This window comes from Papio anubis, chromosome 10 (assembly GCF_008728515.1).
Source record: "Papio anubis isolate 15944 chromosome 10, Panubis1.0, whole genome shotgun sequence".
Taxonomy (NCBI): domain Eukaryota; kingdom Metazoa; phylum Chordata; class Mammalia; order Primates; family Cercopithecidae; genus Papio; species Papio anubis.
The window spans coordinates 59855887-59926326 of NC_044985.1; the positions used below are offsets into that span (position 1 = coordinate 59855887).

The 70440-nt window shown below is 46.4% G+C and overlaps 3 protein-coding genes and 1 long non-coding RNA gene across 5 annotated transcripts; 3 read left to right on the forward strand and 1 right to left on the reverse strand.

Annotated features, from left to right (window-relative positions):
- Positions 1-5023: 5023 nt before the first annotated feature.
- HOXD4 (homeobox D4) lies at positions 5024-12681 on the forward strand. The gene is made up of 3 exons (XM_021923738.2): positions 5024-6468; positions 6724-8700; positions 9243-12681. The coding sequence occupies exons 2-3, from the start codon at positions 8268-8270 to the stop codon at positions 9575-9577; spliced, it is 768 nt and encodes a 255-aa protein (XP_021779430.1). The 5' UTR covers positions 5024-6468; positions 6724-8267; the 3' UTR covers positions 9578-12681.
- A 7411-nt stretch (positions 12682-20092) lies between these two features.
- On the reverse strand, positions 20093-45152 carry LOC101017537. Of its 2 annotated transcripts, none has more exons than XR_635535.3 (3): positions 45027-45152; positions 33104-33261; positions 20093-20672 (listed from the first exon to the last, which is right to left on the reverse strand). It is a non-coding gene; the product is annotated as an uncharacterized LOC101017537 (long non-coding RNA). The 2 variants fall into 2 exon arrangements; XR_635534.4 differs by lacking the exon at positions 20093-20672 and adding an exon at positions 30218-32355.
- On the forward strand, positions 20636-29660 carry HOXD3 (homeobox D3). Its single transcript, XM_003907652.5, has 3 exons — positions 20636-20729; positions 25584-26208; positions 28070-29660. Exons 2-3 carry the CDS (start codon positions 25668-25670, stop codon positions 28825-28827), a joined length of 1299 nt encoding a protein of 432 aa, XP_003907701.1. The 5' UTR covers positions 20636-20729; positions 25584-25667; the 3' UTR covers positions 28828-29660.
- Positions 45153-45198: 46 nt separating the features above from the next.
- HOXD1 (homeobox D1) lies at positions 45199-47526 on the forward strand. The gene is made up of 2 exons (XM_003907653.4): positions 45199-46068; positions 46423-47526. Exons 1-2 carry the CDS (start codon positions 45417-45419, stop codon positions 46755-46757), a joined length of 987 nt encoding a protein of 328 aa, XP_003907702.1. The 5' UTR covers positions 45199-45416; the 3' UTR covers positions 46758-47526.
- Positions 47527-70440: the final 22914 nt, after the last annotated feature.

The window sequence follows — 70440 nt, forward strand, 5'->3', positions numbered from 1 at the left end:
TATCTCTTCTGGTTGTACAAACATTGAGTTTAAGAGGAAAGCTCCACCCTCTTCAGGCAAAAGGCCTCTTAAGAGCCAAAATGAGACTATTCTTTCCTGGAGCCACCTAGCAGGGGCCCTTAGGGTGGGCAGAGGGGTGACTTTCATTACTTTTGGAGTAGAGCTGCTCCCTCCCGGGACCCCTTCACTCTCTCCTCTTTCCTGCGAGCTACTTTGACTCCCAGGTGTTGGAGGAGCCCTACAAGGTGCCCTATCTCATGGGAGCTTGCTAGGCTCTTTTTAGCTACATGGGGAAGGACAGTACCCACAGTCCCACGTTACCTATAAATTAATTCCTTCCAGATTTTTAAGAAGGCTCAACTTGTCCTTCCCCACTGCCTCTTCCATTATCACCACAACCATTGCAAGCTCTTGGGAAACTCCCCAACAAACTGGCACACGCTAGCTCTGCTTTTCCCACCACTCAGATTCTCTCTCCATTCCACTCTTTCTTTCAACTACAGAAGACCAGGAGGAGGGGAGGAGAAAAGGAAGAGGGGGAGGAGAAGACAAGAGAAGATTATGGGAAGGTGGACACTTTCTCTTAAATCACTTTGCCTCGCTTTCCTAAGATCATAAGACATAAATGATGTCTGCCTCAATATATTCCTTTCATCTCTCCTTTTCTTTACTCACAGCTACTTTTCTGTTATTATCTAAATATACAGAGTAGGCTATGTAATTTTATCTTTTTGTGTAGGCCACAGTAAAGGTTGCAGGCATGTTTCAGTCACCAGGCTTCATCACCATTTGTTCAAAGAATGTCTACCTAGCCCTGGCTAGGTACCCATCACTGTTTCAAACACTGTTTCTCCTCAATCTTGTCTTCTTACCCCATTCTCATAAAAAGCTCATCACAATTGCCTGGAAACTAATATGTACTGTGGTCTCCTCTCTCCTTCCCTCCCCTCCCCTCCCCTCTCTTTCCCTCCCCTCCCCTCTTCCTTCCTTCCTTCCTTCCTTCCTTCCTTCCTTCCTTCCTTCCTTCCTTCTCTCCTGACAGAATCTAGCTCTGTTGCCCAAGCTGGAGTGCAGTGGTGCGATCTTGGCTTACTGCAACATCTGCCTCCTGGGTTCAAGCGATTCTCCTGCCTCAGCCTCCTGAGTAGCTGGGATTTCAGGTGCACCACCACGCCCAGCTAATTTTTGTATTTTTAGTAGAGATGGGGTTTCACAATGTTGGTCTGGCTGGTCTCAAACTCCTGACCTTGTGATCTGCCTGCCTCAGTCTCCCAAAGTGCTGGGGTTACAGGAAAATAAAGATAGCTCTTCTCAACCCCTCAAACTATTATTATTATTATTATTTTACAGCTGCTCATCTGGTGCTAATCAGAATCAGAAACTATGTTTTGAAGAGTTTATCCATTTTTAAAAACAGATGCCATCAACCATAAAAGAAAAATATCTTTCTACATGGCTAATGAAACAGAAAAAGGAGAAATGGATGCCTTACAATCCAGGCTAATAACCCCCTGCTTTCTAGCTAATGACAGTCAAATCAGGAAATGGGTTTGGAAATGCATGTAGAATGGGTGGAAATTGGGATGCAAAGAGATCTTTGTATGAAGGGATCTCTTTTATGGGTTTCATGGGCCTTTCTGATGGGAACAGTTGCAACTGAATTTGATTTAGAAATCATATGTGTGTGTGCTCTACAAATCTCCACAGAACATCCATTATTTTCATCAGAATAGTCAAAACCACACATGTTTTTACACTGTTTGGTGGCAACTCTGGTGGGCTATTGAAGGGTGCTAGGGGGTCAGTTCTCTTTTTATTTATGCTCCTTGGTGGGAGCTGAGGGCATCTTTCCCTCTCTCTTACCCCCACCCCAGCCTCTCCCAAGCAGAGAATGCCACATTCTCCTAGAGAGCAGCTTCAGGCCCAAGCTGTTTCCTTGGCTTTCTCAGCAGGACAGCGGCAGTGTACTACTCCCTCTTCCTCTCTTAGGCTCTCTCCCTGGTGGGGGCAGCAGTGTGGGTGTGGGGGTAGGCCTCCTAAAACTCCCACCCAGTTTTGAGCCCCCAGAGCTCCTGAGCCTTAATCCCTGTGCTTGGAGACACTATGGGAGTGGGGACATCTGACTTCCTAGGTTTGAGAGTCTCATTTGCTTCCTCACACCCTTTCTCCTTCACACCAGGGCTGTTTTATTGTTTTATTGTTTTACTTCTTTGGAGTTTTAGTTGCCAAAGATTCTAATGAGGCTATTCTCCACTTTCTCACTTTACCAAACCCCAAGTCTTGCTGTTTTAAGCAGTTTGGTCACTTGCAAAGACTTCCCTTTCAGATCTAAGCAAATTATAGAAACCTCTAGGCATGTGGCTACCTTTGACTTTCTCCAAACCCATCCACAACAATACCGAGGGAGCCAAGTGTTAATTCCAACTGCCACTCCCACCCCCAAACCCACCGAGCCTCTCCCTAACCACCCTTTCTCTATTGAAACTTGAACAAAATCTCAAATAACTTCCAACTTCTGTCATAAGCAAATAAGAAGTGGCTTTTGACCTTTCTCTATCACATCTAGAGCTAGAAAATTATTGAAATAAAGGGGTTAATGGTACTCACAGTGAATGCAGCCAAAGAATCATAAGACATGCCCACCAACCAGCCTTATCCAAATAGCACTATCTCCCAAGTTAAACAGTTTCTCTGAAAAGATGCTATTTGAAAAGTCTGGGGTATTGATATGAATATGACCTCCCTTGCATCTTGGATATTTGGAACTATTTAAATCTGAGGAAACAGTTGCAGCAAACCTTTATTTAGTGAATAAAAGTTTAGAGTCAATGGTTATTTATGGTTCTGTAGAGATGGGACCTGAGTGGCTATTTACGAGCACGTGATTCCAATAAACTTTGTTTTATGGCTTGAGAGTTGACAAGCCAAAATATAATTCCCACCATAAATTAGGTTAAGAGCATACAAGTGCAGATGCTGGGTTCCTGGAGCAGCAATAGGAACGTGAGAGGCTCCAGCCAGCGCTGGGCTAAGAAGGAGACAGTTCTACTCCCAGCTCCCCTGCCCACTAGGAAAGAAAAACAGTAAGTCACTTATTACTTTTTCCACAACAACTTCAGAGGTGGGAGATTTCTCTATTCCTGACTTTTCTGCCTAAGATGGGGATAAGTCTCACCGAAGTTAATTCTAATTTTAGCCTAAACCTAAATTAACAAATAGAATAAGCATCTCGATGTCCTATGCCCTCCCTTCTGGATAGGGACAGTTAGGAATTGAGGGCTCTCACCTCACAAGAAGGACTTATTGCCCCTCTCCTCCCCATAAGAGCATCTCCTTCAGAAGTGGAATAAAACAGTGGTATTCTGGGTGGGGAAAGAAAGAGAGGATGAAGGTGAAGATGCTTTGTCCCTGAGATTTCTGATATTGCCTTCCTATAATAATATCAGGAAAGACTGAAAACTTAAAACTGGACACCAGCCTCTGGGAGGACCACTGCATAGTAAGATTGTCTTCTGGGCTCTCAGCAGCAATCCTGAAAAATTGATGTCACACCCTAAGAGCTGGATAACAATCTAAAGCATTACCATTCACCTTTAAACTCATTGATTTTTCCTCCTCCTTGGTTATCATTTGGGTCCTCATTTTTCCCCCTGGAAATTGCTCTTTGTTTTGAATTGAAATAGAAGTGGCAAGTCCCAGCCATGCCTGATTCTTCTTTGAGGAGGAGAAGACAGGTTTGGGGGGCACTGGTTGGGGCTGAGGAATTTGAAACCAACCTGAAGCTGGAATGGGAGGCTGAATTGCTCCCAGGGTGGGAGAGATAGGAAGCCGGGGTGAGGGGCAGATAGAGCGGCTACCCCTCCCCAGTGTACCTGCACCCACCCAGCCCGATTGCGAGGAAGGAAACACACAAAGGCCCATTTTCTCTTCGCTTCTCGTTTTCCCACTGGGAAAACCCTGTTACGGGCGACCTGACTCGGACCAAGTAACCAGTGAGGTTTTGCCCAAGGGTGCGTGGAGTAGGGGAGGCGATGGAGACGCGGCTCTCCTCTTGAGCGACTGCGGTCTTCGGCTCCGCGGAGAACTTTGCGCAGTTCCCGGGGGCGGGCACCTGAAGCAGGGAGGTCTGGGTATTGGTGGGGTATCTGGGCCTTGTCATTTTTCTGTGTGTTATGTTTCTGCTTTATTATCCTGTGGAAGTTAAGTGATCCCCGTTTTCATTGCAACAGGTTCAGGACCATGAGAGAGCGCCGCTGTAAGTACCTTCCCGCTTCTTCCGAATCGCGAAGAGGCGGTACTGATCGCGGGGAAGTGGTGGGCTAAGGGCCGAGCCAGTGGAGTGGGCGGATTTGGAAGAAAGGCCCTGCCTCCACCACCCCACCCCCACCCCACCCTCCATCCCCGGCCTCGCTCTGCGAGGTCAGTCCGCTTCGGGAGGTGGAGGCGCTAAATCGAGGTCCTGGAAAGCTCTTCTGGGGCCTGGTTCACAGACACCTGCCTGAGGCAACGGTCCGCGGGGTCTCGCCCTTGTCTCCTTGAGCCTTCCTGGACCTTCGCGGCCTTTCCCTGCTCTGCACAGGTGCAGCTCCGCCAAGGCGCTCTCTTCTGTTAAGAGCTTGCTAATTAGCAGCCCGTCTTATTAGCGGCATCAAACCAACGCAGTAAACACCAAGGCAATGCAATCCCCTCCGCAGCCCAACCCTTCTTAACCTGTTCTAGCCTGGCCAACCTTCTGTTTTTAAAAAAATTCACTGAAAACAAAAACTCAATCCTCTATGGCATGGGTGTGTTGAGCTACCCGCTTCTGAGCTTTACGTGGACATTCCTTCCCCGCCCCTCCCCCGTTCTGTTTGCAGCGGTGTGGGCCCTGGGCTTGGGACACTGGCTCAGCAAGGAGGGATACGGACCTTCTTTTCACCTCTGCTTCTCTGTAACTGCAGCTGGAGAATTTCTGCCCCAGAGGCGCTGGTGCTGCAAGGAGGCATAGGACGGTGGAGTGGGGTGGGTGCGGAGGGGTGGGGCCAGAGACTCGTGGGGTCCTTGGCTTGGATGTTTGGATCTTTCTGAGCTGCCTGTGCCGCGAAAGACAGGTACATTTCTGATTAGGCCTGTGAAGCCTCCTGGAGGACCATCTCATTAAGACAATGGTATTGGAGGGAGAGTCACAGAAAGAACTGTGGCCACTCCCTCACTGCAAAACGGAGGTGATTTTATTTTAATGGGAGTTGGAATATGCGAGGGCTGCAGGAACCGAGCTCCCTCCTTCATGGTTGGAAAAGCTACGGCTGGACTCAGAGACAGGTTTTTTGGCCCCGCTGGACTGGGCAGTCTAGTCGACCCTTCGTAGGCTGTACACACCCTAGAAGAGCAGTTACCCCTATACACCAGGCTGGCTCAAGTGAAAGGGGCTCTGGGCTCCAGTCTGGAAAATCTGGTGTCCTGGGGACCTCCTGGTCTTGCTTCTCTCCTCCCCTCCACTGGCTCTGGGTGCTTATCTCTGCAGAACCTGCTCGCTAGCAAACCCACATTCGGCGTCCTGTAGCTGAACACAGCACAAAAAGCCCGAGAGATCAAAAGCATTAGTATGGGCAGTTGAGCGGGAGGTGAATATTTAACGCTTTTGTTCATCAATAACTCGTTGGCTTTGACCTGTCTGAACAAGTCGAGCAATAAGGTGAAATGCAGGTCACAGCGTCTAACAAATATGAAAATGTGTACATTCACCCCAGTCCCCAGCCGGCTCAGCAGGCTCCCTCTATTTGTCTGGATAGAGCCTAGGCCCAGTGTCCCAGGAAGGTGGATACTTGGGAGTCCTTGGCATTCAGGGAAACTGGGGGGACTCTCCCGGGATAAACAGATTCTGCAGCCTTATAGCCCTTGTTAGAACCGGCACCCCAAAAATCCCTACGAAATAGGTAAAGTGGTGGAAGCAAAGGATGGGGGGGATGTAGTGCCAGGCTTGAAGGGGAAGTATCCCTGCCCCACCCCACCAGGCCCAGGCCCAGGCTTGAAACTAATTTTTGAATTATGTTGAAGGTAGGAAGGGCAATCAAGACAGTAAAAAACAAAAAACAAAAAACTAACACCTTCAGCCTACAGTTAGGCAACCAAAAGCCCCATTCGAGCCAGGGCATCCCTGTTCCCCTGAAATCCATCCAGGCTCTGAGTGAGTCTGCGCTCTCCATGCCCTGAACTGAGGAGCAAGCACTGCACAGGGCCGAGGCGCTGGGGCGGGTGAAATTTGTGAACTTTTGTACTCTTGTGTGCTGCTGTCGGCAAAGCAAAAATAATGAAAGTTTGTGGTATGTTTGTAAATGATTTCGAATGACCCCTCGCCCTGCCCTTCACCATTAGCGCGCCGGCCTCAGCCCAAGGCGGCTCGGTGCCTGTGAGCAGCGCCTGCCTCGGGGTCTGCAGCAGCAGCCAGCAGCGGAACGGAGAGGCCAGCCCGGATCAGGACCCATGAAGGTAAATGTGCGACTTCTTGGAGAAGTAGCTTTGGCAGACAACCTGGCTTGGTCAGGCAGTAGGAAAAGGAGTGGACAGAGGACATTCCCCTCTCGCTTCTTTTTCTTCTGCCGCCAAGGACATTTGTTCTTTTCTGGAAAATACCACTTGATAAGGAGGGGGGCGGTATTTGGATCCTGGGGGAGGGGGTTAATAAAGCTGCTATCCTTGGGATGGATTATTTTTCTTTCTTTCTTTCTTTTTTTCTTTCTTAAGAAGAATATTCTGGTTGATCCCGTTCTTGGTAACCCTGACCCTGGCCGAAGAATGAGGAAACTCTTTGCTTCAAATTGTCGCCAAGCCCATCAGGCTACCTGAACTGTTTCAGAAAGTGCGGGTGGCTGCGTCCAACGGTGGTGGCTCAGAGGCAGAGGCTAGGGCCGGCAGCAGCCTAGGTACCTCACTCTGGGTGGGACCAGAGGTTGTAACGTTGTCTATATATACCCTGTAGAACCGAATTTGTGTGGTATCCATATAGTCACAGATTCGATTCTAGGGGAATATATGGTCGATGCAAAAACTTCATGTTTCTTCGGAATAGCCAGAGACCGAAGTGCGAAGTGGAGACTAGAAGCAGCCGGCGCTGGTCAGCCTCCTCTGTTTTATTACCTTGGACTCCAGGAGGATCAGCTGCGCCTAGTGACATAGAGCAGCCTTTTCCTCTCCGGAAGCTCCTCACCTTTAAACAGAGGATCCTCTGGGTGCTGAAAAGACTGAAAGAGAAAGAGAAAGAGAAAAGAAAAGAAAAGAAAAGAAAAGAAAAGAAAAGAGAAAAGCAAGCCTAATTGGTTGCATGGATGCAGGGCCAAAGGGCTAGGTTTTGGGGTACTAGGGAGTGAGGTGCAAGGCCAGCTTGCCCAGTCCCAGCTCTGCCCTCCAGGAACATGAGGTGCAAAGGTACCCAAATAGGAGCTTGCTTGTATTTGGGGCCCTCCTGTGGGAAGAAAGCAAGCTTCGAAGAAGCCCAGTGGGGAGCTCTAGGGTGCAATTTGGCAAGGTGGGGGTGCCCTTGCCACCATCCCAGCCCACCCCCAGCTACATGGGCAAGGGCAGCGAGGGCCCCCTGCTATTTTGGCAGGGCCCAGCTTTGGCTGGGAACCCCTGGGCCTGGGCACTGGTAGAAAGGATGGCGGTTACTCATTGCCTAATTTGATTCAAGCTGGCCAGATTCTGCTAACTTTTGGGTGACCCTGATGAAAACAAAGCCAGGACGGCGGCCTTTGTATGGCAGAGTCCCGGCTCCTGCCGGCTGCAGGCAGGGCAGGCAGGCAGGAGCCCTCCCTGCCTGGGGCACTCTGCCCAACTCAAAGGCGACTTCGCCCATCCACCTTTTATTGCTCTGTACCCCAATAGGAGGATTCATTCTTCCTTGAGCTGTGCCTACTTGGTGTGGGTGGTGGGGGGGTTGCATTCAGCTGGGGGTGAGTGGAAGGGGTACGGAAGGTTGGCAAAATCAGTGGCAGACAAAACTGGGATTACCTGAGGGGAATGGGGTGCTGGGGACTGGAACTACATTAATATCTGGCAGGGCTCTCAAATGTGCTACAGCTAGCTACTTGATTATACGTATGTTATTTAGTTAAATTTGTGAAAATTATGAGATGCTCACCAACCCGGTGATAAACTTGCTCCCTCGCCATTGGCTGGCCTGGTCACATGGCTGCCCAACTTTATTCAGTTGACAGCAAGTAGGAGGGCCCTATGGAAGGAGAAAAAAAGACAACACGAGAAAAATTAGTATTTTCTACCTTCTGAAATTAATGGTCATGAGTTCGTATATGGTGAACTCCAAGTATGTGGACCCCAAGTTCCCTCCGTGCGAGGAGTATTTGCAGGGCGGCTACCTAGGCGACCAGGGCGCCGACTACTACGGCGGCGGTGCACAGGGCGCAGACTTCCAGCCCCCGGGGCTCTACCCACGGCCCGACTTCAGTGAGCAGCCTTTCGGAGGCAGCGGCCCCGGGCCTGGCTCGGCGCTGCCTGCGCGGAGTCACGGACAAGAGCCAAACGGCCCCGGCGGTCACTACGCCGCCCCGGGAGAGCCTTGCCCAGCGCCCCCGGCGCCTCCGCCGGCGCCCCTGCCTGGCGCCCGGGCCTGCAGTCAGTCCGACCCCAAGCAGCCGCCCCCCGGGACAGCACTCAAGCAGCCGGCTGTGGTCTACCCCTGGATGAAGAAGGTGCACGTGAATTCGGGTAAGGCTCGGATCCAGGAACCTCTCTATCTACATCCCAGCCCGTTGGCCTGGGTCCCCTGGAAGGGGTTGCGTGTAGGTGGGGGCGTGTGTAGCTTCCGTGGGCGCCACAATTACTCTCCCCATAAATTTTTATAGCTGAGGGAGCAGGTCAGGACCATGTGGCTGGCTGCTCGGCTGTGGGCGCAAAAGGGGGTGGGGATGGGGGTGGGGTGGGGGAGGACTCCATTTTCAGAGCAGGGGGAAGGCTGTGGAGGAGCGGGGGATTTCCAAAATGCTTGAGGGTTCCGGACCTGGTGGTGGGCCCGGAAGAAGGAGCACATCTGGGGATCCCGCAAGCCTGGGGTATGTGGGTGGGTTTGAGGAGGTGGGTGGGAGTGAGCGTGTGCGCCGGGGAGAGGGCGGGAGGGAGGAAGCAAGCGAGCTTGGGAGCGCGGGGAGGGCCGCGGGCCTCGGGGCGCGCCAGGAAGTGAGCGGCGGAGGCGAGGGGCCTAACTAGTGGCCAGGCTCTGACCTGTCTGTCCTGTCTGTTTTGTCTCGCAGTGAACCCCAACTACACCGGTGGGGAACCCAAGCGGTCCCGGACGGCCTACACCCGGCAGCAAGTCCTAGAACTGGAAAAAGAATTTCATTTTAACAGGTATCTGACAAGGCGCCGTCGGATTGAAATCGCTCATACCCTGTGTCTGTCGGAGCGCCAGATCAAGATCTGGTTCCAGAACCGGAGGATGAAGTGGAAAAAAGATCATAAGCTGCCCAACACCAAAGGCAGGTCATCGTCCTCATCTTCCTCCTCATCTTGCTCCTCCTCAGTCACCCCCGGCCAGCATTTACAGCCGATGGCCAAAGACCACCACACGGACCTGACGACCTTATAGAAGTGGGGACCCTGGGCCCATCTCTCCCTGCGCACCAGGCTGAGCCGAAGCTGCGGGGGCAGGCCGGGCCTGCTGTCACCTCGCTGGGCTCTAAGGTACTGTGGGGTGGACCTGGGACAAGCAGGCAGCCCTTGGACTAGGTTAGCATCCTTCCCGAGGGCAGCCCCCTCCCTAGAGCCGGATGGGGGGCGGGGGCGGGATTCTGTCTCTAAGTATATTATATGGCAGGAGCTACTGAGAACATAAAATATTGGCGAGTCATTAAACTCATGAAAATCACCGCTCTTGGATTTTGAATTTGCAAATGAAGGATGGATGCTGTATCCCAGTGTGAATTTGGACATTCTCCCCCACTCCACCCCTCCAGGGAGCTTTGTGGCCTAATAATGTGGGGGAGTTGAGGCAGAAGGTTGGCCACCCCTGTGCTAGGTGCTTTCAGTATAAGCCAGAGAGCTGGGTCAGGATTTCTGAACTTTCTGGGTTGTCTATGGAATTTCGTGTGATTAAAAATATATATATTTTGCTCCCAGTGGCCCCATGTCCAAAGAAAAGGGTCTAAGAAGGAAGTAAAAACGGGTTATTTTATGTTTAGATATTTGCTTAAATATTTATTTGTTGAGAAATGTGGTACAGAAATAACTGACACCTTCATGCCAAAAATCTTAAAAAGGTGAAAGGGGCTGAACTTCAGGGAGCAGAATCAGAGATATGTGCACTTACTTCTGAACTCCACCCCTCCCCACTCTCTGGAAATGTGTGTGTGTGGGGGGGGGGGGGCCCTTAACCCTTCCAGAAGGAAGCAAAGGATTCACTCAAAGTTGTGTTCTTGAAAATATATTTCCACATGTTCTTTTCAGCACTGTGCTTACAACCAGTTCTGGGTGATTAAAGGAAAGGGAAAAAAAGCAACAAATGGTCCAACATTTTCCTTCTGGGGAAAGAAAACAAAACCTCTATGCACTGGGTGGTTAGATAACGACTGAATTTTCTGTTCCAACTGGATTCCAAATGCCCTAAATACCCCCATATAGCAATGTTTTACAGGAATTAGTGTATGGCCTGTGTAGGGGAGGGGCTGTGCGGTGGGGAGAAAGTGGGAAGGTGAGGAACTCTTGCTTTAAGAAGGAAAAACAAAAACAAAACCCTAATTGAATCTAGAAGTCCACAAAAGTTAGCCTTAGAGGTTTTTTCCCCCTGAAGTTTTAATTTTTTAAAAAACAAAATCTAAGGAAGTTTTCCTCAGCTCATTAATTAGAAGCAGAATTTGTAAAAGTATAAAAGTTTTCAAGCACTCATCTTTGCCTTGAGAATAGTGGTTTTTTAAGGAATCACTCTCAACAGGGGAGATGTCCTTTAGTTCATTTTTCTAAAATGCTGACCCTCAAGCATAAGGAGGAAAAAGTCAAAATTAATGACCAGAGTTCATATACTGAGATGAAACCAGTCTTCCCAAGGCCTCAGGCTCCAAAAAATGTTGTAGCTATCAAAAAGTCACCAAGGTGGGAAAGGGAGAAAGGATAAGCTTAAAACTTAATTTTAAAATCCAGAAGGGGGTATTTTTTTCAGTACTTCAAAAACACTTTAGAGGGTTTCTGTGGTAATTTTAAAAATACATGTAAGTGGGAGGGAAAAAAGAGTTTCTCTGTAGGCGTGTTCTTTGGCTGTGTCTCCTGAGAGCTGAGGGCAGGTATTCGCTGCAGTCTCTAGGCTGAAATTCTGCTTCTCTAAAGTGTCTTCCAAGCCTTGGTCTTTTGTATTAGACCCTGGGGACTGCTCTTTGTTCCTCCTTGGGGTGAGCCTGGCTCTCAGACTTGCACATGGCAATACTTGAATATCACCACGTCGGGATATTAAAGATGGATATTCCTGCATTATTCACATCATTGTTTCTATGACAAAAAGCACAGAGTTCATACATAGTCAAGACATCTTTTTTTCTGACGCCCTCATGTTGAGAAGCTGAAAAGGTATTTTACTGAAGTTCGGGTAAATTACAGAATCAGGTTCATCCAGAGGACAAATTTTCTATTCGATTAGCTGTATTTCAGCCGGGAGGACTGACCTCTAAACCCTTAACCTTTTGGACTCTAACTACCCTTCTCTTCTTTTTTCCTCTCTAACATGGAGAGCAGTCTTTGGATGTACCATTTGAAAGGAGCCGCTATCCTTAGGCAAATTGGAAAGTTGCTAAGCTGCTTTCCTAAAACTCAAATCTGTGTATACATTGAACCTTCTCCTTGGGAAGCGGAAAAAGGTATATATTTTCACAACATCCAACTACATATATATAACAGAGATTTGTTATATAGATTTTCCCCCACCTCAGAAGTTCAGGTTGCTCACCCCCAGCTTCATACCAAATGCCACAACGGTTTAACTGACTTCATCCCTGCCCCAGAGGAAAGCCAAGAAACATGTTTTCATAAGGACAACCCAAGCTCCTTCTCAAACATAGCCCCACTACTTTGGAAAGTAACTTAATCAGAGAAACAACTTCTTTGTTTATAAGTCTCAGCTCTCCTTCTCAGCTTCAAGGGATTCTTTTGAAATGTTAATGGAGCCTGGATGGCCCAGAGTGCAGCCCCCAACGCTGAGGTCCCAGCCGGACCCCAGCATCCATTTGGGCCCACAGGAGTGGGCCAGGGAAGGGGTAGGACCCGACAACCGCTTAGGGCAGGGAAGGAAATAGGTTTCCATCTGAGAACGTGCTTTGGAGAAAATTAGGTGTGGAAAGCCTCCAGTGCCCATTTGCTATTATTTGTTTCCAGTTTGTTCCTTTAAATATGAGCCAGAAGTGTTTGTGTTGGTGTTTTAAAAACAAAAACAAAAACCATGTTGGGGTCCTGACTGGGGGAGGGGGAGAGAGAAGTGTTTGCTGAGGACGTTGCTCCTCTGACTCCCATCTCACTTTGTCCATCGCGGCCTTTTGTTGGGAGATGACATTGTCAGTCAGCCTATGATGTCTGTTCACACGAGATGCTTTTTTAATAGAATTGACCAATGTTTTGCTGCCACTGATTAAAGTATTATTTATACTAATTGTTGCTTGTAGTTTTGATGTAATTCATTGATCTATATTTAAAATAATAAAAAGTGTAGCAAAATCTCCCTCCTGTTTGGTGCCTTAACAGAAGCATTCATTCTTTGTTAAGTCTTCTAAAAGCTAACACTTAACATAAACAATTTATTATTTTCTGCAATAAATTAGGCACCATTTTTTGGGGGGTGCCTAAAGTGTGAAGGTTAAACCATGTAAGGCTTAGCAATTCTATTATTACCCCCTCCCTCATATACACATACTCCCAATTGGCCCCCATATTTTGTGAGCATTGGGAAGTCTGGGGTTGAATTCAGGGTGCAGAGTGTTGGGTGTTAATTTTTTGAAGAAAAAGAACTGCCCAGGTTAATAAGGGGATCCAGATTGGCATTCTGCTGGGCCAGGGCCAGCCCCCAGCCTCTTTTGGTCCAGAAGCCCCTAGAGGAAGTCTTTGTGAAGTGGTGGATGAGACACCTTACTGGTCCTCCATCCCCAATGCAGGGAGAGTGCGCTGGGTTCTGGGCCCACCTGAGGCTCCTGGGTGGCTGCTCTGACCTGACCCCCGGCCTCCACTCTTGGGCTTCTACTTTTCCGGTGCCGCTCAGCTCCTGCACCTGCCCCTCCTTCTCCCACGCCCCCTCCATCCCTTGGGCAACAATAAACACTCCCCACTATAAAAACTGCCCTGCACTACATTTACGGCAAGGGCTTCTTCACATCTTGGCCTCGCCTTGAAGAAGGGACCAAGACAGGAGTCCCAAAATAGATGGGGTGCTTGTTCCAGACAGGAAATGAGCAGAATGCATAAAATCAGACATGTGTCCTTAATACATGGAAGGGCTCGCCCCAGACGCGTGGACATGTGTATTTATAAGTGCACAGGCAGAAGTTTTAAATATTCAGACACATTTTATGATTGTCCTCTGCCCGTCTTCTGGTTAATGGCTCCTCCCGTGCCCACCAATACATCAATACCGCTGTGTGTATTGAATCGCAGGCAGGGATGAGGAGGAAGCGCGTCCATAGCACAGCCCGCTGAGTATACAGTACAGTAAATCGGGACCCTGGGCAGACGGCGCTTCCCGCCCGCCTGCCCGCCATGTTGGGGAGCCCTCCCTGCCCCCCGCGCCGGGTTGGGCGGCCGGGGCTCGCTGGCAGCCGGGGGAGGGCCTTTCATAACCCGGAGAATTTTCTAAGTGCGAGGAAGATGATAAGAATAGATTTCTACAAGTCCAGACCACGTGATTGGCGAAATAATTAATTCAGCACGTCTCTTAAGAAACAAGGAGTCGTCATTAATCTGCCACGCAAAGGGCTCTCTCCGACTTGGAAAGTGCAGGGATCCCAAGAATATCACCCGCCCAGGGGGGCTGCGCGGTGCCCCCGGCCCTCCACCCCCGGCCCCCGGCGGGCGCGGGAGCGCGGCCGCAGGTAAATATTTTGGCAACTTTTATTTCATCAGATTTAAATCCTTAATGAACTTAGCTGTCACGGCCGCTGACAAATAGTTCCCTTTGCTTCCTGATTTGGAACTGCGCGCCGGCGAGAAGTTGTTAGTGGCTTGGATGGTGACCTTTGGTTCAGCAAAGCTTTGCACTTATGAAAAATTACTGAGAGCGGCCGAGTGTGTGTGTGAGTGTGCGTGCGTCCGCGCGCGCGCTTGTGTGTGTGAGAGAGGGAGAGACAGAGACTGAAACAGGGAGTGGGTGTGTGTGCGAGGTGCTAGGGTGCCAGGGGGCGAGGGGTGAGGCGCGAGGTGCTAGCGGGCTGCTCCAAGACAACAGGAGTTGTAAAAAACCGGCCCGGCTGGGGGACGCGCCTGGCGCACGCGGGCTGAGGTTGCCCGGTCGCCTGTGTCTACCGGGAACAATGGTCGCTGTCACGGCATCTGCCGCCTATTCTTAAACCGGTGAGAAAAGGCCCTGGCCCTCTTTTCAAGCGAGGGTCGTAAATTTTTCTTTGCGTCATAATAGAAGGCTATAAAATCGAGTTGAAATTTTACCCCAGGCAGATTTTAACCAACAGATAATGATTTCCGAGTTGCTTCTCCCCAGCTCCTCTCTCCCCACCCAAGCTCTGCTGCCTCTGTAACCCCAGCGAGTTTCCTCTTCTTTCCCCTTTGTTTTTGTGTTTGTATTTTTTGTTTCTATTTTGGAAGAGCTAAAATAAACGCGAGGAAAAGTCCCTGCAGCCCGGTTGGGAGACCCCGGGGCGACTGGAAGCCTGGGGAAAGGATGATGGGGGAGAGGCCCGGGCGGGCTGCAGAAGGCTGTTTCTCTGTTCGCTCCCGTTTCTGCCTTTTTTCACCGGCACTGCAAGAAAATTGGGTGTCCTAAGAGCCACGCCGCTCCGTCCCACCCCACCCCCAGCTTGCCAGGGACCTGGGCTGGGGCAGCAGCGGGCATTCTTTTCTTTCAGCTTGCAGCTCCGACCCGGGCGCCTCTTCATTTGCCTCCTTCCCTCTTGTTGCTGTGAGATGCCTCCATTGGCTTTCAGAATCATTTCAGCGAGCAGGGGCTGGCTGCGCGTGGTGGTTGTTTTGGGATTGTGTGTGTGTGTGTGTTTTCATTTCTTTTTTGGTGTGTGTATATTTCCCCGTCAGGACAGAAACAAAGTTTCCCACGTTATGAATTATACATTCAAACAATAACACATTAATTCAATTATTCAAAGATGACAAATGTTTATGTGCTTTGCGAGTGACTCGGGCGCAGATTCCGGGTGCTTTCTCTGAGATGCTTGCATTTTTCTCAATGAGAATCGTCTCCTCTCCCACCCTCATTCACTCCAACCCACCTACATATCCCCCTGTAGGCCCAGGGAGGAACCCACAAAAAGCTTCCCCAGCCCTGCTGGCAGCCCGGCAGCCAACAGGCTCCCAAGGCCCCGGCTTGGCGGGCACCGGCCCGGGCTATTTTATCAGTGTGACAATTGCCCGGGTTGGTGTGATAAATCATCGTAAGTAATTCCTGAAAGGGTGCGAGACTGTTGGGGGCCGGGCGAGGACTGTAAATCTTTCCGGTTTATTGCTCTATGAACATATGCTCCGATTGAAGACGGCTTAGATCCTTTCCTGGAGACAAATTCCCGCAAAGTAGCCCCCCTCTTTGACTGGGTATTAACACTTGCTGCTGACCGTCGGCTTGGCCTCTGGCAAGAGACTGGGGGCGGGGTCCTCGGGGTGGGGGTGGGCTGGGGTCACCCACGATCCGGCTTCGAGAGACGCCCCGAGTGGGCCTCTGGCCAGGCCCGGCCAGGTGAACAAAAGGATGGGCTCGTGGAAGGTTCTGGGGGCTCGGGCCTCCGGGACATTCCTGCGCCTCTGGAGTGGGGATGCGGTGGACCTTACCCACTCCTCCCGGGCTCGTCTATGGCTGCGCTTTCACCGGTCTCAGACCCTGCAATCAGCAACAGAGCATTTCACTGTGCCTGATGCCGCTGAGCAGAGCTGGCAACGAAACCAAGACTTCAGGGATAGGGTGGAGAGTTCCCCGTGGTGCTGGATTCCCGAGTGCGGGTCCGGCTGGGGGAGGGTCTTGGGCGCTCATTACAGGCCAGGAGGTCCGCTGCTGGCTCTGGCACGCTTAATTCTTTTTCCCACATTCACAACTGTTCCCATCAGCCACTCTGAGAGTGGTGGGAATCTGTCTTGATTTAATATCTCTAAAATACAAGTTTCATTGTCCCCCAGGTTAGCCCAGCCAGGACTCATTCCGCTGTCCTCCTCGCCTTCCTGGAGGCGCCGCAGGAAGCGGGAAGTCGCGGCTTGGCGATCGCTGGGCCTATGGGATCTGCGGGTCCTGCCCAGATCTGGAGTCGCACAGATCACGGCGGGCAGTGGCTCAGCGCCTAGGCGGCTCCAGGCCTCGAAGGACCAGGTTGGGGTGCTCAGGGATCAGAGAGGGGAGGTCGCTTTGGGTCCGGGCCGCCTGCTACGCGCCTTTTCTGTCTCAGAAGTGGCGGTGCCTCGGCTGCTGAGTCCGCAGAACGAGCCACAGAGTGGTGGTGGTGGCAGGGTTTTCTGAGGTGACTGGCCAGTGCTGAGAGCCGCGGTTTCCACCTTAGGGCCGGAGCGGGTCCTCGCCCTGGGAGGAGGAGAGCAGGGCTTCGGCGTCGACCTTGGCTGCGGGGAGGCCGCCTTGCCAGGGTGCATGCGGCTGCGGAGTACTCCGCGGGCCCGGGAAGCTAGGGGTACCCTCAGCCTCTGCTGCTCCACGGCCGTCTGCAGAGACGCTTCTAAGAGAGGAAGCTTGTAAAATTTCCAACTCCCGGGCCAGTCTGGCAGAAGGCCCAGCCAGGGTCAGAGGTCGTTGTGGGGAGAGACTCTCAACGCCCCCAACCCACTGAGGGCGGCCAGGCCAGGACTGAGTCACCCCGAGCTGCGAGAATGAGTTCTTTCCTTCCGCCCCACACCCATCTGCGTGTGCCCTAGGAATGCGGCCCAGGTCCCAAGCCTCCTGCGCCCTTCCTTCCAGCCCCCAGGCCTGGCTGCGCTCCGGGGCTGGGTGGCGTGAAAGTTTCAGCCTCAATCAGTACAATCTTCCCTTGGGGTCACGTGAACAAATATGCTTGCATTTGAAGGCAGCGTCTGTATTTCCCGACTCCGAGGGGGTTTCCGGGGCTCTCTCCAAATCCAGAAACGACCACGTTCCGCAAGCAAAACAAATCCCAAGCTCTGGGGGGCCTGGGAGGGCTGGGCAGAAACCCAGGAGTGGGTGGGGGCGCGGGTGGCTGCCTCTCTGGGCCCGGGAGCGGACCGGCGGGCGGGCGGGCGGGCGGGCGGGTGGACCGATGGGCGCGCAGCGCAGGCGAAGCCAGCTCGGGGACTGCGAACTCGTTCCTCCTGCGTTTATTGGTAGTTGAACCTCAGCCTGGTTCCGTTCTACCGGGAATTCCGTGTGCTCGAGTATATGGCTGTGTCTGCGAGCGCGCAAGACCAGGGTTGGGACAGTGCTGTCTGCAGACAAAGGGGGAAGGCTAGCTCTGCCCCCCACTGGCGCCCACTCTGAGGCCGAGAACACCAGGTTTATGATAAATTGGGATCCAGGTAAGCAATTGCATGACAAAATGGAAATCTTTGGGCACGGGGCTGCTTGCTGCCCTGAGCGGGATACTAAATATGATTTATTTTGTGTAATCTGTGATCTTGATTATTGCCAATTGGTGAGGCAGCCCGCGTAGACCTAGATACACTGCTACATATACATCGAGGACGGTGATTAATCGTAACAAGGCGCGCTTTGTGGGGACGTTCCCCGCCTACCAAAGGGTTAGGAAGATGCTACCTTGCCAGGCTTGGAGGGTGGCCGGCAGCATTGGGGGTGGTAGTAGCAGTTTAAGAAGGGGATACGGGTGAGGAGATTGGGGGCTGGAGGAAATATTTGGGTGCTAAATGTGCAGTTAGGAAAATGGGCTGAAAAAGAAATTAAAACTTTTTTACACTGTCACTGCCAAAGTAAGATGGAGCGTCATATTAATTCTGTGTCTTGAGCTGCTGGGCTGGGTGCAGGCGGGTTGATTTATATGTATTTAAAATAAACTCAGTAGGCAGACAGCTCCCTGCATTGTTCGGGTAGCGAGCTCCACACACAGTCTTTACCTCTTGCTGTTGGCTTAATTTTTTCTTGGGAGATTAAAATGCTACTGAGCTTTTCTCCCCAAAATTTGAGAGAACCCCCAAACTACCCAGAAGAGTTTGGGAGGTTCCTCCACACTTCCCTTTACCAATCTAGGCTTTTGATTACCATAGTGGCAGAGAAAAGGTTTAGTGTTTCTGGGTTCTCCTCCCCAAAAAGCCCTGAATGAAAGCTAAATCGTGTATTGGTTCCTGAATCCCATCTCTCCTTTTGTTTACTTGGCCTCTGTGGCTGCTGGCTGGGAGAGGAGAAGACAACCCATCCCGGGTCTTTTCGGGCCAGGGATGGAGTGAGCAGCTCCATGAGCTCCAGCGAGTGGTTCTATGCTCATGGTAATGCCACTGGGCCAGACCCAACCAGACCTCTATGGGGAAGGAACCTCAAAAGCAAGGAGCATTCCCTTAGCTTAGGTTGGGACAGGCCCCAGCAGGAGAGGAACCGACTTCCAAGGGCTTCACCATCATAGGAGAGCAGTAAAGTTTTTTGTCAATCGCCTGCGCTTGGCTTCATCAGAACTTAAAAGTCGCTGGACATTTTTCTTTGCTAGCTGCCTTGAAGCTGCGCGCCTGCCAGCTTAGTCAGCTGAATCCAATTACCGCGAGTAGCATTTCATTTGGCCCCATGGAGCACTCACTTATAACTTCCCCCGAAAATTTCAATAATCCCTACCAAGGCTCCATGCTGGCCCTATCCTAAAGAGTTTTCCTAGGGTGCTGCTGAGGAATGAGGTGTAGGGTTGGGGCTGCCTGGACTCAGCTCTTCCTTGACAGCTTGCGGAAACAGCTCCCTCCTGCTCTCCCCGTTTTTGGCTCCAGAAAGGGCACGAGTGCTGGTGGCCCAAACCCAGCCCGGTTAAGGCTGAGAATCTGGGCAAACAAGGAGCCAAAGTTGGACTCGCGTGGGATGGTGGGTGGGCAGGGTAGGGAGCGTGGGAGAAGGTGCTAAAGGCTTTTCTAGTGGTCCAACTTTGGTCAACTTGGGGTCCTCTTTCCTTTCTCTTCCCAAGCTTCTTAAAGCTTCTTAAGAGCTCAAAGCGCACCGCGCACCCAGGAATCCCCAGGCGCAAACTTACCCTGTTCCTCCGCGGCTGGAAAAAGAAAATCTAGCTAGAGGCATAAGGGGATGGCGGCCCCAGGTGACCTCCCAACTTAGCTCTTCTTTTGAGGGAATGCTCCCACTTCTAAAGACTCTTTTTAAAAAATAAATAAATAAAAAATAATCAAGCGGCGAAAGTTGACGTCCGCCCACGTGAATGTATTATATAAAGCAGCTTCAGGACCAGCTGGCTTGAGAGCCCTGGTACCTCGCGCCACCCTCAGGGCCCGGCCCAGCCAAGAGTGCTTGGGGGAGGGGGGCAGGCAAGTGGCGTTTCTCCCTGGGTCCAGGCCGGCTGGGAAGCTGAAGCTGCGGCGCGAAGTTAGGAGCCCTACCGGGCTGGGATCTCTTCGAGGCGCTTCTGTTGGGTGTTCATTACGGGGTGAGTTATTGCGGTGCAAGCCAAAGGTCACTTCAAAGGCTTATGGCTGCGCGCTCTAGTCTTTAGAAGCGCCGGGAACGCTTTGTGTGAGGCTTTCCCGGGTGTAGTTTAGTGTTCGCAAACTACTGAGTCGACAAATTGCACAGGGCAGATGCAAGAGGGGGACTCTGTCTCTCTCCTTTCACCTGACGGGGGTGGCACCCGCTGAGCGGTGACAGTGGTGGGGGAGCTTGGTCTGTGGCTTTGGGTGGGGGTGGAAAGGATATTTGTTTCTTAGGCGATTTGCAGTCTGATCCTGACCCAGAAGTGGGCAGCCCAGGGCCAAAAGTGTGGTGGGTACTTACCGGAATGAATACACTCAGGGAAAGCATATGAGCTATTTAATGTATAAACAAAGAACTAGCGCCCAGGTCTTCTTCACTGAGGCTCTGTAGAGCAGCCCCTGACCAAGATCCACCCAATTTATCTTCCTTTCCTGGTGCCCTAGTCTGCAGCCTCCCCTGCCAAACCCCCACCTTAATTCTGCACAGTCTCTTCTGCCCCTAGGAGGGTGTTTGGCTTCCGGGATTGGGACCTGGAGGAGCATTTAGAATTTGGTGGGGGCAGAAGGAGAGCAGACTGGCTTCCCCGCACCTCTGACCCACCTGGCTAGAGGGTCTGGTGCTTCCCTCAGGTCCGGGCCTTCCCCTCCCCCGTCGAGCCATGGATTTTGGCGTTAAAGGGGCCCTCGCTCCCCAGGAGCCAACTGAGTCTGCTTTCTGCTGGGGAGAAGGCGTCTGGATGGTCACGGGTACCATATACAATAATCACATTGACTATGACATCCTTCAAGTGGGAAAAGCCCTTCAACATGTAAGTGTTTGTAAGCAAGAACCGGCTGCTACTGAGAGTTTTCCATTTTGTTCCAGATTCGCCTCCACAGATATCAAAAGAAACCTGAAGAGCCTACAAAAAAAAGAGATAAAGACAAAATTCAAGAAAACACACACATACATAATTGTGGTGAGTGGGCATCATTTAAAAAATAATTTCCACTACATTTCCATCTGTCCTGCAACTCAAGGTGGCCATCTCAAAATTCATACATCAAGACATAGAACAAAGGGCAGCTTTGAAGTGGGTCATTTCAGTACGAACTGCCACCCATTACATGAAAACCGATCATTGGTCTTCAAATTTATGGCGCTTTAATGGGGCAAGCCCAGTGCCTTAAATACAGGGTGCATTACAGTATTGAGTTATCTGGGCTAAATAAGAGTGATTTAGAAGGCGCGTCCAGGGCTGCTTATAGAGCAAAAGAGACTCAAGCTTAGAGATGGGAGAACTTGGGCAGAAAGCAAAGAAGTCCCCTTTCGAGCAAACCCGAAAACCAGTGGTTTCGAATCCCGAAGTGGCAAAGCCAACAGGAAAGGAAGAATCGTTGCTCGGTTCCAGTGAATTCGTGGGGATGCTCAGCGAAAGTGTTGGCCGCCAGAAAGAGATCCGTGGGCTTCTGACCCTGGTTTAGGCAAAACGGGGAGAGACGCCAAGACCAGCTCGAGCACTAGCGGATTTTGAGAGAAACTGACCGAAACCTCCATCTCCTTCCCCCTCTCTTTCAACTTGGATGGGCTGACTCTACCCCATCGGTGATTTACAACGATTGCAGCGCTAGTCACAGCCTGGCGCCTGGCACCCCTGCCCTTCCCAAGCCCCCTCAGCTTTTCCACTGCCACGGGCGGGCGTACTAGCGAGCCCCAAGCCGTCCTCCGCGAGTCAGACTAGCCTCCCGGCGTCCGAGGTCACGATGGGCAGCAGATTTTTGGTCCCCGGCAAGGGTGTGCATGTTCGTCCCGCCTCCGGCCGCGGAGCAGAGCTGTTAGCAGAGGCAGGCCGCAGGTCACTTTATATAATCCTGCTGCTCGAAGGGTGCAAGAGCGGGGAAAGTGCGGAGTAGGGAATTCTTTTGCTGCGCTGCCTCCTACGCGGAGCCTGCTTTCCACTTCTGAAAAGTGCCGGGCCTTGGGAAGTGTTTTTCTTTTCATTCCTTACTGAAGCGTTTACTGCTGCAGTGGTCGCAGTCATAAATTTTGCTACAAACCACAATGACAGGTGCATTGATATGCACCGTGAGAGCTCCAGCTGCTTAATAACCCCGTCCCCTGGTCGCTGTGAGCGCCTTTTATTTATTTGGTATCATATTAGGTATTGATCTCTGGTAGAATTAAGTGCAGTGAGCAAGTATCAGGGCTCGGCTGCTGCTTCGGAGACGCAGTGGTTGCGGCGGACCGGCGGGGCCGGGGAAGCGGGCGGTGGCCGCTCAGAGTATCCCTTCCTTCCGGCGGGAGACCGTTTTGCCCTGTATTCCCGGCCTGCAGTTGGGCCTCCAAGCTGAGTTGGGCAACTTCCCAGCACCGCAAGAAAGGGCGAGCCAGACCTATTTGGCACCCCTTTCCCAGGAGGAGCAGGGGATGGCGCCGGCGGATTTTGGCGAGGCTGCCCTGGCCAGTTCCCTGGGTTAGAGGGTGGAGGTGAGGAGGAGGGAGAGGAAAGGGCAGCTGAGGACTTGCAAGAAATGCGAAGTCCTGCTCGACCACCCCTCCCCCAACACTGGCTCATCTTCACCCCAAGGCATTTGGGTCTTGGAGCCCAAATGAGCAAAGGTACCAAAGGGCGAGAAAAGAAAGGCTTTAAAAAAAGGGTGAGGGGGTGATCGAAAAGATGAGCCACTGAACAGTTGACCATTGTCCAAGTGATTTATGACCCGTTCCTGCTTTTTAGGTTCAAGCAGAGTTCACAAGGAGTAGGGATTTCTGAAAAGAAATAAGCCTTTTTACCAGTTTTGTAACTATATTCTCAGGTTTTGTTTTAAGAGGGATCACTTTTGGGAAGCTGCATTTTTGGGGGGCTGCAAAGCCATTTCCAGTAAGGACAGCACCACCACTGGCTCTTGCTTTTGGGGAAATGGACATTAAGGTGGTGGATTGTCATTGAGTGGGAAATTTCTTAAGACAGTGTAAACAGGAAAAGAGACTGGTTTTTCAGGAAGCTGCCCAATATTTGTACTTTTGAGGTCTGTACACAGAACTTTTTCTAGGAATATGCCATAGGAGCAAATATATATATAAAGTCATCTGTCCCAGAAGAACTGGTCAGTTCCTAAATAAGCTATTTTAACGTGACTGGTTCGCCTATCTATATCAACTTTGTCAACTTGGGAGGCAGGAGGGGGGATGTTTTGCTTCCACAGTTGTAAATGGAATGACAGAGCAGCAGCAAGTTCTGGTGGTCTGAGTGTCTCACCATTAGGCCTCCAGAGGGTTAAGACTGAAAGCAGGATACCAGAAAAGCCTGAAACACAACCAAATCCAGAGTGCCTCTTTTTTTTTAGCAGGGGGCAAACATATGTAAATATTAGTCACAGAATGAAGACTTAGCTGTCCATTTGACACCCAGTAACTGTTAACAGAGTATGATATACAAAATTAATCAAAAGAAAGATTAAGTCCTGCTTTGTTAAGTAGATATCCTACCTCATACATTTAAGAACAATAACGGAAACAATTTCTACAACATAATATCTTGGTATTAAGAGCCTGTTCCTCATCAAGACAAATGGCATACTCACTTATATTCTAAAACCAAAATAAAAAAAGGACAACAAAACTACCTACCAAAGACTATTTAGAATAATTTTAAAAATTGGGTTAGGCTCTTTGGTGAAGGTGGAGGGAAAACTAGTGAATCATTTTGGTACCTGTGGTCAAATCCACTAGGCCACATAAGCTGTCTAGATGATGTGGTCCATCACGATGACCAGGATGGAAACCAGGAAGAGTTTCTAGGAAGGAAATTTGCCTGAAAGACAGATAAAGAATTGAGACCAGGGAGCTGACCTATGAGTTTTCTTTATCAAACAAAGTGATTGAATGGTATTAGTTATACTTTAACTCTTTAGGAGCCTTTCAGAAGAAGTAGGGAGGGAGGGTGAGAAGGGAAACCCCCATCAAGAAGGGAATACAAAAGGGGTAGAATTTTTCTTAGCTTTTTTTTCTTCTTCTATTTCTGGGTCCATTCATCATGTCATGAAAGGTTCTCTCATTGGTTGTGGTTTGGGTGGGAGGTGGGGTAGAATAGATTATCCAGAGCAGATGTCAATAATAATATCTATTTATACAATAGATCCAAGGCAAAAATAATAAAGTTATAAAGCATTCTCCATTCACCCATGTTCCATGCATTTCAAATTCTAGATCTCTTTGCCCATTTTCAGTGGTATCCATTTAAAAGTAGTGGGAGGTCAAAAGTAAAAGGTCTAGAAAAATGTAGATGAAAGAGAAGAAACATTTTCTAGCCTCAAAATGAGTCTGGAAGTCTGCAAGTCCTCCTGTTGGTTTTTATCCCCTAGTTTCTACATTATAGATTTTACACTGCTGATTCATAGAGCTAACTCAGCTGATTTTCACCCTGTCATTGCTAAGTGGACTATCTGGATGATTTCATGAAAGATGCTGTGATTTTGAAACAAGGTGGGGGAGATACTTTTTTTTTTTTTAAGTTCTGGCTGTTCTGAGCGTGTTATAGGACTTTCATTTCCCATCAAAACTTTGTGCTGACCCAATGATTGACTGATTGATCCACTTATTAATTCACCTATTCAATAAGCATTTATTGCACTAACTACATGCAGGGCACTGTGCTGGATGTCCGAAATATACAGACAAATGACACAGTCCCTCCCTGCAAGGAGCTTACAGTTTAGTGGGAGAATCAGCCAACAAAATGTCTGAGGCTATAAGTGCTTTTCTGCACAGAATAAAGACTAAATGGACAATCTTGAAGAAAGTAAATTGTATCTGGAGGTAGAGGGAAGCCCTTTCCCTCAGCTAGAGTTGAGCTAAAAAGGAAACTCTTCTTACATTTAGGAAAAATTCCTTCTGATTTTTCCAGAAGTTCAAATAAGTTAAACTTCATAAAATCTGCCAGATGCAGTGGCTCATGCCTGTAATTCCAGCACTTTGGGAGGCCAAGACGGGTGGATCATGAGGTCAGGAGATTGAGACCATCCTGGCTAACTACGGTGAAACCCTGTCTCTACTAAAAATACAAAAAAATTAGCCGGGCGTGCTGGCGGGTGCCTGTAGTCCCAGCTACCCGGGAGGCTGAGGCAGGAGAATGGCATGAACCCGGGAGGCGGAGCTTGCAGTGAGCCGAGATTACGCCACTGCACTCCAGCCTGGGCAACAGAGCGAGACTCTGTCTCAAAAAAACACAAAAAAACAAACAAACAAAAAACCAAAAAAAAACTAAGAGCCAGGTGCGGTGGTGGCTCATACCTGTAATCCCAGCACTTAGGGAGGCGGAGGCGGGTGGATCACCTCCTGGCATGAACCCAGGAGGCGTAGGTTGCAGTAAGATGAGATCATGACACTGCACTCCAGCCTGGACAACAAGAGCGAAATTCCATCTAAAACAAAACAAAACAAAAAACTAAGGCATGTAGCCAGACATGGTGTACTCCTGTAGCTACTGCAGAATAGCTGGGACTCTGAAATACTCTGAAATAGCTATTAATACTGCAGAGTAGCTGAGACTTTGAAATACTCTGAAATAACTATTAATACCAGGCTAAAGTGGGAGGATCGCTTAAGCCCAGTAAATTGAGGCTGCAGTGAGCCATGTTCAAGCCACTGCACTCCAGCCTGGGCAACAAGCAAGACACTGTGCTAATAAATAAATAATAAACTCAGATCCAGCACCTTGCCTGTCTCCCCACCATGAAGTGGGTGGGATGCAAAGAGCATGGGCTGGTCCTTTTATATTGACTGGTCTTGCCAATGACACTCCCTCTGGGGCCTCTTGCTTTTCTTCTGACAGGTCACCTGGAGCCTGGGGGCTGGCCCAGCTCTCTCAGGATTTAGCAGACATTGGAGGTGGCAGTGAAGAATACAGTGGTAGTCAATGTTATTTGAGCAGGGTCAACAGGCCCTGGAGCTTCCTGAGTGCACAATGCAGAAGGCTGCTTACTATGAAAACCCAGGACTGTTTGGAGGCTATGGCTACAGCAAAACCACTGACACTTATGGCTACAGCAACCCCCACCAGCCCTACCCACCCCCAGCTGCTGCCAACTCCCTGGACACTGACTATCCAGGTTCTGCCTGCTCCATCCAGAGCTCTGCCCCTCTGAGAGCCCCAGCCCACAAAGGAGCTGAACTCAATGGCAGCTGCATGCGGCCTGGCACTGGGAACAGCCAGGGTGGAGGTGGTAGCAGCCAGCCTCCTGGTCTGAATTCAGAGCAGCAGCCACCACAACCCCCTCCTCCACCACCGACCCTGCCCCCATCTTCACCCACCAATCCTGGAGGTGGAGTGCCTGCCAAGAAGCCCAAAGGTGGGCCCAATGCTTCTAGCTCCTCAGCCACCATCAGCAAGCAGATCTTCCCCTGGATGAAAGAGTCTCGACAGAACTCCAAGCAGAAGAACAGCTGTGCCACTGCAGGTAGCTCCCTGAGGTGGCTCACCCCCAGACCAAGCCCCCTCCAGATTGACCCAAGGAAGCCTAGTCAGGGCTGGAAATGCAACCTTGGAGGTTATATGTCTAAATTCCTACTTATGTCCAAATGTTCTTTTTTTTAGTGTTCCTGATTGGGGTCATGACCTTGCAGTGACAGGGTGCTCCCTTCCATTCCAGGCTGCTGGTGCTATTGGCGGACAGGTCTTATAGCTATTAATAGAGAGTGCTTCCTTATATGGGCATGTCTGTTTTCCTGGGCTGCTAATTATAACTCCGTTCCTTCTTCCACCCAACAGCTCTTCAAGATTTGAAGATAGGTATTACAATCCCCAAGACTAGGTGGTTATATAGCCCATATCACATGAATCTCATTCCCTTAAACTCATAAAAACTAAAATCTTAGAAAGTACTATACTAAGTACTTTCTAAGCATCATCTAATTTAATTTTTCAAAGAAGTTTTTGAGGTAGGTATATGATAACATCCCCATTTTACAGATAAGAAAACTGTTAGAGAGGATAGGCAACTTGCCCAAGATCATGAAACTGCAAAGTTTGAATCCAACCAGTCTGGCTTTAAGGGCTGCTAAGCATAACCACGAGTCTCTATTTGGCCCACCTTGGCCCAATTCTCCCACTCCAGCAAATCCATAATGGGGAGGTGCCTGTCCTAGTAGGAGAGGATATTCTGGAAGACAATAACAGCCTTGGATTTCTCTAACTGGAAGGGGAGGCCCTCCAGTTGGGGCCTTCTCTAGGTCCACCCTATCTTGTAGAAGATAGGCATGGCCAGGAGCTCTGAGGGCCATTCCTTCTCTCTGCTTAGACTGCTTGGTTCCTGAAATTTTCTGACCTTGTGGTATCTGATGTGGTTTATCTTCAGGTAGATGAACTTGCTTCCAGGTCCAGGGCAAGTTTGGGGCCTGGGGTGTGGCTTGTTATCAGGGATCTGGTTTGCCTGATGCTTTCTGGGGCTGCTGCTCCTAGGGGGAAGGTATTCTCCTGCCTGCAACCTCCTTTTCCTGCCCCTCCTTCCTCAGCTGCAGGCTCAGGCCCTCCCTCCCAGGAGAAATCCATTTGTCTTCCCTGGGAGGGAGTGGACAAGCAGCTGAGAGGTGGCAGGGTAGTAAAAGCCAGTGTTGAGGCTGCTGCTTCTAGCACTGTGAATACTCAAAACGCTTCCAGCCTGGCCTTGGACTCCCTAAAACACCCAGGCAGTGTTTTTGCTTGTTTGTTTGTTTGTTTGGTTGGTTTTTATTTTTTTATTTTTTATTTTTTGGTTTGTCACCTCCCTGGCTTTGGGAGCAGTTGGGCTGCAGTGGGGTGCCAAGATCTCCATCCCCATACTTTGCTGGGGGTTGGTGGGGGACTTTGCCAAGGAGCTAGCTCCTAAGCAAGGCAGGCTGGAACTATTTCCTCCTCCTTTCCTTCTCCACACCCCACCCCTGGCAGCAGAGGCTGGGAGGAGTGTTCAAAGGAGTCTGGCCCTTCTTTGACAGGGGGAGGCCTTACCAGCTGTTCCTGGTCTCTCATTAAACTCTTTCATGGCCTTTGGGTGGGTATGGGATGATGGACTGGGCTGCAGGGGAGAGGGTGCGCAGAGTGAACCGGAACTCAGAAGGCTGATGGGGGTTTCAGGTGCGACTGATAGGTAGGCCTAGTAGGGGGTTGGTAGGTAGGTGAATTCCCCCTTGGAATCATACCTCTCAAATAATACCTCCCCACCCCAGCCAGGATTGGAGGTGGGGGGAGGGAGGAGGAAAAGAGAACCAGGGAAGCACCCCTCTCCAGTCCTGAGGGTCCCCACCCACTCGCTCAGCGCCCTCCCTCTCTCCCTCCTTGCCCAGGAGAGAGCTGCGAGGACAAGAGCCCGCCAGGCCCAGCATCCAAGCGGGTACGCACGGCATACACCAGCGCGCAGCTGGTGGAATTGGAAAAGGAATTCCACTTCAATCGCTACTTGTGCCGGCCGCGCCGCGTGGAGATGGCCAACCTACTGAATCTCACGGAACGCCAGATCAAGATCTGGTTCCAGAACCGGCGCATGAAGTACAAGAAGGACCAGAAGGCCAAGGGCATCCTGCACTCGCCGGCTGGCCAGTCACCTGAGCGCAGCCCACCGCTCGGCGGCGCCGCTGGCCACGTGGCCTACTCCGGCCAGCTGCCGCCAGTGCCCGGTCTGGCCTACGACGCGCCCTCGCCGCCTGCTTTCGCCAAATCACAGCCCAATATGTACGGCCTGGCCGCCTACACGGCGCCGCTCAGCAGCTGCCTGCCACAACAGAAGCGCTACGCGGCGCCGGAGTTCGAGCCTCATCCCATGGCGAGCAACGGCGGCGGCTTTGCCAGCGCCAACCTGCAGGGTAGCCCGGTGTACGTGGGCGGCAACTTCGTCGAGTCCATGGCGCCCGCGTCCGGGCCTGTCTTCAACCTGGGCCACCTCTCGCACCCGTCGTCGGCAAGTGTGGACTACAGTTGCGCCGCGCAGATTCCAGGCAACCATCACCATGGACCGTGCGACCCTCATCCCACCTACACAGATCTTTCCGCCCACCACTCGTCTCAGGGACGACTGCCAGAGGCTCCCAAACTGACGCATCTGTAGCGGCCGCCGCCGGCCTGAACTCGCGGCGCAATTACCTCTCTTGCTGTAGTGGTGGGGTGGCGGGCGGGACCCGCGGGGCAGTTCGGGAACCCCCTTCCCTGCTCTTGCCCTGCCTCCGCCTCCCGGGTCTCAGGCCTCCAGCAGTGGAGGCGCAGGCGACCGAGCCTCCCCTGCATGGACGTCTTCCTTTGGGTGACTCGCCATAAATCAGCCGCAAGGATCCTTCCCTGTAAACCTGACAGTGCCACATACTGCGGACCGAGGGACTCTAATCTGGTAATGGTGTCCCAAAGGTAAGTCTGAGACCCATCGACGGCGCGCCCTGCAGAGGGACCAGAGCTTGGAGAGTCTTGGGCCTGGCCCACGTCTAGCTTAGTTTCGGAGATCTTAATTTATATTCTCCTTCCTGTCCTGTAAGGATTGCATCGGACTAAACTATCTGTATTTATTATTTGAAGCGAGTCATTTCGTTTCCCTGATTATTTATCCTTGTCTGAATGTATTTATGTGTATATTTGTAGATTTCTCCAGCCGATCTTAGAAATTCGCTTCCAGGCCGTGGGGGCCACATTTTACCTCCTTAGTCCCCTTTGGTCTGAACTAGTTGAGAGAGTAGTTTTGAACAGTCGTAACCGTGGCTGGTGTTTGTAGTTGATGTAAAGCATTAAGACCGCAAACTGTCCTTCATGGGTAGAGTCAGGAAGCCCGGTGGCGTGGCACAACACACGTTGGTCATTTCTCAAAAAACACAACTCTCACCACAGCTTATTGATTTCAAATTGTCTGGTACTATTGAAACAAATATTTAGAATAAAAAAATTTCTGAGTCGGAAGTGTATCTGTGTTAATCACGCACACTTGCAAGCAGATCACTATGCCTTTATCTCGCACAATCCCCATGGAAGGCCCCAAAACAGACTAACACTTTGAAAAAATTACTTTATTTATTTGGAGTCTAGTGCATAAATTGGTTCTGGGGATACTTGATTACTTTCCAGCTATTGAAATTAGGGGAGGGGGAAATGAGGATGCAAACCTAAAAAGGTTCTGGGCAGGATGATTTGGACTGGGCTTTTTGAAAGCAGCGCCTGCTTTGCCGTTTTTACTGCCCTCTTTCTAGACACAATTGACTTTTACACTGGGGAGGCCAGAGCTCACTTTTCTGCATTAAGTAACAAAAAATAAACTTTGAAAGAAAACTGACAATCAAAGAAAAAACACAAGAGAAGTTGTAAGAAGAATTGAGCTATGAAAAAGCTAAGGTGTAGAAAAAGAAACCATCATTTGGAGACGCGCACCTAAGCTTTTTCTCTAGGAAATGCTGTCATGAATTCTTCCTTTGTAGTGATCATTAGTTCATTTCTAAAGAAAACAAGCATTCCCCATGACGTAAAGTAATAAAAGTTTCATTAATGAAACATAATAAGTATAAACACCTTGTTTACTCCTGTTACTTTGTACAAAATGGGCAAAAATGTCTTCAAGGATTTATAACCATTTTGTAAATAATGTGGCTTCTGCTAGGGGTGGACAACTTCCCTGCTTCTATGGGAGGGGCCACTTAGAAAACGCCTTCTGATAAGGTTCAATTCTTTTGTATTTCAGCAAAGTCAGCCCACGCATCTCTATTTGGTTTGACAAATAATGCAACTCCTACTACATCCCCGATGACACAAGGTGAAATTCCTATTGTGTGGAAATAATTTAACTTCTAATCTTCTGGTGGAACAACAATCGTTTCTATTTGGATGTTTGTATTTCACTAAGTAATGATGGCTCAAAATAATATTTAGTTTCCTTGTTCCTTTGTGCTGTTTTTAAAATGGCATGTTAGATTTGAGGGTGGGAGGGGATATCCTTTTGCTAAATTTCACTCTATCTGAGCAGGTTTAAAATATATATGTTGTAGAAGTGTATCAACAGAATAAATGACTTCAATCGAAGGCATATTTTACCCACTTTCAAGGCTTAACATTGTTTTCTATGAAATTTGCATCCATAGGCAGAGTTTCTAATTGTCTTGTAAGAAATTATTTTTTAAGCAATTAGCGAAATCAAAGAAGAGCTCACTGCCTTGCAGGGATTACAACCACCTTTCTTAACTGGCTAAATATTAAATAGTTGAATTGTCAGGCTGCTTAGATTCAGCCCGATTTTCCCTCATCTCCTCTTCCTACCATAAATAATAATAAAAATACATAATGTATCATGGCTCCAGGCGTTTTCCAGCACAGTGTGTTACCGCAGGAGTATCTGCTGAGTCTGCGGGTGTCTGCAAAGCCCCAAGTGTCATTTGCGGCTTAGGGTTTCATGGATTAGACTTTAAACGGTGTCTAGCCCGGCTGACATCAGCTTCCTCTCACACTCAGGCTCCAAGGAAGTGTGGGATCGGGGGCTTCCTCTCCGGGCAGCCGCAGCCTTCCCTGATGCCCTCCTCTCGAGTGGGGTGAGGGCTTGGACCAAATCTGCCACCTTCTCTCACCTTTGGAGGTTCCCGAGACTTCTAAGAATGGCTCGGATCTGTTCCTGTCATTGGCGTGAGACTTATCTGAGGGGCGTGGGTGGGGGTGGGCGGCGAGCCGTGGGAGGGCTCGTTTCCGCGCGGCTGCCAGCCCAGGAGAAAGTTGGGGCCCGCGGCACAGCCATTTAAAACTTCATAAATTATAAACAAGCCGCCTTGGCCTTCGCTATAAATTCCGCTCCTTTTGAGCCTGCGATTAGTGTTAGAAAGCACCCGAGTCTAAACACAACCAAACGCCCTCTGAAGGGCCCAACTGCCTGAGGTTGCAAACCTTTATTTCCCAGTGCCACCCCCTCTGCGACTGAGGTTTGCACACACAGTCGCCTCCTCCCCCGCCACCGCCGGCGGTACACACTCGGCTGGGTTCCCGCTCTGCAAGGGAAGGTCACAATAGCTGCTCTATCGGCTGTGGAGGCGCCTGCCACCTCCCTTCCGAGTCTCAGAAGCAGAAAAACAAGAGAATGGGGGAGGGGAAGCCCCAGCAACAGCGCCCTTTGCGGGAGGCAACTTCCACCCTAGCCAGGGTCTCTCTCCCGGGACGGGTGCTCGCGGAGGGTTGGGGGGAGGGCAAAAGGGAGCGCACCAAGACCACCAGGCTGCTCCAGGCCTTGCCGTAGGGCGCTGGGTTGAGGGTGCCCGGAGCAGCCGCGCCATTGTGTGCCAGGTTTTCCCACGGGTTCCGTGATGGGGGAGGCCATATAAAGGGAGATCGGGGCCAGGCTTCTCCGGCATTGGTCTCTGGGAGGGTCTACCTCGTTTGCCCAAGGGGAAGAAATGGCTCTGTCTCAGGCCTTAGCTAGCTCTGCTTTTTTCCTATAGAGACCACTCTGGGGAAGGTGGGGATCAGGGAGATTGTGGGTCCTCCTGGGGTCTGAAGAAAGGCATCAGGGCAGGATCTCAGGCCCATGGGTGAGGGGTGGCAGTCGTCTGGACATTCTTGGTGGTTCTGTCCAGGCAATCAAATGTGCATTAAGGCAGGAGAGCTGTGAGGCAGCCAGAATGGCCAGCTGCAAAACAGGAGGTGGGGGTGGGGAAGGAGATGCAGACAGTGAGAGCTTTCCCTGCAACCAAGAAAAACCCAGGATCCCGCCAGGAGTTGAAGTGCTGAGACCCAGCTGAACTAGCCAGGGAGAATAGGGAAGTGGCAGCAGCAAGGCCTAGAGAGTAGTCCTGGCCACTGGGAAGCAGGTCAGAAAGGGCAATTAAGTACATATTCTGCCTCCTGGCTTTCAGATCTGTACCTCATCCAGGGACCTGACAGAGAAAAATCTGCCTCTGATGGAATCATTAAGTTAACCATCCATTTGTACCATTTCTTTGTACAGGCTTTCAAATGAGAGAGAGAGGAGAGAATACAGGAGGAGAACGTTTCCCCTTGGTTCAGCCCCAAGCTCCCTATCAGAGACACATCAGCCAAATTAGTTTCTGAGGCTCCAGAGGCTGCTAACCTTGCTGAACAAGATTTTTCGAATTTCTCTGTGTTAGGAGTATTAAAAGATAGTGATTACCTATACTAGCAGCCTTTGTCCCTTTTCCCTTCCCTAGTCTGTACCAGCCCACTGGCCCTTGAGTGAAGTGTACATCTTCTCAGCCTGAGGACTTGGGAGCTCAGGCTGTCCATCTGTTGAGGTTTTTCATTAGGGAGACTAAAGAGGATGTGTGTGGGTGTGTGTTTGAATAACAAAGAAGTAACCCTTCATTCTAATAAAAAGTGTTCCTCTGCTTGACCTGGGGGAGCCAGAAGCTTGTTTATACCTTCAGTATTGGAGGGACAGTCACAGGCCTGTTTTGACCTTTTCCTGAGAATTAGCTGAAACTTCCCTCTGAAGTCAAGTAGTGAATCTGTTACAGGTCTAAGGAAGGTCCTCTTCATCTGGGAGTTCTTGGCATTACTTTGGTCCTTCTTTCAGAAACTGAAAGAAAAGAATAGGAAGAACAGAAGTTTGTGAGCAGGCAGGAAGGGACATGGACGACCCCAGTCTTCACAGGCCTATGGCCTGATCACTTCAAGGCACTGCAACTTCCCAGAGAGAGTATATATGTAGGGCTTGGGTGAGTGGCCCTATTCCTAGACACTTTGGGCACAGGGAGCTGAGACTGGGTTGTCACTAGCTAAGCCCGTATTACTATCTTTGAGGGCTGGTTCTTAGATCTCTCTTGCAGAAGGCCTGGATAGGAAGGAGAAAGATTGGGTATATTGGGAGGCTGAGACAGGAGAATCGTTTGTACTTGGGAGGCAAGGTTGCAGTAAGCTGAGATCACACCATTGCACTCCAGCCTGGGCAACAAGAGTGAAACTCTATCTCAAAAAAAAATAATAATAATAAAAAAAATTGGGTACATATTCTGCACTTTCTGCACTGGTGATGCTGGAGAAGAAGGATAGTGAATGATGAGTATCATCACAGAGGACGAAATCTTAGTTCTCATGTTCCCTTGTTTTCCACTCCAGCTACAAATGCCCTTATCTTTGGAGTCCAAGGTTAGGAACAAATGGACTTAAGTACCTGGCCTAAAGCCTATTCCTAAAAACTTCCCTCAGGTTTCACACCTACCTTGGCAAGTTGGAAAGTGCAAAGACAACATAAGGGCCCATTTTCAGGCCAGGTCCAGCATGAAACAGAGTGAACAAAATTATTTCCACACATGAGGGAAAAGCCAAGGCAGATGAATATCCAATCATTTGCAGTAGCAGAGGCAGGTGAAGGGCCCCCAGATCTGTAAGGCAGGAGTTACTGCATGAGTCTTCCTGTCCTAGATCTTGGGCAAAATGTCCTGATTGGTTCCTGGATTATTTTAAGGAAAGACTATCTGGAGAATCATAAAAGCTGTGTTTTAACGTTAGTAAGGGCCAGAAGAATTTAAATCCTAATTTAAACCAGAATACATGGAGAGTTCTGGTACAGAGTGTTTTTACCTGGGAAGCAGGGCTCAAAACCAGGCCAGGAGGGCTTGTTGGGCCAGGAATGTGCGTGGTTGGTGAGGAGGCTGGTAGAATGCCTTTTGATGGCTCCATTGTTTACAGCGCTGCCCTACAAATACCATACCCCTCTCCACCTCCTCTGCAAGGGCCGAGCCGAAGAGTAAGTCTGGTGAGTTGAGCTCTAGGGAGCTGGTACCATCTTCCCTCAACCCCCCTCGGTTACCCCTTGGGGCAGCAACGATGCCATCCCAGCCCCTTCCAGAGAACACACAAAGGAAGCCCCACCCGTCCTTGGACCTGAGGACACGCTGGGGAGGGGGTTGGCGTGGACCCCTTTTCAGGGCGCCCCGGGCCCGGGCGGGGAACAATAGCCGCCGCCTCTTGGGCGGTCTGGCGGGCGCGCGGCACAAAGGTCCACGCCGCCATGTGACGCGCGCGCTCGCTCCGCGCTCTCCGCGCCTCCGCAAGCGGCCAGGCTGCGGGAGGGGTGGGCGGGTGCTCCTGATCCACCTGGAGCACTTTTGCAAAGACAGACGGTGAGTTAATCACCCTACCGGCTGGCGGCCGCGTCCCCTCTCGCCCGTGAGGAGGACTGGAGAAGGGGCTGGGGTGGAGGATTTCTCTGTGTGTGTCTAGGGTGGGGGGCGGGAGAGGTTAGTTCTATTAAGAGTTCATCAATCACTCGGTGTGCACTCTTCGCTCGACAGCGGTTCCTCCTACTTCAGAGCATGTCTGGGCCAGCTGGGATCCGACCAGCAACCGCAGCGGAGGAGAGGCAGGCGCGCAGGCTGAGCGCTAACTGAAGGCGCGACCTGAGCCCGGCGCCTGCTGGGGAGCTGCGCAGCCAGGACAGTGGTCCACAGCGCAGGGCCTGGGCACAGGGCCCGCCGTCACCGCCTCACGTTGGGGGCCAGCACTGCCACCTGCCAGCCCTGCCGCCTGCCCTTGGACTTCCCAGGGAGCCCAGGGCCCTCCCAACGCGCTTGCACCCTCATCCGTCCCTGACCTACAGTGACCCTGCATTCCCCGCCCCCTGCCACACCTCCTGCGTGCCCGAGTGTCACCCTTAAATACCGCTCTACACCTAGAGAGGAACGAATCCACCTCAGAAGGCAGGGCAAGACTAATTTCAATGGGTCAGAAGGTTCTCGCAGGCACTGTTTTATTTAAGAGTGCCTATTTACTGGCAGGAGTATTTGTGTGGGAGGAAGTAGGCTAAGACTGCTGTTGAACTTGAAGCTAAACTTGAATGCCATTTAACATAACAATAAAAATATACTTAAAACACCAATCACAATGATATGACTCACCTCTCCTTTCCAGTGTGGAGGAAACACTCCAGTATTTTTACCTCCATTCTTTCCGGCTTATTTTAAGAACACCCTAAAGGGATAGACAGCAAGTTTCTGAGGGTAGTCACTAGGATTAGAGCTGTTTACAGCAGGAAGGTTTGGTGGAGTTAGTGGTGGAGCACTTTTATAACCCTTCTGGAGTGGTCATACTGTTCTCTTTGTAAATCCTAACAAAGTTCCAGCCTAGTTCCCCTTTTACCCTTTTTTGCTTGGGGACATCAGCTGAAATGTTTCTGAAGTTAGTAAATGTGTTACCTCAGCCCACAGGAAAGAGTCCCTGAAGGACAGAAAGCCTTAGCTTTGCCCTCTCTTCCTTCAGGCTTCTCTCCCTTCATCCTCTTGGGTGGAAAATTAACTTGCTTGGAAAAATGTTCTATCATCTTGCTTCAGATAGATATAAGATGAAGTATTAAGCCTCACACAGTGTCCTGAACTCACTGAGCAATGAAACTACTGGTCCTGCTGTCCTTGGTTCAGTCTGTTTCTCCTCCTTGCCTTTCACCAATTCCTAGTAAACAGCTCCTATGCACACTGTGCTGGGCTCTGGGATACAAAGACGAGTCACTGATGGTGTGTGCCCTTTAATCTAGTAGGGAAGAGAAATAATCCTAAAACAATATGACAGGTGCTATAACAGAGGTGTGGTCAAAATGTTCCTCTAATAAAAAAGGAGCCACTAATAGTACTACAATGTCAAAAAAATAGTTTCAGAGGAGGTGAATTCAGGCTCCTGAAGCATAAGCATTTTTCAGGTCAAGAAGGGAAGGCCATACCAGGTAGAGAGGACAACTCATGCAAAAGGAAAGAAGGAGGAAAAAGCAAAGTCTGGACTCGGAACAAGGAGAGTACTTTGGAGTGTGGTCATCCTGGCTAAAAAGAGAGGTTGCACAGGGCTCATGTGAAGAAGTCTGGACATACTCTGTAGAGAGTGGGGAGCCACTGCAGGTTTTAAGCTGGGATGTGAAGTTATGTATTTTGAAGCTAGCTCAGGGATGCTGTGTCTGATTAGAGAAAGGAGAGGTAGGAGGCAAGAAGAACAAAATAGGAAGCAACTGCAACAACACAGCAGATACATGAACTAAAGTAACAAGACTGAAGAGAAAAGACATTTAGAGGTAGAATTCACAGGGCTTAGTGATCAACTGGATGAGTAAAAGAGGAGTTGTGGATGTTAACCTCTAGATTTGAAGGACTGAGTCACGTCATTCCCTAAAATGAATAGAGGAGGAAGAAGAGAAGGCTTTGCAAGGAATCTATTGAGTTCAGTTGCAGTCTACATTGTATTTTCTGCTTTGCTACTGATATACTGTGTGGCCCTAAGCAACTCACTTAATCTTTCTGGACTTCAGTTTCACCAGTGAAAGAGTCAATAAAGATATCTACCTCATAGGTTTATCATTAGAGTTGTATGGGAGTGTGTGTTAGGTATTGGTATCTTCACCAGGTCCAAGTGAGTGTTCTATATAAAGCTAAAACCTAGCAAAAACACACCTGCACTCACACCGTGCTGATGAATACTTAGATCCTGGGCGTCAAGTGAGAAATGTCTTAGAGAAATTAAAAACAACAACATCCTACTGCTTCCTAGATATTGAATCCAAGCTAATGTTTAGGACTAGGTCAGATCAAATTGCTAATCAGAGCCTTCTCCTTCAAGAGCAGTATTCGCTGGATGATTCATGCAGAAATGTGTTATTGGTATCAAACCACTAAAGAAGAGGTCTTTTAGCAGATGTCAGAAAGCTTCCATGCTTTTATTTTTTTTTTTCTTTAAATATCATGTGTCTTTCAGGGAATGCTTGAAGCCACCTACTCTTTTCTGAACCTCCTTGAGCCCTGTGTGGAATGGTGTAGTATAGGGAAGAGTGCTGAACATCTGACTTTGGCCATTTACACTGGGCATGATTACAGCAAGTTGTTTATCTTTTCTATGTTAGTATTATCATTTGTAATACAGAATTATGAAAGGCTCAAGATAAGGAAGAGAGATATTTTGGGAGATGTTATAAGGATAAGTAAAAGGTATTATTTTTCACTTATCATATTGGCAAACATAAAAACTTCAACATCCCATTGACTCGGCAAAGGCATAAGGAGACAGGAACTCTCATATATTGCTGATAGAGGTATAAATTAATTTATTTCTGTGGAGAAATGTATTAAAACTGACAGTGCACATACCTTTTGACTAAATCATTTCACTTCTACAAATTTTTCTAATAGGTAAAAGCTTGACCATGTGTTTGTAATAGCAAAAGGTTGAAAACAAGCTATATGCCCATCGATAGGGAATGGCTAAATGCACTGTGGCAGGTGTATACAGTAGAACAGTATGAAGTTATAAAAGTAAACCAGGGCCAGATGCTGGGGCTCACATCTGTAATCCCAGCACTTCGGGAAGCCAAGGCTGGCAGATCATTCAAGCCCAGGAGTTCGAGACCAGCCTGGTTTTGTAGAGATGAAACCTTATCTCTACAAAAAATACAAAAATTAGCTGGACATTCTTGTGCATGCCTGTAATCTCAGCTACTCAGAAGGGTGAGGTGGGGAGGATGACCTGAGCCCCAAGAAAGTTGAGGCTGCAGGGAGCCATGATTGCACCACTGTACTCCAGCCTCAGTGACACAGTCAGACCCTGTCTCAAACAACAACAACAACAACAACAACAACAAATCCAGGAAGTTATCTGTGGATATATATGGAATGGTATGAAAGATACAATGGGGGGAAAGCACGGTGCAAAAAAGTCTGCCTAGCATGCTACCATTTGTGTAAAAATCTGTGGAGTACACACATACACACATAAAAATGATGCTAGTAAAAAGTGTCTCTGGAAAGATATACAAGTTGGTTGCTTATGTGAAGGGTAACTAGGTAGCTGGGAACAAGAGTGGGAGGAAGACTTTTCACTGTATACCCCTTTGTACCCTTTGAATCTTGAAGCAGACACATTTAAATTTATTACCCTTTCAAAAAAATAAAAGAAGCCGGGCACAATGGCTCTTGCCTATAATCCCAGCACTCTGGGAGGCTGAGGCAAGTGGATCACCTGAGGTCAGGAGTTCGAGACCAGCCTGGCCAACATGGTAAAACCCCATCTCTACTAAAAATATAAAACTCAGGTGGGCGTGGTGGCGCGCATCTGTAGTCCCAGCTACACAGAGGCTGAGGCAGGAGAATCGCTTGAACCCAGGGGGTGGAGGTTGCAGTGAGCCAAGATCACGCCACTGCCCTCCAGCCTGGGCAACAGAGCAAGACTCTGTCTCATAAAAATTAAAAATAATAATAATAATAATAAAGGAACAGAGCAGAGGATGGGGGTAGGGAGAAGATCAGGAAAAATAACTAATGGGTACTAGGCTTAATACCTGGGTGATGAAATAATCTGTACAACAAACCCTCATGACACATGTTTATCTATGTAACAAACCTGCACATGTACCCCTGAACTTAAAATAAAAGTTACAAAACAAAACAATGCCATTAAAAAGAAATGGAACTCACCTTGAGTAAAATAATAAAGGAACAACAACAACAAAAAATGGTTAGTACAAGTAACCTGGGTGTGCCTGTGTGTGTTCATGTGTGTCCTTATTTATACTTGTTCTATCCAGCAAAATTAATCTTGGGATACCTGTTGTTTTGTTCCCCTGCGGCCCTGATGCTGATCTACTTCAACGATAATAAGGGGATTCTTTACTCTTGCTTGGTGGTGGGGTCCCAGGTCTGTCTCTACCCTCTCTTCTAGGAGGACTCAATATGAGGCTACAGAAGTCTGGCAGAACAGCAGGCTTCTCAGAGCCACTGACTGTGTGGCCTCTGGGAAATGAGTGCACCTTCTTGAACGCTGCTCTGCTTGTTTGGGATCGAGGCCTGCCACAATGCCAAGGAGTGGCTACTATACCTCTTCCTCTTTGCCGATTGTGAAGAGGCAATAGACTGTGGAAAGTCATGAGACCCAAGGTGGTTCCATTTTTTGCAGGATGGCTTTTAACCTCTTTTAACCTCTGAGTAAAGTGACTTCCTCTCTAAAATTAGGGGTTTGATGTAGCTTATCTGGAAGGTGTTTTCTAGCTTTGACATCTTAGGCTGTGAAAGGTCAGCCTTTAGCCAGGGATAGAGTTATTGCTTAGGCTAAGGGACATTTGGCCCCCTCTGGATCCCTGGGACTCAAAGGCATATTCCAGACAATTTGAGAGATGGAAGAAAAAAAAGGCTGAGTCCTCTCTCTTCAGATGCCCATTCTCACTCCTTCCTTCTTCCCATTGCCTCAGAACCACTCTAAATTTTCTCTGAAGAGACTGGGAGACACAAATCTCTTTCTCTTCCGACACCTCTGGCATAATCAAAGCCAAGGTAGGGAAGCGGCAAGAAGCAGAAGTGAGCCCAGTCTCTGCAAAGCACGAATTGGTCAGCAAAACTTGGGAAACTTCCAACTGACCACTTCTTAAGGATATGTTCTAGAACTTCAGCCCAAGTAGACTTAAGTTTTACCTTGACATTGACCTCTACAACCCAACAAACCTCTGGATACTTTTTAGGTATACTCATGTACCAGCTAGCCATGACCTCTCATCATTCATGGTCCCTCCCATAGGAACATCTCCTTTATTCCCACCCTGCCCCCTCCCACCCCAACTCCTACAGCACAATTTTTCAAAGTGTGGTTCCAAAAAATCTTGCCTTAGGATCATCATCACAAAAAAAAAAAAGGATTCCTAGGCCAGGCACAGTGGCTTATGCCTGCAATCCTAGCACTTTGGGAGGCTGAGGTGGGTGAATCACTTGAGCCCAAGAGTTCAAGACCAGCCTGGCCAACATGGCAAGACTTCATCTCTACAAAAAAATTAAAAATTAAAAAAACATTTCAGAGTCAGACTATTAAGTAAAAGTCTCTGGGGGTGACCCAAGAAACCTGAACTTTTAAACAAGATTCTATGGTGATTTCTACCCACCTGATGTGGTTTTGGGAGGCAACAATCTAAAGATATCCTTCAGCCAGTATTAGTCATGGTAAAGACACACCATTCTGTCCACTCTGCTTATGTCCAACAAACACTTTTGAATGCCTCCATATGTCAGTCACTGGCTTGACCAGTGAGCCTTTCATTCACAAAATTCTCAGGGAAAGGCACAGCACTTTAAATGGTTTTCCTCAGGGAAGGTCACATTGTCAGATTTCCAAAAGGTTTAGAATTCTTGTCCTTAGGACTCCTTTGCATCCCTACCTCCATCCTAGGCTGACTGAGGGATGCTACAGAGAACTGCATCTTAATCTGCACTTTCTCTTAATGTGGCTTAAGAAAAAAAAGACACCCACTCTTTTTTACCCCAACAAACAAGATTTTCTGTGACTTGGGGTTAGGAAGCCAAGAGTTTCAAAGTGGTCAAGTGCCTCCAAGCAGTAACATAATGGGAATTGTCTAGAGGGCTTACCCGGAGCTTCTTGAAAACAACTTCAAATACACAGAAGTAATCCCTGTATTTTGGGAGGCTGAGGTGAGTAGATGACTTGAGGTCAGGAGTTCGAGACCAGCCTGGCCAACATGGCAAAACCCTGTCTCTACTAAGAATATAAAAATTAGCAGGGTGTGGTGGCGTGCGCCTATAGTCCCAGCAACTCGGGAGGCTGAGGCACAACAATCACTTGAACCCAGGAGGCGGAGGTTGCAGTGAGCCAGTATCGTGTCACTGCACTCCAGCCTGGGTGACAAATCGAGACTCCATCTCAAAAATAAAATAAAATAAACACACAGAAAACCAGACTGCCACCCTCTATCACTTCTGTCTGCAGAAAAGAGGCTAGTTATTAGAAAGGGAGAGAAAGGTAGTCGTGAAAGGGATAGGGAGTGGGTAGGGGGTGGCTGCTGTGGTGAGTAGGATGGGAGAGATTTCAAAGCATTCCAACATCAAACACAAACTGGTAGTCAGGCCCCTCTGCTGTCACCTCCTGTGGAGAACTCAGCACCAGGACCCAGCAGGGCAAGTGACCCTGGGGAATTCATGGCTTGACAAGTAATAAAATTAGTAAGACATTTCTCCCATACTTTGTGAACATCTAAGAGACAAACTTTAATGTTACTCAAAATATGCTATATTCACATCTTTCTACATTTCCCCAATAATATCTTCCAACTTCTCCTTAGATAATTATACATTAAGATTCCTCTAGAGTAGATTTATAGTATAGCTAAAACCTGTGTCAGAAATGAATCTCTAGCTCCTTTGGTTTGAGAATGTCTTTTCCCTAGCCTAACTTTCTCCTAATAAATGTCATTACATAGTAAATCCTTGTCAAACATCTGTCGAATTTGAGTATGAGATGACTAGAGTCTTGACTTCCAACCTGAGCAAGTCAAGAACCAGTCCAAGAATGAAGATGCCAACTCTAAGCCCCAAGGTGTGGGATATGCCAAGGATTTGGAGATTAAGGGAGTGGAGAGAAGGGTGAACAGAATATAGCTTTTTCTTTTTCTTTCTTTCTTTTTTTTTTTTTTTTGAGACGGAGTCTTGCTCTGTCACCCAGGCTGGAGTTCAGTGGTGTGATCTCGGCTTACTGTAACCTCCACCTCCTGGGTTCAAGCGATTCTCCTGCCTCAGCCTCCCAAGTAGCTGGGACTACAGGCATGTGCCACTAATTTTTTATTTTTATTTTTATTTTTTAGTAGAGATGGGGTTTCACCATGTTAGCCAGGCTGGTCTTGATCTCCTGACCTCGTGATCCACCCACCTCAGCCTCCCAATGTGCTGGGATTACAGGCGGGAACAACCGCGCCCGGCCAGAATGTAGTTTTCTGCATGCAATTATCAGAGAAATGCTATTGGGTCTGAACAAATATTGAACACCTCTCCCTCGCTCTCACCCACAGTTGTGAAAACAAAACAAAACAGTATTTTTTAAAATTTCATTCTTTTTTAGGACACTTTCTTCCCTCGGAAAGGCTAAATCTCCAAAATTTTACCTGATGGAGCTAGTGTGGATAGCTCATGGGTGCATCAAAGTCAAGGCCTAATTATATCAGGAAGGACCCACCCTTTGCCCCAAATGCCCAGCAGGAAAAACTTACTCTTTGTTGCCATGAAAGCTGCCAGGACACCTAGGCAGCCTGATTTTTCTGAAACCTTAGAGAAAAGGCCCTTAATTTGAGGGGTTTTGGTCAGACTTGCCAGACAGTCAGGCTGACTTTTCTGCCCTAAACCCTGGGTTGCAGCTGGCTGGATGTCTTCCCCAAAGAGGTTTGCAAAGCCATCCTACATTCTTGATCCATGGGGCCTCTAGGCTTAGAAGATGTGATAGGATAAGTACCATTTGAGGGAACACTGTGAGAGCTGGGACATCTTGCAGGTAAAAACTGGCTATTAAAATCTAGTCAGAGGTGGAGGAGGGGGCATTGTGAACTCAGCAGCATCTTATTTGCTGTTACTTTTGCATAAATGGCACAGGAGAGCAGTGAAGAAACATGTCTACATTTATAGAGCTAGTGCTGAGGAGCTCTATCATTTTCTAACTGGGGTGCTAGGGAAGAACTTTTATTTTTCTCTTCTTAAAAATTATTTAGGGCCGGGTGCAGTGGCTCACACCTGTAATCCCAGCACTTTGGGAGGCTGAGGCGGGTGGATCAGCAGGTCAGGAGATCAAAACCATTCTGGCTAACAGGGTGAAACCCTGTCTCTACTAAAAATTCAAAAAATTAGCCAGGCGTGGTGGTGGACGCCTGTAGTCCCAGCTACTCAGGAGACTGAGGCAGGAGAATGGCGTGAACCGGGAAGGTGGAGCTTGCAGTGAGCCGAGATCACGCCACTGCACGAATAAATAAATAAATAAATAAATAAATAAATAAATAAATAAATAAATATTTACGACCTTTGTCATCTGACTGGCTATAGCACAAAACTGAAATAGCAAAATGAAGATTGAAGGGCTTGTTTCAGCCCAGGTATTCCATTTCCAATCAAACTCAAGAACTCCAGCAGTGCAGGAACCACAGATCTCTTTAACTTTGTGCTCATTCCTAGGCATCCACCCTCTACCGACTCCCCTCAACCTGGGGACACCCCTCCCCTATCTTGCAGCAACTTCAGGTCCATCAGTAGTTCACATTTTGGTAGGGCTTTGTTTATCCACAAGTCCACAACCCTGGAAGGAACTGGCTTCCTGGGCTGTGATGGCTCCTATTCTAAAAACTTCCTCAGAGTGGAATTTTAGGCAACAGCTCAATCGCTCTTTTATGACAAGTGGATCAGTAAAACAATAATAAAACCTCGGTTACCATAACTTAGAGGCTGTAATAGATTAAGTTTTCAAGGGCACTTGATATAAGCTTTGAGTAGACTCTTTAGAGTCTTTATTCACACAGGGTTTTAGGAAACCACCATCTTTCATAACTACTGTGCGTAAACAACCTCTATTTATCTAATTTGTAATTTTCCTACAGTCCCCCAAAAAGGGAACATTAAAAGAAATACTATAGGAAATTGGAAAGTTTGTCAATGTAAAGCTGGTCTTTGTAACCTTTCTACTCTTCATTGCCTGTGCCAATTGCACTTTTATTTCCCGTCTCTCTACACTCAGTAAACAAAACCATATTATCAAGGGAAAGACGTGAGCCCATTAACATTGTGAGCCCTCAAATTTCACTCGCAAGAGACGATGCAGCACTTATCTGATGGAGCAGAAGCTCTAATTGCTTCGAGGTACAAGTCCATCCAAACCTCTGAGATCTCACCCGTCCCCGGGAAGCCTTTGCGCCCTCCAGATAAGCTCCTCAGTGAAAGCAAGCGCCGCACGGGTGCCTGTGCCAGCCTCCCAGATAGGAGCACAAGGAGTGTTTCACCACGACTCTGGATTCTTTATTCCAACAACCCAGCCGGAGGGGAAAATCTGCTAAACTACCCCATAAGGCAGAAACTTTATCAAAACCTGGCACTACAACACTGGCCCTCATCACGCCGCCACAAATTGCGAGGGATAGAACAAAGCTGCAAAGTCACGTTAAAAGGAAGCCTAGTCAAAAAGTGAAAATTTTGTCCCGCCCTAGGCACACGGCACTCAGCATAAAATGTAGTTCCATGAGTCATAGGAAAGGGGGAAGAAAGGAAAAAACCAAACATCTGCTCTAGGTTTAGAAGAGGGATAACATCAGTGCCAAGCAAACCGAAAGCGCAGAGGACTCAGAAGAGGGGAAGAGGAATAACTTTACCTGTCCTGGAGGTAGGCGAGGAGCAGTCTCCACCGCCCGAGAGTCACGCTCCCGTTTAACCTTTTCCACGCCGCGACGCCCATAGTCAGCCCCCGAAGGACTTGTCCCCCACGATCCAGAGCAGAAGCGGCTCGCGACCCTGCATCCCCTCACCCTCACCCAAGCGGCCAATCCTGCCTTTCTCCCCCCACCTCGCCCAATACCTGTCCAAGAGAAGGCATTCTGCACTCTCGCCCCGCCCTTGCCCAGGCAACCCCGGGTCGCGACGGCTCTCCTCAAGGCTCCGGGACGCTGGGCGGCGGCCCTGGGCTGCTTTGGCTAAGTTGGCTGCGGGGCAGGCGCGAGGAGCTGCGCGCCAGTCGGGACCCGGGCCGTGCGGGGAGGCCGCCCATTGGCCGGCCAGCGCCACGTGGCTGCCCCCGTCGGTATATTAGGCCACTATTTACCTCCGGCACACTCGCCATGGCTCGGCGAGGGCAGCTCGGGTAGAGAGGGCTGGCGGAGCGGCGCAGACGGCGGCGGTCCTGCCCAGCCTCTGCCCGGCTCCGCACTCCGGCCCCGGCCTGCGCCCTCAGGAAGGTGGGGCCGGAACCATGAGCTCTTATCTGGAGTACGTGTCGTGCAGCAGCGGCGGCGGGGTCGGCGGCGACGTGCTCAGCTTAGCACCCAAGTTCTCCCGCTCCGACGTCCGGCCCCTGGCTCTGCAGCCCGCCTTCTCCCTGGGCAGCGGCGACGGCGCCTTTGTCAGCTGTCTGCCCCTGGCCGCCGCCCGACCCTCGCCTTCGCCCCCGGCCACCCCCGTGCGGCCGCCGGCACCGCCTCCGGCCGCGCCCCAGTACGCGCAGTGCACCCTGGAGGGGAGCTACGAACCGGGTGAGGCACCTGCCGCGGCAGGGGCGGGCACGGACTACGGCTTCCTGGGGCCCGGGCCCGCGTACGACTTCCCGGGCGTGCTGGGGCGGGCGGCAGACGACGGCGGGGCTCACGTCCACTACGCCACCTCGGCCGTCTTCTCGGGCGGCGGCTCATTCCTCTTCAGCGGCCAGGTGGATTACGCGGCCTTCGGCGAGCCCGGCCCCTTCCCGGCGTGTCTCAAAGAGCCAGCCGACGGCCACCCTGGTGCTTTCCAGACCGCATCCCCGGCCCCAGGCACCTACCCCAAGTCCGTCTCTCCCGCCTCCGGCCTCCCCGCCGCCTTCAGCACGTTCGAGTGGATGAAAGTGAAGAGGAACGCCTCTAAGAAAAGTAAGTCCGCAGGCCTTGGATGGGGTCCCCTGGGGTTGGGGACGGAGGCTCCCTCGCGGAAATGCGCTGGGAGCGTGGTGCCGCTGCCTCTCCAGACAGCGGTTTGGGTTTTGCGGAGAAGACACGTTCTTGGGCGAATTCCATTGAGTCTGCCTCGAGTACAGACTCGGAAAATGTGCCAGGCATTGAGAAAATTTCAGGAAGGAGCTCTCCGTGAAATTCCTCCTGGCACAAACTGTGTTGCTAGGAACCCAGGAGGGCTGCGCTGGGACTTTGATTCTACCTAACTCCACTGTTCACCCACGTTCTGTCCCCGGCCTCTGGCCTGGCTGACGCCCTGTCTTTACGTTGCAGGCAAACTCGCCCAGTATGGGACTGCTAACCCGTCCAGCGCGATCCGCACGAATTTCAGCACCAAGCAACTGACAGAACTGGAAAAAGAGTTTCATTTCAATAAGTACTTAACTCGAGCCCGACGCATCGAGATAGCCAACTGCTTGCAACTGAATGACACGCAAGTCAAAATCTGGTTCCAGAACCGCAGGATGAAACAGAAGAAAAGGGAACGAGAAGGGCTTCTGGCCACGGCCATTCCTGTGGCTCCCCTCCAACTTCCCCTCTCTGGAACAACCCCCACCAAGTTTATCAAGAACCCCGGCAGCCCTTCTCAGTCCCAAGAGCCTTCGTGAGGCCGGGACTTGGGACCGAAAAACTGTGGCCTGCAGAAGTCCCATGTCACCCCCACCCCTATCTAGACTTAGGAGCTCAGTTTGGGATGGAGGTGGGAGAACAGAAATGAATAGGGGTTTCACTTGGGAAATGAAGTACTTTAGTTGGCTTCTGAATCCCAGACTATATGTCCAGATATTAATTGGCTGTCTTGTAAGCCACTTGTTTGGTTATGATTTGTGTCTTATCAGGGAAAAGGTGCCCAGTTGCCAGCCCAGCTCTGCTGCTATCTTTGCCTCACTTAGTCATATGCAATTCTCGTTGCAGAGTGGCAGACCATTAGCTGCTGAGTTCTGTCAGCACTCTGATGTGCTCAGAAGAGCACCTGCCCAAAGTTTTTCTGGTTTTAATTTAAAGGACAAGGCTACATATATTCAGCTTTTTGAGATGACCAAAGCTAGTTAGGGTCTCCTTGATGTAGCTAAGCTGCTTCAATGATCTTCACATTTGCACTCCATTTTTTTTTTCCTTTAAAAAGCGGTTTCTACCTCTCTATGTGCCTGAGTGATGATACAATCGCTGTTTAGTTACTAGATAAAGAAATCCACAGAGTGGGTAAAGAGTAGAATCTGAACTATATCTTGACAAATATTATCAAACTTGAATGTAAATATATACAGTATGTATATTTTTAAAAACGATTTGCTTGCAGTGACCTTGTAAGTGACATTTAATGTCATAGCATGTAAAGGGTTTTTTTTTTTTTGTAATAAAAATTGTAGAATCTGCTGCTGTCTGCTTTTCTTACATTCTTTAATCATGATTCTCTTTCTTTAAAGTTGATTCAGTTTCCTGTATTTGAATTTTCTTGATTCTGCTATGAGAATTTGTTTATGTTGATAACTTTATTTATTTATTTATTTATTTATTTATTTATTTATTTATTTTATTTATTTTGAGATGGAGTCTTGCTCTGTTGCCCAGGCTGGACTGCAGTGGCACAATCTTGGCTCACCACAACCTCTGCCTCCCAGGTTCAAGTGATTCTCCTGCCTCAGCCTCCGTAGTAGCTGGGATTACAGGCATAAGCCACCACGCCCAGCTAATTTTTTGTATTTTTTTTTAGTAGAGATGGGGGTTTCACCATGTTGGCCAGGCTGGTCTCGAACTCCTGACCTCAGGTGATCCGCCCACCGCGGCCTCCCAAAGTGCTAGAATTACAAACGTGAGCCACGGCGCCCGGTGGATAACTTTTAAAAATAATACTTCCTACAGGTTGTGTACATGCCCAGCAAGTTATGGACAATTATCTCAGTAGTTTAAGAGAGAAAACTACTCTGCCAAATGTCCAAGTAACTATGGAAATACTTTCCTTGCCTTGAGTGTCCTAGTTTTATGGTAGGTGTGTAGTCTGCACATTAACTCAAGTGTTAGGTGCCTACTGTGGAATGTTGTAAAGCCAAGGAGACACTTCAAGGAGATCTTGTACTTTTGTCTTCTGTCCTCACAAAAGGAAGGAAGAGGAAAGGTGACCTGAAGACTTTGTTTCTTGGTTAGTGTTCCCTGAGAAAGGCAGCTGCACATCAAAAAGTTCTCAGTGGCTGAATTCCCATTTCCAAAGTCAAGAGTTGCAAAGGAGGCTGGGAAAGGCTAGTAGTCACAAATTTCTACTTCCTGTAACCCAGACTGAGTATCTGGCTGAGAGAGCACAGACAGTGCCTTTCTGATTTCAAAAATGAAATATTTTCAAATGAATTCTTTGGAAGACGTACAAGCACAAAATTTGAAAGTTGACAAGAGAGTATGTGGTTTAAAAAATCCACAAAACCTATTCTCTAATCTATTTCCACCCAACCTCCCATTTCTCATCATGGAGGCATTCATAGTTGACTAGAGTTTATATAACCTTGCAGAAATATGAGAAAAAGATGCAACATAAACACACAGAATCAAGTGGATACTTGAGACAATTTTGGGGAGTAGGTTATTTTCCTTATTTTACAGCTGTATCTTTAAGTTCTTTCTTTAGTTCAACAGAAAGGCTTAAAGGCCCAAATAATTCAGATAAGAACCTCAGCTCTTTTAGCTATATTTCTAGATTCCAGCATAATGCTTTAAATCTAAGCAACTGTGAAAGATTACCTTTTCTATAAAACAGCAATATGATTAGTTCTCTTAGAAAATTGGAGTTACACTGAAGTTCTCATTCTTTGCACCTATAATTGAGTGGAGTTGAAGAAATGATCAGCTCTAACAAACTCAGCTGATTAGAGGAAAAAGATATTGCTTAAAAAGGAGGTCTGTCAATATTATTCTTATGTTTCCCCATCTGCCCTTCAATAACTTGATGCTAATTGAGTCTTGTTTGAAACAACAGCCCCCCTCTGAGCTCTGCTGCTATTTGAAAGAACTTGTTAAAGGACTTGTGATCTGCTTGCTTACAGCCACCTCTGGGCTTCCCTGCAGTGGTCTTTGACAAGACAATGTTTCCTTTTTGATAAGCATTTAAATGTACACCTAAACAACAACAACAACAAAATACCAACATGCTTGGTCATTTCCGTAATCTACCACCATTTTCTCTGAGAAAATAAAGCTTTTCCTTCTGAAGCAAGTACTAGCACTTAGCCCTGATGGATGTCTTTCTTGATGAGGGTGGCTATTATGACATTCGTATAATGCTGTTCTATGAATCAGGCCAATATTAGCTATTTTTTGCCCAACCCCAGGGATCTTTAAAAGCTTTCTTAATGCAGATCACTGTACAGCTATATTCAGTATTAGGAAGAGTCCTGGCTGGAGATCGGGATGAACTAGGTGACCTCTGGAGGTCCCTCCCAGCAATGAAAATGCTACAATTTAATGACTTCTGCATATTTTATTTTAGACCTATCATTTGAAGGGAGTTAGGTTCTAAGAGAAAGCAAATGTACTCTCTAGGATTACAGTGACACTGTGTTTATACAGGAAAAGAGGATTTTAGACACTATCAAATACATCTTGTCAGTGGAGTTACCTAGGCAATGTGGATCATTTACAGAGCATTCCTTTTCCCATTTTTTTGAGCCTTGTGTTATTTTGAGTCAGATCTCCATGAAGTGTGAGGTTACTATGTAAACTGCAGCTACTCAAACAATCCCATTTCTATTTTACAAGATTTCTAACTAAATATGCTAATTTACCCTCCAGAAATCTGTTACAAGGATGAATATACTGTGGACAGTTCTGGCTGTTGTATAATTAACTATTCAATGTTCCTTCGTCTTCACATAATGACCATGTGTCTACTTTTCTGGATCAGGATAATTGGGAGTGAGAAAAAGGAAAGCATTTAATAATATATAAAATTCCCATAAGTTGAGTACTAGAAAATGAAGGCTTTGCTGATATAAAAACCTAAAGCAATGTCACCTAGAGTTTCAAAAGATTGTGTGTGATTTATGCTGTCTCAATCTCAAACGTGGTGAGAAGCAACACCAGAAGAGGCTGTCTGATTATCATGTCATCCAAAAAAACAGAAGCAGGCTCAGGAGAGTTGCATTAGCTCTGAAGTTCTTAATTATTTCTTTTGGCCAAAGAAATGATCTATATTTGCTGAATATTGAATTTGAAAACCTCAGGATCTAATCAGGTTCTGAGAGATGTTCAGTCTGACCACAGACCTCTCAACAAGAAAAATGCCCATTGTTAAAACTTTATTTGTGGTTTTAAAGTAAAACCATAGTGGTCATATCTCACAAATAAAGATAAATATCCGTCTAAATAGAAACAAAGATGTTCACGGTTTTTACCTCTATCTAATGTTTTCAAGTCATGAACATGCAACATAATCTGCAAAATAACTCTATGTCAACATCTCATTTGTAATTGCTTATTACATTGTACGTGTTATTCAGAAATAAAATTTCTATAGAAACTGTTTGACTAGATTCAATAATGAACCAAGAGGATGAAAATCTTAAATATTGGTGTGGAAGGAAGGTCTATTACTTAGTTTGTAAAGATTTCAACACAATCTCTTCGCCTTCTAGAATCTTCCTGATATATTTTGGAAAGAAGGGCCGAAGAGAGTCATTTGGACTTGTAATAGCTAATAAACTATTACAAGTTTATTAAAACTGACATTTTTGTGGCATTTCTAGAAGGTACTAGACTCTTTAGCACACTGAATTCTTAGGGATTTTGTAGAGCCTACGCTTATACAATTTGGGGAAACCTCTTTAAGGAAAAAAATACAAAATTGTTAATACAAAATTCCCAGGATGTGGAATGGTTCAAGTTAGTGAAGTTTAAATTTCACTGGGTTCATAGTAAATCCATATCTGCCCCTTCCTTGAAACCATTGCTTTTTCTCCACTGCCATCATTGCCTGTGAGATAATAGCAATGACTGCTTTTCTCTAACATCTTAGAGCCAGAGTCACTGTTACTCTTCAAATGCATCAAATAGTGGATAATGGGGACAAGGGCAGGCTGGCACTCTGTTCTACTGTCTTAACATCTCAATCTCACTGTGCTCTTCTGGGCTACTGGGTGGCTGACTTTAACTAGTGGTCTTACTTCACTGCGTTAGAATGGGAACCCTACCTCATCCTAGAGGTCCTCTTCTGTTGCGTTTTCTTCTCAAAGATATGAACAGAAGAGAAAGATATAGCTGGAGACAATGCAGCCACATTGTTAGCATCTAAACATTTCCTAGAATGGAACCACTGAGGCTGAAGTAAAGGACCCTGAAAAAATAACATTATTATTTTTCTTTTCTTAGAAATGGGATCTCGTTTTGTTGCCCAGGCTGGTCTTGAACTCTTGGGTTTAAGTGACCCTCCTGCCTCAGCCTCCCAAGTAGCTGGGAATTTAGGCATGCACTGTCATACCCAGTAAGAACATCATTCTTTTCTTCTTCTTTTTTTTTTTTTGAGACGGAGTCTCACTCTGCTGCCCAGGCTGGAATGCAGTGGCACGATCTCGTTCACTGCAAGCTCTGCCTCCCAGGTTCACGCCATTCTCCTGCCTCAGCCTCCTGAGTAGCTGGGACTACAGGCGCCCGCCACCATGCCTGGCTAATTTTTTGTATTTTTAGTAGAGACGGGGTTTCACCTTGTTAGCCAGGATGGTCTTGATCTCCTGACCTCGTGATCCACCCACCTCGGCCTCCCAAAGTGCTGGGATTACAGGCGTGAGCCACCAACCCTGGCCAAGAACATTATTCTTAAGGGAGGAGACCTGGATTTCAGTACCAGTTGTATTTTCTGATTAAAAGGAAAAATAACTTGCCTGGTCTTAGATTCTCCTATAAAACAAAGTGGGTTGGTCTGGATGACGATTACATTCCCTTATCACCTTAGCATTTCTTCACAATCCTTTGTTGGTTATTACTGAAGAGTTTATTTAGTAGTACTGTAGCTCTGTAAGATTAATGTCAACAAGAGGCTGGTATTGAAGCAGTTTCTGAGACCTTTAAAAATTATCTGGCTTTAGAATCTGGGTGTATGTGCATATGTATATGTGAACTAGGTAACATTCCTCATTTGTCTACCTGATGAACTAAAAGCTAACGATGGTGAGAGCCTCCAAAAAGACCACTTCCCTTTGAAGAGATAAACTACAGATTTAACAAGAGATTTTTCAAATGGGTGTCAGCGCTTCCTATTTGGATTCTCAATCTCCTTGTCCTTAATTCCATACTTCAAAGTTGACAACTTTCAGAATAGAGAAGTGATATTGGGTCTTTTCTCTTACTTTCAGATAAATGGGATTCTGAAGTGAATGCTCCATTCTTTTGAAGAAAAGAAACATGGATAAACAAATCTCTCCTCCTTTCCATTAGTCACCAAATCCTGTCTATTTCTCCTTCTGCATTGGCTCAGTCTTTATCATTTCTCACTTAGCAATGCAACTGATGCCTTACTGGTCTCCTTGCCTCCGGTCTTCTTCCCAGTCAATCCATTCGAAAGCCCTGCTTTCATTGTATTGTTGCCCTTTGAACTCTCAGTAGCTCCTGGTAGCAAGTAGAAGAAACTCAGATGTTTTTAACTCGGGATTCAAGGCCCTCAACACCTGTTTCCAGCTATCTTTTCCCTGATAATCTCCCACCATTGCCTGACACACAAACTTTACCCCCAGTTAGCGTGGACTGTTTATACTCCCTGCAAGAAATTTATGCTTTCCTGCCTCTGAACCTTTTCTCATGTCATTCCTCTCTCATACTTCTACCTTCTCTCTGCCTATCCAAAGTCATCCTTTGTGGCACAGCTCAAACCTCACCACCTCTACAAAACTTTTTTCTTACATCATCCAAACTTAAAGCTAACTCCTCTGAGCTGCTGTAGTATTTATTGTTTGTATCACCTGCTTAAGCACTTAGAATCTCCTGCCATATTATGAGAGGTCTGTTTCTCTTTCCACCTTTCTTCCCCTCTCATTAGTTCCCCTCCATGGGCATATGTATATTTCATCTATCATTGAGTATTTTATACATAATAATGGTCCTATACCATTTGCTGAATGTTGAATGTGGATCAAAGCTTACAGTGCTGCTCATCAAGTGCTTTCTACCAGGTGAGGAACACTCTGATGACTTATTTGCTAAGTATTCTCTATATTTCATTACTTATAATAGAATACAAGTGATTTTTGACTACACAGTAAAATACAAATAGGAGGCTAGAAAGCTGAAGGAGGGAGAGCTTATAGACTTTCCTCCTTATGCATCTGGTACATTCTTTTGATTAAATGCTTTGTATACCAATAAAGTGTGAATGTTATCGAAAACAATCCCTTTTATTCTTTTTTTTTTTTTTTTTTCCCGAGATGGAGTGTCACTCTGTTGCCCAGGCTGGAATGCAGTGGTGCGATCTCGGGTCACTCACTGCAACCTCTGCCTCCCTGGTTCAAGCAATTCTCCTGCCTCAGCCTACCGAGTAGCTGGGATTACAGGCGCCCACCACCACACCTGGCTGATTTTTGTATTTTTAGTAGAGACGGGGTTTCGCCATGTTGGTCAGGCTGGTCTCAAACTCCTGACCTCAAGTGATCCACCCGCCTCTGCCTCCCAAAGTGCTGGGATTGCAGACATGAGATACTATGCCCGGCCAATCCCTTTTATTCTTACAGAATGTAATTTATAATGCATTTTGGTTGTTGTTTGAGGCTTTTTAATGTATTGTATTTGTTACTTGTTATAGTTGTTGGAGTACCTTATGGAAACAGAACTCCTGGAGAAAGATTGATGAAACCAAATGAGGTCTAGCAGAGAGTTTCTGGAGACAATTAAATGTAGTAGTTATTACAGTGAACCTTGGAAGCAGACAGGCTTGGGCACAAATCCTGGGACAGATGACTCAGTGTCATTCAGCTCTACATTCCTCCCTTAAAAATGGGAATATTAATATCTCTACTTCATTGACTTGTGAGGAAGAGCAGAGATAATACATGTGGATCATTTAGCACAATGTCTAGTGTAACATTTGCTAACTATTAAGACAGAATGGGTAATGAGCATTGTGATAGGCATCTAGGATGGAAAGACAGGGACTGAGGGAAAGAAATATTTACATATATGACAAATATGTACTGAGTTTCCAGGTGCCATGCACAGACTATTACCAACTAGGAATGAAGAGATACTGGGAAGGGAAGAATCATTGCAGCAGATATGGCTGGAGAGATTAAGTAAAGTCTAGGGTTATCAATACATTTAGCAAAATACTGGTGGTACATAATAACAGAGGAAAGGAAAGTGGCAGTTAATGAACGCTTGATGACTGCAACGGCTGGGCACTCACTAAATTAAGACTCCAAGATCTTAGAAGAAGCCCGGGAGAAATAAAGGATGGAAGAGGTGTCAGGCCATTACCCACTGCTTCTGGTTTACTGGCTCATTCTGAGTGCAGAAAACTTAAATCCATCACACTTTTGTTCAATTTTTTCCTATCCAAAAGGACATGTGAATTCACATGCATGGCACTTTGGAGGTCAGGTGCCATAAATTAGAATGCAATGATGATTTACATACATTTCCTACATTGTAGCACCTCCCCTGGGTTGAATTTATCATTCTGTAAAATAGAGAGGCTCGGGTTACTGTGTTCTGTGGACATCAAAGTGAAAACAGGAGTGATCAACCACATTAACTCTTGTTGCTGCAGAAAGAAATTCTTCCCTCTACCTACTTTGGCAGTGGGGAATTATGAATTTTCTCAACTGTGCATAAAATTGTAACTATTTCTACTGTGGGTCTATAAAAACCTACCCTTAAACTGAAAAACATAAATAAAAACTTTCTGGTCTAATTAAGACACTTTGTGGTCTAATTAATGGCTGAATGGCAAAAAGGACACTTTGTGGTCTAATTAATGGCTGAAGGACAGTTCTATGTAAATAGAAATTACTCTATTTTTCCCAATTGCTTATGACCTAATTGTCAAAATAGTGTTAGTATTCAATTGCCTGTGTGAGTAATTACTCTATTATATGTAAATGTTTACACTTCCTCTTACATTTGAAACTTGAGTCACATTTTGAATATGTGAAGCGTGTTAGCTTTATACAGAGGGAAAACAAGAAACTACTAGCTTATGAAATAATTGTAGGCCAGGCGTGGTGGTTCATGTGTGTAATCCCAGCACTTCGGGAGTCCGAGGCGGGCAGATTACCTGAGTTTGGGAGTTCGAGACCAGCCTGACCAAAATGGAGAAACCCCATCTCTACTAAAAATACAAAAAATTAGCCAGGCATGGTGACGCACGCCTGTAATCCCAGCTACATGGGAGGCTGAGGCAGGAGAATCATTTGAGCCCATGAGGTGGAGGTTGTGGTGAGCCGAGATCATGCCATTGCACTCCAGCCTGGGCAACGAGAGCGAAACTCCATCTCAAAAAAAAAAAAAAATTGTAGACAAGGTAGATTCAATGTGAATATATAAAATGAGCTTCAAATGATGAATTAAAACGATAATATTTCTTATTCAGACAAAGATAGCATACTATTTGTCCCTAAAAATCTTAAATAGATTTAAAATTTAAACTTCCTTGGGTTAACCTGCCAAGGAAGTCCAATATGCTTCTGTTTTGACTGCAAATAAAAGCACACATACAACCAGAATCATGTATTTTTCTAGCAGCGTACAATTCCTTTGGAAACTTCAGAAACAGCTGTGTTTGTATGTCTGAAGATGCTTCAGAATTGTCACATGGGGAAGCTATCTGAGAATTGTCAAAGCCTTTTTTTATTAAAGGTTTGTAATTTGGGTCTTGGCCCTTGATTTTAAAAATTTTATATATTTTAGAGGACAATGTTATCTCAACTCGTTCCACGTAAACACAAACAATTGCAGTTTAGATATTTTATTACACCGATGAAGTGAATGAACTTTGTTCTGAATGAACTAAGAGGAATAAAGGTATTGCTTTATACCTGTCCCTAATTCAACAAGTATCACAATGACAAAGGTAAGCTAGCTCCAATTCATATGTAAATAAAGAGACTAAAGGTTTCAGATGTTCCATTTCTGCCTCTTTCCAATTTTAGTTGTAAAACATATAATTATCATTTGGAACTCAAGATGAATAGATTTAGCTTAAAACTTTCTCAATTAAGATTATATAGAATTAGGGTCACTTGTTTATTTATTTACTTATTTTTTTAAAAATTAGAGACAGGGTCTCACTATATTGCCCAGGCTGGAGTACAGTGGCTATTCACAGGCACAATTATAGATAGCTAACTACAGCCTCTAACTTCTGGGCTCAAGCCATCCTCCTGCCCCAGCCTCCCCAGTAGCTGGGACTATGGGTGTGTGCCACCATGCCCAACCGGTTTATTTTATTTGTTATATTTTTAACTTTAGGAACACTTTAATAAAGTTCAACAACACATTTGGGTTGCTAAAAAATCCAAACTTGTAAATATTTTTCTCCCATACTCCTAGAAGGCTATTAGTGAAGAAGAAACAGTTATCTGTTAGTTTCATCTGGTTTCTCTCTCTTATTACATTTGAGTCAATGTAAATTTAATATTTTTATTTAAAAATAGCATGCATGATATGTATCCAGTTTCATAAAATTATTTCTGTGTACCAAGTTATCTATGTACCTATCACTCCTAATATCTGAGTGTCTGCATAAAGCTGTCAAGAAAGATGTTCACCTAATATTCATGATGGTTAACTTCTACATAGTAAGATTTTATTGACTTTTTTATTTGTAGTCATTTTCTGTTTTGCTTAAAATTTAAATCATTAAATGTAGAAATAATAAAGTCATTACTTACAAATATAAGAAAAAGGGCAAAATTCATCTGGTAGCCACAGTCATTGCATTTATTTTTGCCAGGGGAAGGTCCCAGAGGAATTAGATAATGCTTCTCATGTGCCGATTCTTGAATAATTAAATAAAAATGTCTGCGATATACATGGGTGTACACATGAGTCAAATAAATGATAGATAGGGTCTATCATTCATTTCTTCAATAGGGAATTGAGCATTTGAGTGTCACATATGTTCAATTTTCATCCTACCCGTTGGAAACAAGTTCTGAATTGTGTTGATAAAAGCAGAATTCACGATTAGCAAAGTAATAAGAAAAGTATACCTTTAGCTTAAGTAAAATGGAGAATCCAAGAAACGTGGAAAACTATTCTGTTTATCATTTTTCTATACTTATAATAATACAAAATTAAAGAAATGTTAAAAGCAAGTATATAAAGATATAGGCACACTTTTTAAAGGATGCATAGTCTCAGTAAGCTTTGCAGTTTTCTAGGGAGCAACACTAAAATATTCTTTCATTTTTGTTGTAGCAAGATTTATAAAATTTGATAGTGGTCTGTGTAACATACATACAAACACAAGTCTAAGTAAGCCTCAAGAAGGTTAGTAAGGGTTAGGTAACCATGATAAGAAAATGCTAGTCCTTCCGTTACTTTTATTTAGAAGTTGGTGTATTTCACTGGCAACTTGATCTCTCTGAGTACGCCTGAGAAGACTTAAAACATACATATTTTCAGATAGGGTCTCACTCTGTTGTCCAGGCTGGAGTGGAGTGGTGTGATCTTGGCTCACTGCAGTCTTAACCTCCCAGGGTACAGGTGATCCTCCCATCTCAGCCTCCTTCCTGAGTAGCTGGGACATAGGCGCGCACCACCACACCCAGCTAATTTTTTGTAGAGACAGGGTTTTGCCATGTTGCTCAGGCTGGTCTCAAACTCCTGGAATCAAGCGGTCTGCCTGCTTCAGACTCCCCAAATGCTAGAATTACAGGTGTAAGCCACCTCGCCTGACTGTCAGATATATTCTTTTTCTAATGGTATTAGGTATCTTCATTTGGCTGAAATTATTTAAATCCTGTGGAGGATCTACTACATAGCTGCCATTGTTTTGGCTTGCCCAGTATTCGTTTACTGTCCCTCTAACAACCCGACACTTTTTCTGTGGGGAAAGGAACAGCTGATTACTGTGCCTGTGATAGTGATACCTGCTCTGGGGCCTGTGCCAGAGTTACATTCCAGGTGTTGCTGTTGTCTCCTGGGTGTGGAGTACCCTTCGAACCTAGTTTCCTAACCCTCCTAGAGATAACTAAAGTTAATCATTTTTCCTTTTTAAGCTACCTTTAGTGGGTCCAATGTTTGCCACTCAGAACACAGTGTGATGCACTGCCCTCAAGGAACTTACAAACTCAGTAGAAAGGAAGATTGGATAAGTCCAAAAATAATGTTAAGTGCTTTATTGACACTTCACATGCCACGTGGACACACTGTGTCCACACAGCACAAAATGAAGCTGCAGGCTGGCAAGCATCCAGTTGCTTTAACAAATTTGGCAGTGCATTGAAAACATAGGGCTACAGTGTCGATCACAAGACCTCTGGAGAAGGGAACTCCACAACTTCCACGGGTAATTTGCTGCTAGCTGCTTCAGAGACTCTGGCAATGGAGAAGTGAAGTCATTTTTTTCCCCCTCCAACTTTTTTGATTCCTAAGAACTTTCCTTCTCAGCTCAAAGTGGGAATGTTGGACTAAGTGATGACAAAGATCCCAATACTAATTGTTTCTGGCTTAGTTTCATGGTTGAATTAATTTTAATTCCTTCTGTTTCCAAACCCTTCTGTGCTCCACACTGCACTTTGTATACATCTTTATTATATAACAATTGCTGTTGATTGCAATTATCTGTATCCATGTCTGTCTCTTCCAGGGCAGGAGCTATAACATAGTCATCTTCCTAGCTTTAGCTTCTCTACCATATTCACTTTTGCTGTATTGGGTATTACGTTCATTTTACATATTGTAAGTACTGAGAAGAGTTTTTAAAAAGGCTTGTCTGTTTGCCCACTTTGGTCCTGCTAGAAGGTACTGCATCCCATGCTTGGGTTACAATGATGAAGTGGGAAAGTCTGTCTCTGTCTCTTCTTTTTCTGAGACTCTTCCGGCCACTAACAGCCTCTCTGTACAGGCCTACCAATACTGTCCAGTCAGTAGTGGATTAAGGCAGCTCTAGGTTCTAATTAGCGTGTTCTAGCTTAACCTCTACTTTTTAAACTGTATACAAAGTTTAGTGTACTCTTCTGCATTTATGTTACATTTTATAATGGAAAGAAGTGAAATAATGCACATTTAAAAATAGGTCCTCTCCTAAACATACCAGGTTTCCCTCTGAGTGAGAGATAAAGCTGTCTCGATATGTTTTAAACTTCTAGAGACAAGAGTGAGACACTGAGAGTTTAACATCAGATGACATAGAAAGCAGAATTATAAGATGGATTAGACTGGAAGAGGCAGAAGTCAGAGAGGCCATTTAGGGATTCATTTCAGTGGCCTTGATGAGAGATGATGAAGGCTTGAGGCAATGAAGACAGAAAAACATAAAACAGTCACTCTGGAGGAAGAATGGGAAGGAGTTAGCAACTGATGCAAAAGAGGAGAAAGATCAGATGCAGACTTTAGAGCCCCAGGAACCAACGATTTTTTAAAGAATTTATCATGCGAAAACATATACAAAATAAAACCTACAATTTTAATCATTTTAAAGTGTATAATTCAGCGGCATTAAGTTCACCCAACATGGCAAAAACTGTCTCTACTAGAAAAACAAAAATTAGCTAGGTGTGGTGGCACGTGCCTATAATCCCAGCTACTTGGGTGGGGGCTGAAGCACGAGACCCACTTGAACTTGGGAGGCGGGGGTTGCATTGAGCCAAGATCGCATCACTGCACTCCAGCCTGGGCAACAGAGTGAGACTCAGTCTAAAAAAAAAAAAAAAAAAAGAAGGATTTACTGTACTTTTTGACATATAATAGTACTAACTCTATGTAAGTCATCTTTCATTTTAGTCTTGAAGAAAAATGAGGCACAGAGATGTGGCCTGATGGCTCAATGTACAGCCAGGATTGAAGCTACAATCATCAGAACTTTTATGTGCCTAATAGCTATCTGGGTTTCTTGAGCTAGGAGGAGGGGAGAACATCAGGTTATAATTAAGAATCTCTTGGCTGGGCACAGTGGCTCACGCCTGTAATCCCAGCACTTTGGGAGGCTGAGGCAGGTGGATCACCTGAGGTCAGGAGTTTGAGACCAGCCTGACCAACATGGTGAAACCCTGTCTCTACGAAAAACACAAAATTAGGTGGACGTGGTGGAGGGTGCCTGTAATCCCAGATACTTGGCAGGCTGAGCAGAAAAATCGCTTGAACCCGGGAGGTGGAGGTTGCCGTGAGCCAAGATCACGCCATTGCACTCCAGCCTGGGCAACAAGAACGAAACTCTGTCTCAAGAAAATTTAAAAAAAAGAATCTCTCTGTTGAGGTCTGAGTGATAAAAAGTCACCTGACACCAAAAGCACTGCAGTTTCTGTCCCCACAATAGAAAGAAGGATAGACTAAATGAGAAGGGAAGGGCTGCCTGGGGATGGAGGGACAGACCACAGAGGGACCCTTTCCCACCCACCCACACTCTGTCAGTCATTTCACCATTTTTTGGTTTTGTTTTAGTAAAGTCTCTGGTTAAAGTATAAATACCCCTCAAGAGGAGTTACATATTAACCTACTATATTAGTTTTCCATTTCCATGTACAAATTGCCCCCAAGCTTAGTGGCTTAAACCAACAGTAAGCATTTGTTAAACTTCACAGGTTCTGTGGGTCAAGAATTCTGGAGTGGCTTCGCTGGGTGATTCTGGCTTAGGATCTCTCAGAAGGTTATAGCCAAATGTCAGCTGGGCTGCAATTTGACTAGGCCTAAAAGATTCACTTCCAACGTGGTTCACTTACATGGCTGGCAGGTCAGTTCTTTCCATTTGGGCCTCTCTGTGGGGCTGCTTGAGTATCCTTGAAACATGGCTACTGGCTTCCTTCAAAACAAGCAATCTGAAAACACAAGGTAGACGTTGCAATGCCTTTATGACCTAGCCTCTGAACTTGTATACTATCACTTTGGAATATTCTAGCGGTCACACAGGTCAGCTCTGATTTAGTGTGGAAGCACCTGGACAAGGACCTGATGATCCAGGATCGAGGATCACTAGGGGCCATCTGGGAGGCTGGCAACCACACCCACCTTTAGCTCCAATTTTAATTATGAGTTAACTCAGAAACAGGAGAAACATGGGGTGGATTGAGGTATGGAGGGAGACTTTAAAGTGGCCCCAATGGGAGTGGTAGAAAGACCCAAAAGCAAGCTTTGTCAGCCTCTCCTTGCCCTAAAGCCAGCTTCAATCACGAAGAAACAGCCCTTAAAGGAAGTTACAGACCTCAGAACACACCCTTGCCTAAAAAGTATAGATCATATGATTCTTCTTTTAAGCAAATTTGGTACAGCTTTGAAACTCTAGATGAATTTCATGATAATCACTGTTATCTGACTGGGCAGTAGTTTTAGTGGCTGGTGCCTCTACCAAGTTACAGTGTGCAATAGCAATGTGATCTCCTTGTGACTTACTGTCTCTGTCTTCAGAATGTATTGAACAATATTAATTCATTGGTGGTTGTTTTGAAAAACAGGTTTGTCATTACAAATACAATATAGGTTGGGTGCGATGGCTCATGAACGTTATGTAATCCCAGCACTCTGGGAGGCTGACGCAGGAGGATGGCTTAAGCCCAGGAGTTCAAAACCAACCTGGTCAACAAAATGAGACCCTGTCTCTACAAAAAAAAATTTAGAAAATTAGTCAGGTGTGGTGGTGTGTGCCTGTAATCCCTACTCAGGAGGCAGTGGCAGGAGGATCCCTTGAGCCCAGGAGGCTGAGGCTGTAGCATACTGTTACTGCATCACTGCCCTCCAGTATGGGCAATAGAGGGAGACCGTGTCTAAATAAAGAAAGAAAGAAAAGAAAAGAAAATAGAATAAAAACAAACATACAGTATACCTGTTTCTGTGTTTTAATTTTCTTTAAAATGTTTATTAGTCTGTTTAAAAGCTGGTATAAGATCCTCATAGATGCATTAATCAACACATTCACTTGCTCATTTTTCTTTTAATTTTAGTTTTCAAAAATACCCAAAGGCTACATCCATTACAAGGTAATGGACTGCAAAATCTTATTTAATTGCAATGAACATATTTACTGAAACTACAGAAAAGGAAAAATATGTAATTCTATACTTCTATCAATTTAAAAGAATCAAAATAACCTCTGGTAATGAGCAAGAGAGTGATTCTCCATGCTCTCCCTCTCCGTCTCTTCCTCCCTTCTCTCATCATTCTAGTTTTGCGGATTTTAAGAAAGCAGGAGACCCTGGGCCAGAGCATCTTTTGTACTCAGAAGACCCTGGAGACCTGTGGTTGAAAACTCCTGGGAGATAGATGTATCTAACACTCTCCTAGCTTGATTCTGATACAGGGCTTTAGAGTGACTCACCAATAGCAATTTCCAGAGCCTTCTGCAAACTGAGAATGCTTAGCCGCTTCATTGTGCTAGGGGATCCCTGGGCCATGAGCAGTTGCACTGGCTATGAGTTATTCTGTTGCATTCTCTATTCATTTCTAAGATAGCGCGAGCCTTTTTTGAGGTGACTAACTATGGCCTTACTCAAACCAATGGTCTTATTTATGATTCCAGAATTGTCTCATTTTAATAAAATATTTTTCCCAGAAATTTAAAAGTAATAATTAAAAATAGATAAATCATACAAATTCAGGAACACTTTGTACACTCCAAATTTTCTAGCAGATCCTGATACCATTACAGATACAACTATATTTAATTCAATCTAAGAGGGTTACTTCTGACTGAATTTTCCTGCTGTCTAATTCTGGTTCCTCAGGGATCCTATAAAAAAATCCAAGGAAATTCCTTGCTGATTGCAGAGATATTAGACTGCAACATATGGTCCACACATGTCATTAGTATTCCTCTAAGGAAAAATGCAAAGGATTATATTTAGAATACTGGGTATGTGACCCAGGAGATTATTATATTCTTCTTGTGGAATTTTCTATAGTTAAAAGATGAATCCAGAATTCTGACTGTCTGGTGTGGACACGAGTCTATCTGTAAGTTTTTGCAGGTGGGAGGCCTGCCAAATTTTCATTATTGGGTGGTGTCTTAAAACCTATTCGTCCTCATCTTAATGGAGAAGAGTTTTCAAGTTTCAGAGTTTCTCAGATATATTTTAGAGGAGTGTTTAAAATATTTTATTTATTTTTTATTTTTTAGAGACAAGGTCTTGCTCTGTCACCCAGGTTGGAGTGCAGTGGTGTGTTCATAGCTTACTGAAGTCTCAAACTCCTGGGCTCATGTGATCCTCCCACCTCAGTCTCCTGAGTAGCTGGGACCACAGGTGTGCACCACCATGCACAGCTAATTTTTAAATTTTTTTTTTTTTTTTTTTTTTGGAGATGGAATCTTGCTCTGTCACCCAAGCTGGAGTACAGTGGTGCAGTCTCAGCTTACTGCAACATTTGCTTCCCGGGCTTAAGCAATTCTCTTTCCTTAGCCTCCCGAGTTAATAGAGATGAGGTCTCACTATGTTGTCTAGACTGGTCTTGAACTCCTTGGCTCAAGCAATCCTCCTGCCTTGGCCTCCCAAAATGCTGGGGTTACTGATTGAGCTACTGTGCCTGGCCTAGAGGAGTCTTTCGACACAGGTACCTTCTAAAGTAAAAAATTAATTATTCATGAATTATATGTCATTGGCCCCCAAATACAATGAGTTGAGCCTATAATAGTATTGCTAGTTTTGCATCTACCTTAAATAAATCTAAATTTCATTTTTTCTTGTCCTGATGCTTTTTAAAAATTTTTTAATTTTATTTTTTTTTAGACGGAGTCTTGCTCTGTCACCCAGGCTGGAGTGCAGTGGTGCAATCTTGGCTCACTGCAACCTCCGCCTCCCAGATTCAAGTGATTCTCCTGCCTCAGCCTCCCAAGTAGCTGGGATTACAGGCGCCCGCCACCACGCCCAGCTAATTTTTGTATTTTTAACAGAGATGGGGTTTTAATACATTACCCAGGATTGTCTTGATCTCCTGACCTTGTGATCCACCCGCCTCAGCCTCCCAAAGTGCTGGGATTACAGGTGTGAGCCACAGCGCCCAGCCACCACAATTATGTTTGACCACATACGATGGTAGAACTAGAGAATGAGTATCTTAGTCCATTCCAGCTGCTATACCAAAAGTGCCATAAACTGGGTGGCTTATAAACAACAGAAACTTACTGCTCACAGTCCTGGAGCCTGGGAAGTTCAAGATCAAGGAACTGGCATACCAGTGACTAGTAAGAGTCCTCTTCCTCATAGGTGGTGCCTTCCTTCCAGCTATGTTGTCACATGGTGGAAGTGGCAAAGAAGTTTCCTCAGGCCTCTTTTAAAAGGGAATTAATCCCATTCACATGGACTTTGCCCTCATGGCTTAATCGCCTCCCAATGGCCCTTCCTTTTAATACTTTTACATTGGAGATTAGGTTTCAACATAGGAATTTGGTGGCGGGGAGGAGGGGGGCACAAACATTGAGACCATAGTAATGGGATATGATTTCTGATGAAATTCCGACACTAGATCAATCCTGGGAGGCCATGGCTGATAAGCCAGGATCACTTGCTGCTTTGGTCCAAGACCTTGGCTAATGAGACCATCTCAGAAACTCCACTGTATCTTCCCCATTTTCTGGTAAAAATGCCCTGTTCTGCAATATAAACTTGTTTTGCCTGTATCCAACTTAAACCATTAAAGTCCTGAAGAATGTAAAGCCTTCCAACAGGCTATATACTTGGCCTTTTCACCTGAATATCCTACTCTCAACTCAAAATCAGTTATCTCCTGCCCGTTTCACCCCTCCAATAAACTTATTCCCCTTCCCAAAATTGCCCTACTGCTGTCACTTGAGTGACAACTATTTCTCCTCACTTCTAGTCACTCAGGTGCCAACTGTGGGGAACTATACTTTTCTTCACTCTCTTACACTGCTTCTTTTTAAGTTCTTTTATTTTTCTCTCAACGGTCTGTATTTGCTTTCTATTTTCCTCTTCTTTAATATCACATGTGAAGTTTTAATTATAGCTATTTTCCACAACTTCACGTCCTCATCCAATTCAGCCTCAATCCCACTGCCAGTGATTCATCATAAACCATCGGCTTCTCTCAATTTTGCTACTGTCCTGGACTTTAGGCATACTATAGAAAGCTCAGTTTATTTTATTTCACTCTCAAGGGCCCCTTCTTGTAAGAATCTTCTCAATCTGTCCAGCTGGATTTCTCACTACTGCCAAAATAAATCTTTTACTCCCAAGTGAAGTCATTTTTTAGGATGGGATCTCACTGTGTTACCCAGTTTGTAGTGCAGAGTCACAATCATAGCTCACTACAGCCTCCAACTCCTGGGCTCCAGGGATCCTCCCTCACAGCTGGGACTACAGTCACATGCCACCACCCTGGCTAATTTTTTTTTTTTTTTTTTGAGACAGAGTCTCGCTCTGTCACGCAGGCTGGAGTGCAGTGCCCAGATCTCAGTTCAGTGCACGCTCCGCCTCCCGAGTTTACGCCATTCTCCTGCCTCAGCCTCCGAGTAGCTGGGATTACAGGCGCCCGCCACCTCGCCCACACTGGCTAATTTTTAAAGCACTTTGTAGAGATGGTGTCTTGCTATGTTGCCCAGGCTGGTTTCAAACTCGTGGGCTCAAGCTGCCTAAGCCTCCCACGTTGCTGGAATTTCAGGTGCGAGTCACTGCACCCAGCTTTAGTCAGGTGAATTTTCCATTGCCTTTTATTCATATTGATTCTGTTGCCCAGGCTGGAGTGCAGTGGTGTGATCTCAGCTCACTGCAACCTCTTCCTCCCAGGTTCAAGCAATTCTTCTGCCTCAGCCTCCCAGGTAGCTGGGATTACAGGCATGCGCCACCACACCTGGCTAATTTTTTTGTATTTTTAGTAGAGGTGGGGTTTCACCATCTTGGCCAGGCTGGTCTTGAATTCCTCACCTTGGCTTCCCAAAGTGCTGGGATTATAGGCGTGAGCCACCATGCCCGGCCTGATTCTGATTTTTTAAGGATTTTTTTTTTTCTTTTTGAAATATTCTTTTCCCAACCTTCCAAATCCACAAACTGAGACTTCTGACTATCCTTTCTTACAGTAGTTTCTCCTTTCCATGCACTTCAAATCAACAAAACAGAGCAGAACCATAAAAATGTCTTCACATCCTTTGATCTAGTAATTTCAGTTCTGGAACTGTATCCCAAGAAATTAACAATTGACAAGTTAAAAAAAGCTCTTGTGTACAAAGTTTTTCCTCCTATCCAATATTATTGATGATAGTGTTGAAGAATTGCAAACAAATTACATGTCCAATAATGGAAAGAGATAATTATGGTACATCACTCTGAAAATTTTGAATGCACAAAATGAATATGATAAAGACTATGTGATTATATAAATTAAAAAATGTAAGTTAACTCAAAAGTAGAAGCAATGTAATATTGTATTTGTATAAATACTTTAAATAATGGAAATCTTAAACAAGCTTGATTATTCTACTTTTAAAATGGTGAATAAGGCGGCCGGGCGCGGTGGCTCAAGCCTGTAATCCCAGCACTTTGGGAGGCCGAGATGGGCGGATCACGAGGTCAGGAGATCGAGACTAGCCTGGCTAACACGGTGAAACCCCGTCTCTACTAAAAAAATACAAAAAACTAGCCGGGCGAGGTGGCGGGCGCCTGTAGTCCCAGCTACTCGGGAGGCTGAGGCAGGAGAATGGCGTAGACCTGGGAGGCGGAGCTTGCAGTGAGCTGAGATCCAGCCACTGCACTCCAGCCTGGGCGACAGAGCGAGACTCCGTCTCAAAAATAAAATAAAATAAAATAAAATAAAATAAAATAAAATAAAATGGTGAATAAAGATAATTTAACAGTAAAGGTCAGGGGCAGGCATGGTGGCTCATGCCTGTAATCCCAGCACTTTGGGAGGCCAAGGCGGGCGAATCACGAGGTCAGGAGATCAAGACCATCCTGGCCAAGATGGTGAAACCCCATCTCTACTAAAAATACAAAAAAATTAGCCGGGCCTGATGGCATGTGCCTGTAGTCCCGGCTACTTGGGAGGCTGAGGCAGAAGAATTGCTTGAACCCAGGAGGCGGAGGTAGCAGTGAGCTAAGATCGTGCCACTGCACTCCAGCCTGGGTGACAGAGCAAGACTCCGTCTCAAAAAACAAAACAAAACAAAAAACAAAACAGTAAAAGTATTTCTGTCAAAAGAAAAATACATCCATAACAAGCTTTTTAAATAAATAAACTCAAATTTTTGTTTAAAATATTTAAGATCTCTTATATGCCTGTAACATTCTAGTTCTTTTATATGTCACTTAATCCTTACAGTCTACCTGGTGAGGCAGGGATTATTTGTTACATTGTATTAATGAAAAAAAAAAAACAAAAACAGAAAACAGAAAAACAGGCCCAAATAAGTTAAATAATTTTCCCAGGATCACGTAACTAGGAAATCATAGGTTCATAATGTTCAGCTGATTCTGCTGCCCGACAATCTGATATGAAACAAATTTCAACACATCTTCATTCCTAGTGAAATGTCCATTGTTGAGAACTTAATTATTAAGTAGTGTGACTATTATAAACTCTAAAAAGTAGAGGACAAGAGAATGAGATAGAGGAGAGAAAGAGTTTTAGAATTATTGACATGGACTTCTTTCTAAGATTAGTCAGAAACACTTGGTGAGCAGGGTGCCTTCTGGGAGCTCTGGTTCACCATTTTAGCTTAAAGTTTATGATTCGGAGGCGATAATGATAAAACTGTTCAAACCCTTGAGTGATTTGGTTAAGATATAACCTACCCACAAAATCAGACAGAAGATTAGATGCTACCATCTTACTGTGGACCAGCAGTTCAGCTTGGTACTTCATGACACTTTGGTCTCAAGTAATCTTTCAGCTCCAAAGGTAGTTGCCTGTCCAGTGGAATAGCTACGCTTTATATATGGCTCATAAGAATCTATGGGATTTTGGTAATCTTTGACTGCAAATAACACTTTGTTCTGCAAAATAATCTTATTAATGTTTGTAATAAGCTAATTTTACTGAACTCAAGCACTGCTAACCACTTGGAAAAGAGTATTTTAGAGACCCATGCATTTTCCTCCGGGATTTGAAAATATGGATTCCTGGTTGAAGAGAGCAGATGAAATATTGTTGAGCTTCTTCCATGCAATTCAAGTTGTAAGAGATGGCCTAGACACCTATGGATAAAGTACTAGTGAGAATCTGGATCTCACAGTAATTCAGTTATTAGGTCAACCTTTCTTCATCCAAACTGTGCTGTATTTTTCAGAGCTTACTGACAAATAATGTCATTAATCAACAAGATAAGATTTGCATGCCTAAGTGACCCAAAATTTATTTCACATTGCTGTGGGCAAAAAATGTTTGGTGGTTAATTTAGTTACTTACCTAACACCAGCAGATAATCCTCAGAACAATCCCTGGGGGTAGAGTGAATTGGAGCAATAGTTCTTAGAGGGCCCTTTGTTGCTAGAGTGACCAAGATGGCCAAGGAAGGAGTGGGTATCTGTTGTGTGAGAGGAGGGTTGAGTCAAGAAGGTGGCACTGAAGCTCATGTACAGCCAACTCTTACCAAGGTAAAGGGAAATGGAGCTGCCTCTCTCCCTTCCCCTGCACACAGTGCAGGCTTCCCGTTGCATTGTTTTGACTTCTTTTTGCTCTCAAGTCTCCCTACTGGGTGGGGTGGTAGTAGAGACATCTTAACTTTCCCAGAGATGATCCTAGATGTTGTTGCACGCTTGGAGAGGCAATGTACTAGTTAAAATGGGTGGTTTTGCGAAAACCTTTCTTGGCACAAAGTGAGAAGTTCAAGGTTTGGAAGTGCCTTATGTCCACCAGCACATCTTAGCACTGTTACTAACACCTTGTTAAATAATTCAGTTGTGAGGTATTAGGAAATGTGGCATTAAAATCACAGACAATTTTAAAAAAATGAACAACTATTTAAAAATTATATATGAACTACTGTTCTTCAAAATGAATTTCTTCCTAATGGTAACATCATCTATATCTTCCCAAGTTTTTGAATTTATGTTTCATTACAGTTGGATAATCTATAAGTCCTGTTCAAGACAACCTATATTTTAGACAGACTTATTAATGTCACCATTTCAGATATTCCTTCATTTTAGGTTAGACACTTCTTTATTTTAATTTACAGTTCTTAATGTGAGCTGCTTCAGGGAGATGGGAAATTATAAAATGAGCAAAGGTGCACGAAATGACTAAGAACATTCACCAACTCTTCTATCTGAAAATCTTTTTTATTTTTTATTTTTTTTGAGTCTCGCTCTGTCGCCCAGGCTGGAGTGCAGTGGCCGGATCTCAGCTCACTGCAAGCTCCGCCTCCCGGATTTAGCCATTCTCCTGCCTCAGCCTCCCGAGTAGCTGGGACTACAGGCGCCCGCCACCTCGCCCCGCTAGTTTTTTGTATTTTTTAGTAGAGACGGGGTTTCACCGTGTTAGCCAGGATGGTCTCGATCTCCTGACCTCGTGATCCGCCCGTCTCGGCCTCCCAAAGTGCTGGGATTAGAGGCTTGAGCCACTGCGCCCGGCCTGGAAAATCTTAACTCCGTGGTAAGAGGAGAGAATTGAATCTCTTTCTTTGTTACTTTTTAAAAATCATTTTAAGCCTACCTAAACTCTCTTTTTCTATGAAAATTTAAAAACAAATATAGATTTAAATGTATATTTGAGAATTCTACTCATTTGGATCATTTTCAAGCTAGATAAATACTGACTCAACTCAGGTGTTTTCTTAGCTTATTTATGCTAAAAAATAATGCAATATTTTACTTTTGATATATATCACATGAGCAAAGTATAGGTTATAGGCCTAAGTATGCTATTTAGGGACTTATAATATTATGAGGAAATTTTGGTTTGTCCTGTCATATGGGTTGTAATATTGAATGATGTTATTTTTAATGAAAGGATGACTTTTGGCCATCAGTTTATTTCCCCTTCACTAGGATATAAGTAGAGTCAGATAACTTTCCTAAGACTGTGAAGAAAAAAACCCTATTATTCTATCAGTGACCTTTGGCAAGCAACTGATCTCTTGAACTATTCTTGTCTCTGGAGTGTTTGACCAAGGATTCTTCTGGTCAAGCCATCGACAATCCAAATGTCAAACAACAGTGTGGCCATTTTTCATCTCAAGATAAGTGTTTCTCCAATAAGAAGATCAATTAGTCTTATTCACAT

What these genes read in the sequence shown, in the direction of transcription:
- HOXD4 (XM_021923738.2), top strand. Translation starts at nt 8,268, where the DNA reads ATGGTCATGAGTTCGTATATGGTGAACTCCAAGTATGTGGACCCCAAG. An exon ending in GAAGGTGCACGTGAATTCGG is followed by an intron (nt 8,701 to 9,242) that starts GTAAGGCTCGGA and finishes TTTGTCTCGCAG; the next exon opens with TGAACCCCAACTACACCGGT.
- HOXD3 (XM_003907652.5), top strand. Translation starts at nt 25,668, where the DNA reads ATGTTATTTGAGCAGGGTCAACAGGCCCTGGAGCTTCCTGAGTGCACA. An exon ending in GAACAGCTGTGCCACTGCAG is followed by an intron (nt 26,209 to 28,069) that starts GTAGCTCCCTGA and finishes CTCCTTGCCCAG; the next exon opens with GAGAGAGCTGCGAGGACAAG.
- HOXD1 (XM_003907653.4), top strand. Translation starts at nt 45,417, where the DNA reads ATGAGCTCTTATCTGGAGTACGTGTCGTGCAGCAGCGGCGGCGGGGTC. An exon ending in GAGGAACGCCTCTAAGAAAA is followed by an intron (nt 46,069 to 46,422) that starts GTAAGTCCGCAG and finishes TTTACGTTGCAG; the next exon opens with GCAAACTCGCCCAGTATGGG.